This window comes from Urtica dioica, chromosome 1 (assembly GCF_054948205.1).
Source record: "Urtica dioica subsp. dioica isolate 48M chromosome 1, U.dioica_male_clone48M_v1_H2, whole genome shotgun sequence".
In the NCBI taxonomy this organism is placed as follows: Eukaryota; Viridiplantae; Streptophyta; class Magnoliopsida; order Rosales; family Urticaceae; genus Urtica; species Urtica dioica.
Window position 1 is genome coordinate 35,617,527 of NC_142756.1, and position 72,089 is coordinate 35,689,615.

The following is a 72,089-nucleotide window of genomic DNA, read 5'->3' on the forward strand; positions in this document are numbered from 1 at the left end:
GCCCCGCGCGCGCGGCCTCCATGGCGCGTCCCTCGGCTAGGCCGGCCTCGTGTTGGTCGGCCCGGCTGTCCCCGGCGGCTGGTGCCATCAGGCCGGCGCTCTCCTGCCGGCGCTGGCCGTCTCCGGCACGCGCGCCCTCACCCTCGTCGCCCAGCCACGCTTCAACCAGTGATAGATCCTCTCCGGTCATCTCAATAGCGTTGAACGAATGCGATGAGTGTCGTGTGTCGGGTGGTGTTGATGGGGGCGAAAATTGAGCCCAAAAAGCATCCAAATCAACGTGGTTTTCCTCAAACAAGTCGTGTAAGCCATCGTCAACGGTCCCACATCCCGGGTCAATGGGGTCCATGGGCGCGAATAACGAAGCGAGCACGATCGACAAAAAATATAATAATAAAAACAACATGAAAGGACGTCGGAGCATACCTCTTGACGGCGGGCTTCTCCGATGGGCCAACGTCGGACTCTGAGTTTACCACGCTATTTACAATCGATGATAAACTCGGGGGGCTAATGTTACCGGTCCGTCTCGGTCCGGTAGATCGACGACGGCCACGCTGGCGGCCGTCCTGAGCCCGGCACTCGTCCGGGGCTGGCACTCGCCGTGGCCGGCTCTCCACGGCCGGCTCTCCAAGGCCGGCCCTCCAGGACCGGCGCTCCAAGGCCGGCCCTCCACGGCCGGCGCTCCAAGGCCGGCCCTCCTCGGCCGGCGCTCCAAGGCCGGCCCTCCTCGGCCGGCGTTCCAAGGCCGGCCCTCCTCGGCCGGCGCTCGAAGGCCGGCCCTCCTCGGCCGGCGCTCCAAGACCGGCCCTCCTCGGCCGGCGCTCCAAGGCCGGCCCTCCACGGCCGGCGCTCCAAGGCCGGCCCTCCTCGGCCGGCGCTCCAAGGCCGGCCCTCCTCGGCCGGCGCTCCAAGGCCGGCCCTCCACGGCCGGCGCTCCAAGGCCGGCCCTCCAAGGCCGGCCCTCGGCCAAGGGGTTCCTCAAACACCTCTTGGTCGCCTATAAATATGAGGGTCTCTCCCTCGACCCAGGTAATCCGAATTTGAGTGCTGAAACGCTGTCGAACTCGTACCTCGCTCGTTTCTCTCAAGTCTCGACCTCTAAACACTAAACCCTCTACAAACCACCTCAATCCTACTAATGTTGAGCGTCGGAGAGGTAAACAGAGGCAACCCCTCTGTTTCCCCTTTGTAGTTCACACCTTTCTGTTCACGTGTCGGACTTGGTATCCCAAGTCGTCCCTTAGCTGTCTGTGGTATTTGTCTCGTCCAGGCACCTGAAAAGCAAGCAGAAAAGGTGTGAACTAAAAAGGGGAAACAGGGGGGGTGCCCCTGTTTACCTCTCCGACGCTCAACATTAGTGGGATTGAGGTGGAGTATACAGGTTTTAGGGGTGTTTAGAGGCCAAAGCTTGAGAGAAACGAGCGAGGTACGAGTTCGGCAGCGTTTCAGTGCTCAAGAATGGATTACCTGGGCCAAGGGAGGTACCTTGGTATATATAGGCGACCAAGGAGCGTCGTGGACAGCCCCTTGGCCGAGAGACGCCTCTGACCCGGCCATGGACGGCTCTGACCCGGCCATGGCCGGCTCTGACTCGGCCGTGGGGGCCATGGCCGGCTCTGACCCGGCCATGGCCGGCTCTGACTCGGCCGTGGAGGCCAAGGCCGGCTCTGACCCGGCCATGGCCGGCTCTGACTCAATCCGTGGAGGCCATGGCCGGCTCTGACCCAGCCATGGCCGGCTCTGACTCGGCCGTGGAGGCCATGGCCGGCTCTGACCCGGCCATGGCCGGCTCTGACTCGGCCGTGAAGGCCATGGCCGGCTCTGACTCGGCCGTGGAGGCCATGGCCGGCTCTGACCCGGCCATGGCCGGCTCTGACCCGGCCGTGGAGGCCATGGCCGGCTCTGACCCGGCCATGGCCGGCTCTGACTCGGCCGTGGAGGCCATGGCCGGCTCTGACCCGGCCATGGCCGGCTCTGACTCGGCCGTGAAGGCCATGGCCGGCTCTGACTCGACCATGGCCGGCCTTGAGGTGGCCGTGCGCCGGGAAAGGCTCGGGGAAGCCGCCATATGATGTCGTTGCCGTACCGGGCCGGGACGGACCGGTAACATTAGCCCCCCGAGTTTCTGGTCGAGCGTAGGTCGAGTGGAAACTCAAAATCTACGTTTTCATGCGGATGCGGGAAGAATGCTCTCGGGTTCGCGTCACGGGGAACGGCCTTTGCGCGTCGTGAGTGACGGCCTTTGTGCATCACAAGGGACGGCTTTTTGTTTCGGGTTGATCGTGCGTGGCTTATTTTCTCGATCTGCCAATGAGGGCGTGATCGATTAGCACGGTTTTATTGTGTTGTGCGCATCTTATTTTCTCGATTTGCCAACGAAGGCATAATCGATTTGCACGTCTTCGTTGCGTTGTCCGCGTCTTATTTTCTCGACTTGCCAACGAAGGCATAATCGATTTGCACGTCTTCGTTGCGTTGTGCGCGTCTTATTTTCTCGACTTGCCAACGAAGGCATAATCGATTTGCACGTCTTCGTTGCGTTGTGCGCGTCTTGTTTTCTCGATTTGCCAACGAAGGCATAATCGATTTGCGCGTCTTTGTTGTCTTCTGCGCGTCTTGTTTTCTCGATTTGCCAACGAAGGCATAATCGATTTGCGCGTCTTTGTTGTATTGTGCGCGTCTTATTTTCTCGACCTGCCAACGAAGGCATAATCGATTTGCACGTCTTTTTTGTATTTTTTTTTTTTACTTTTTTTTTCTTTTTTTTTTGTTGAGCGAGCGAACTCTAGTTTCGTCGAGCATTGTTCTTCGTTGAGCATTGTTTCTCATTAGCCCCCCGAGTTTCTCGTGTACTCGTAGAGGAGACTAGAAATTATAATGTAGCAAGATAAAGACTTCGAGGTGAAATGTGATACAATTATCATGCAAAAATAGTAAAAAAAATTACATCCCTGGGCCATTGGCCTTATTGAAATTCGAGATTGTTTTAAAACCGGAAATAAAATGACATAATGAGAAATGGGGACGGGCTTCCGCTGCAGTGCCAGCTTCTGTAGCTTGACCGAGCTAGAGGATGGCGCTCACCATCTTTTCCTTCCCTTTCCCGTCCACGCCTTGGATGTAGCACATCCTCGCCATCGACTGGTCTCCCAACATGATGGCAATCCCCTTTTCAGTCGGGAACTTCATCATCAGGTGATAGGTAGACGTTATAGCCTTCAATCGGTTGAGAGTCGGGCGGCCGATGATGATGTTGTACACTGAGGGCTGGTTCACCACTAGGAAGGACACGATGCGGGTGACCTCGAGCCCCCCTGGAGTCCCGAAGGTGACCGGGAGGTCGATAGTGCCCTCCGTCATGACCCTCTCCCCGGAGAAGCCGAAGAGTGGGGTCGAGATTGGGGTCGGTTTCAGTCCGGTCAGCTTCATCCTGTCCAACGCTGATTTGAAGACGATGTCGGCCGAGCTGCCGTTATCAATCAGGATTCTTCGGACGAGATTGTTGGCGACCGGGGCCGAAACAACTATTGCGTCATTGTGCGGGTGGAGAACTCGTGTCGCCTCTTGGCCGGTGAAGAACATGGACTCGAACGGGGCCGGAGGGGGAGCCTCGTACGTATGGTTGATGTAGTGCGCAACTTTTCCTCGGGAAACCTCGCGCACGTACTTCTTCCTTTGCGTCGACGAGTCCCCAAACTCCGGGCCACCCATGATCGAGCCCACTGTTGTCGGTCGTTTTCGGAAAACCCGACACGCCAAAAAGGCACGTCGCTCAATGGGCCGATGGTCAGGCCGGAGGTCCTGAAGAGCGGCAAATCTTCAAGCCCTGGCCCAAACTCCTGACTCCTCGAGTCGAGCTTCGCTCCTCGAGTCGAGCCTTGAGTCAATCTCCTCGAGTCGAGCTTCGCTCCTTGAGTCGAGCCTTGAATGGTTCCTCGAGTCGAGCCTTTAATTGTTCCTCGAGTCGAGCCTCGAGTCATTTTCGAATCGAGCCTCGAGTCATCCTCGAGTCACTCCTCGATTCAAGTCACTCCTCGATTCAAGTCGCTAGTCGCTCTCGCCGGGCCGAGCCTTGCTCCTCGAATCGAGTCACTCTCATCAAGTAGAAAGCTTCATATTTCACGTGAGAAGAATGACATTCGAAGGCCCGCAAGAACCCGGCCAAGACGAGCCGTCCATCACGCACACAGCGCGCTACGCCGGCCGGCCGTGCAGCAGACGGCGCGCCGCGCCATGCAGGCGCGCGCCGCGCGCTTCATGCGCCGCGCGACCTGCGCCGCGCCAGGTGACCCTCGCGCCGCGCCCGGTGACACGCGCGCCGCGCCCCTTGCGCCGCGCGCCGCGCGCCGCGCGTTGTGCGCCGTTCTTTGTGCGCCGCGCGCGCCGTGCGCCTCCACTTGATGGCATGCGCGATCCTAGTCCCACATAGACGAAAAAGGGACCTTCTAAGGCTCCCAAACACCTATAAATACCCTCTCTCATTGAGGGGAAAAGCCATCCCAAAATATCCAATAATTCTCTTCATCTCTTATCGACACGCTCGATTTCTCTGCTTCTCTGGATGCCACATTTGGCCTGAAGCAGGTTCTCTTCTCTCTCCCTCGTTCTCAAAGGTCCCGAAGCACTCACGGGAACTTCCCGGACGTCGCTCCCTTTGACCGAACGTTCTCCGGTGCTCAAGCACGCCCCTAGGGTTCTCAACTAGAGCTACCCTTGCGCGTCTAACACGCTAGACGCGTACGCGATCTCCGAAGTTTTGAGACGCTGCCGAGGACTCCTCGCGCCCCGTTTCCTTCGTCGAGCACGCCTCCTCGCCAAGGCTCCACGCCTCATACTGCGTCACATACGCTTGAACTACGTTCTGACCTGATCCCACGCACGGGTACGTAGGCAGCCGACAACCAAGGCACGGTCACCCATCCTCCTCACCCCCTACCTCTCCCGAGAGGCGGGTTGATCGAAGAGAACCCTAGCTCGAGACTATCAAGTTCACACTCTTCGCCCGGGTGCGATCACTTGGTCCGGCCTTGGATCGAACCGCCCGAGGTTTTAAATAGTTGTTCATTTTCGTGCGACAACATTTTGGCGCTAGAAGGAGGGGACTTCCCGACCTATTCAGCCCGAAATCCCTTCTATTCATCTTCTTCTTTTCTTCTGCGAACTCAACCTTCTCGAACTTGAGAAACGATGAGTAGCCAACCACCCGTACGTTCGGAGGGCGCAAACAACCCCGAAAACGTCGCTAAGACCAAGAAATACTTCTTGCGCTCCCGAGCGCATGGTGACGAAGAGTCGCTCCACGAAGAGAGCTCGACCCGCTCACCATCTCCATCTCCTGATAGCAGGGACAACCGCATCACGGAGTTGGAGGAGAGTATCCGCCGACTGAAGGCGAGGAACGCAAGGTATCACCGCCAACTGGCTGCGAAGCAACCTATGCGTGACACGACGATCCCCAACGGGGATCCTGAGAACCTCAACGAGGAAAGCCGCGACCCTGATTATGAGGATACTGGTGACTCGGAGGATGTCGAGACTTCTCTCACGAAGGACGAGGGACTCCCCGCCGTGTTTGAAGCCGGTCCGTCGAATCCCTTACCCCGAACAGGCGATGCGCCGGTAGCTTCTCAAGAGGGGAATTCCCGACGTTCGGCCCTCGACCGACTAGGTCCGAGGGAGAATGTTGCGGAAAGTCAGGGCGCGCGGGGAGCGCACCGCCGCAAGCAGAGCCGGCACCTTCGTACGGCCAGCCCTGATCTTAGGGACCACCTCACTGCTCAACGCATTGGGCGTGGCAATGATCTGAGAGAGCGACTAAGCTCTAGACCCAACATCCCGCTGGCAGCCCCAACTAACGGGAACCGCCGCGCAGGACAGGGGTCTAACGAGAGGCTGCAGGTGACTCCTCCCGATCAAGGGGTTACTCCAACGACCGGTCTCGATGTGGTCACTATGATCCACAACCTTCAAAATGAGGTACGAGATCTCCGAGAATACGGAATAGGTGGAAGTGCCTACGGAGTCGTTGAGGAGAACTCATCGCCTTTCACTACTCAGATATTGGCTGAGGTTTGTACGGGGAATTTCAAGCTCCCGAACCTCGCTCCCTATGATGGGAAAGCAGATCCTGCTTACCACATCCAGCACTACGAAACCTGGATGACGATGCAGGGTGTTTCTCCTGGTGCCATGTGCCAAGCCTTTAGTTTGACCCTCGCCGGACCCGGCTTTGAGTGGTTCAAAAACTTAAGACCAGGAAGCATCCACTCGTTCAAAGGCCTGAAGGACATGTTCCTGGCACGGTTCGCTACGTCTATGGTCCAAAAGAAGACCAAGATGTACCTGTGGTCAATCAGGCAAGAGAGTGGCGAGTCTCTTAGACGATACCTCGCCCGATTCACAGAAGAGTCAAACAAGGTCGACCGCTTTGACGACAGTGACGCAATTACCGCTATCATAGAAGGCTTGCGCACGAGTGACTTCCTCAAGTCTGTCGTCGGCCGTGTCCCTTCCACCATGGCCGAGTTAATGACTCGAGCTAAGACCTTCATGGGAGTCGAAGATTACCTCGACGGACGCAAGAGCACTAATCAAAGCTCTCGCCGTCGAGAAGAACCTATCCGCGAGCAGAACGAACCTCGAAAGAGGCGAAACAAGGGGAACCAGGTTTCAAGCAACCAACCCCCTGTACCTCAGAAACCGCGACTTGCGGAAAACTTCAAAGGGTACTCGTCGTTCACGCCGCTGAACACGGCGCCGGAAAGGATCTTGGCTCTGGCACGTGACAAGTTCACGCCCCCGGCTCCAATGAAGAAGGATCCCGCAACTCGCGATCGGTCCAGGTATTGTGAGTTCCATCGGGAATATGGTCATTTGACCTCGGAATGCTACAACCTCAAAAGGCAAATCGAGGCTCTGATCCAACGGGGCGAGCTGAAGGAGTTCGTGTTGCGCATGATTGGCGCTGCGGGCCCCACCGCGAACAGACAGCAGTCTGGTCAAGGAGGAGGAGCGGCCGCCTCTGCCAACCAAACCCCGGCTACAGCCAACGCCAACCCACAACTGCACGTGGTAACCACCATACTGGGAGGTCCACAGGATGGGGATTCAGCCCGTCAACGGAAGAAATTCCTTAGGGCCGTGTCTCAGAAGGACGCTGCTATGCACGTCAACTTCACATATGAAGAACCTCCGTCCGTGCCTCACGAGACGATGTATTTCACCAATGAAGAGGCCAAGCGAGTTCTGCATCCGCACAATGACGCGATCGTGCTCAAAGCCCAAGTGGCCAATAACTTGGTGAAAAGGGTTCTCATCGATAACGGCAGCGCTGCCGACATAATTTTCAAGTCCACCCTAGAGCGCATGAAGCTCGGGGGGCTACGCCCGACTCCGACCCAAACGCCATTGTTTGGGTTCACTGGGGAAAAGGTTATGACCGAGGGCATCATCGACCTTCCGGTCACCTTTGGGACCCCTGGAGGAATCGAAGCCGTTCACATGGTCCCATTCCTAGTGGTCGATCAAGAGTCGCCCTACAACTTAATCATCGGGCGACCCACGTTGAACCGGCTAAGGGAAATCACTTCCACGTATCACCTACTGGTGAAGTTCCCCACCGAAGGGGGAATTGGCATCATGGCTGGAGACCAATCCCAAGCCAGAATATGCTACGTGCAAGGAGTTGATGGCAAGTCCGCGGGAAAAGCGGTCAACACAATCTTCCAACTGGAAGACGATTACCCATGCAACCCAAAGGATGCAAGGAAGTTCGTAGAACTTGACCCCCGTGATGAAATCGAAAGACTTAAGGTGGAAACCTCCGATGATCTTGTGCCAATCGTCCTGGACGAGTCGAAGCCTGATCAAGTTGTAAAAATCGGCACCCGACTTCCACTCGCCATCAAAACTCAGCTTACCGCCTTCCTCAGGGAGTTCAAGGATGTTTTTGCATGGACTCATGCGGACATGCCCGGAATCGATCCCGAGGTAATAGTGCACCGACTGAACGACGACCCAAAGGTCGCCGAAAAAGTACAGGCTAGACGAACGTTCAACCCAGAACGATACCTGGCCATAAATGAAGAGGTCGAGAAACTCCTCACCGCAAACTTCATTCGAGAGGCTAAATACCCCAAGTGGGTCGCCAACGTGGTAATGGTAAAAAAGCCCAACGGGAAGTGGCGAATTTGTATAGACTACAAAGACCTTAACAAAGCCTGCCCTAAGGATTGCTTTCCACTCCCGCGCATCGAACAACTGGTGGACGCCACGGCCGGCCATGAACTCCTAAGCTTCATGGACGCCTATTCAGGCTACAACCAAATTCGAATGCACGAGCCCGATCAAATTAAGACAACCTTTGTCACTGATCGAGGTCTCTACTGTTACAAGGTCATGCCTTTCGGCCTTAAGAACGCGGGAGCAACATACCAACGCTTGGTAAATCGGATCTTCGCCGATCAAATCGGCAAGACGATGGAAGTGTACGTGGACGACATGCTCGTTAAGAGCCTTTTGGCAACTAATCACGTACGCGACCTTAGGGAGATGTTCACAATCCTCCGCCGATATAAAATGAAGCTCAACCCCAACAAATGCGTATTCGGGGTTGAATCCGGAAAGTTCCTCAGTTATATCGTCAGTCGACGAGGCATAGAAGCGAACCCGGAAAAAATCAAGGCACTCCTTGAAATGAAGTCGCCAAGACGAGTCAAAGAAGTGCAAAGCCTGACCGGTCGGATTGCCGCTCTGACACGCTTCGTGTCTAAAGCCACCGACAAGTGTCAACCGTTCTTCAAAGCTCTTAAGAAGACGGACGACTTTGAGTGGACGGACGAATGCGAAAGTGCCTTCCAAGAAATGAAGGCTTACTTTGGGTCCCCACCATTCCTCTCTAAACCGAAAGAGGGCGAGACGATGTACGTGTATCTCGCCGTCTCTGAAAGAGCTGTAAGCGCCGTCCTTGTCCGCGAGGAGAACAAGGTCCAATGGCCAATCTACTACGTAAGCAAAGCCTTACTCGACGCGGAAACACGCTATACCGAGATTGAGAAACTTTCTCTGGCTCTCGTAACGGCAGCTAAGAAGCTACGACCGTACTTCCAAGCTCACCCAATTGCGGTGCGAACTGAGCATCCGATCGGTAAAGCTCTTCAAAAGGGAACGTCGACTCGCATGGCGATCTGGTCCCAAGAATTGAGCGAGTATGGGATTGAGTTCCACCCAAGAATGGCTATAAAGGGGCAGGCCTTAGCCGACTTCGTGGCAGAATTCTCCTACGCTCCCGATATGGGAAGAGCGGAAACTGACTTAAACGATAACGAGCTAACTCGGAAAAGGAAGATAGACCCAACGGGTCCCATCTGGGAGTTATACGTAGACGGAGCATCTAATGCTCGGGGGGCTGGCGCCGGAATAATCCTGATTAACCCCGATGGGGAAAAGCTGCGATATGCCCTTCACTACGGCTTCCAAGCCTCCAACAATGAAGCTGAATACGAAGCGCTCATTGTAGGGATAGAGCTAGCACAGAAGCTCGGCTCCCATAACTTGCGAATACACTGCGACTCGCAGTTGATCGTAAACCAGGTTAAGGGAGATTACATCGCCAAGGAGCCCAACATGGTCGCATACCTGGCTAAGACGAACTCCAAACTCGAGGCCTTCTCTTGGTTCGAGATTCACCAAATCCCGAGAGAACAAAATTCGGAGGCTGATGCGCTTGCTCGCCTCGGATCTGGCATCGACGAAGACGGATTGGGGACTGTGCCCATTGAATCTCTCCCACGACCGTCCGTCTCCCGAGACGAAGTCGGGACCATAGAAGTGGCATCTCAGCCCACTTGGATGGACTCAATTGTCGAGTTTTTGCGAAGAGGGGAACTCCCCGAAGACCGCAAGGAAGCCGATAAACTGAGGGCCTTAGCATCCAAATACACGCTCCGAGAGGGCACGCTCTATAAGCGCGGTTACTCGACACCGCTGCTCCGATGCCTCGATAGCGTTGAGTCGACCAAGGTCCTCCGCGAAATCCATGAGGGCATCTGCGGAAACCACGCCGCTGGAAATTCCCTTGCGCTCAAAGCGCTTAAGCAAGGCTATTTCTGGCCTTCCATGAAGCGAGATGCTTGCGAATGGGCAAGGCGTTGCGATAAATGCCAGCGCTTCGCGGAAATTCCGCGACAGCCTCCGACCCCGTTAAGCAGCATCGTTGTCCCACGTCCCTTTGCTAAGTGGGGCGTGGACATCATTGGCAAGCTCCCTAGAGCACCGAGGCAATACGAGTACGCCATTATCGCCATCGACTACTTCACTAAGTGGGTAGAGGCCGAGCCGCTTGCCAGAATAACTGAAGCAAACACGACAAACTTCATCTGGAAGAACATCATATGCAGGCACGGTATCCCCGCCTCGATTGTGACAGACAACGGGGCACAATTTGACAACGCGCGAGTAAGAGATATCTGCGATCAACTGAAGATCAGCAAGACCTTCTCCTCGCCGCGACATCCTCAGGCCAACGGCCAAGTCGAGGCAGTCAACAAGACTATCAAGAGCAACCTGAAAAAGAAGCTCGAAGGCAAGAAAGGCGCCTGGGCCGAGGAATTACCATTCGTCCTATGGGCGTATAGGACAACCGCGCGAAACGCCATCGGCGAGACGCCATTCTCCCTTGCATATGGGGTCGAGGCTGTGGTTCCAATTGAAACCGAGATACCCACGTTCCGAGTCGACACGTTCGACGAAGCGGAAAACAACGAGGCCATGCGCCTTGAGTTGGACCTGATCGACGAAAAGAGGGCGGAAGCATTCCGACGCCTCGCCGCACAGAAGCGCAAGGTCGAAAGATACTACAACTCCAAAATCAAAAGGCGAACCTTTGCCGTCGGAAGCCTCGTCCTCAGACGGGTATTCCAAAACACACAAGTCCAAGGCGCCGACGTCCTAGGCCCAAACTGGGAAGGCCCTTACAGAGTCCGCAAAGTCATTCACGACGGGACATATTACATCGAGCACACGGACGGGACTCCGATTCGCCACCCGTGGAACGCGGAGCACTTGAGGCAGTACTATCAGTAGCTAGCGTCCCCCGCTTTTTTATCGCTTTTATTTCCATTTTCAATAAGGCCTACGAGCCAATGTTTTAGGATTTAAATTTTCTCGCAAGTTTTTTTCGCAAAAGTAATAAAACTCAAGTTTTCCATTTCAATTTCGTTTTATGCAAGTTTTCTGGTTATCAACAATTAACTTATAACCCAAAAAACTTGGGGGGGCTAGCTATGGTAAGGAAACTCTCAAAAGAACACGCTCCACCAAAAAAAAATAAAAATCGTAAGACGCCTACATGGCGCAACCTAAGACGCCTACATGGCGCACGTAAGTCGCGTAAAGGCGCAACCCGTAAGACGCCTACATGGCGCAACCTAAGACGCCTACATGGCGCACGTAAGTCGCGTAAAGGCGCAGCCCGTAAGACGCCTACATGGCGCAACCTAAGACGCCTACATGGCGCACGTAAGTCGCGTAAAGGCGCAGCCCGTAAGACGCCTACATGGCGCAACCTAAGACGCCTACATGGCGCAGGTAAGTCGAGTAAAGGCGCAGCCCGTAAGACGCCTACATGGCGCAACCTAAGACGCCTACATGGCGCACGTAAGTCGCGTAAAGGCGCAACCCGTAAGACGCCTACATGGCGCAACCTAAGACGCCTACATGGCGCACGTAAGTCGCGTAAAGGCGCAGCCCGTAAGACGCCTACATGGCGCAACCTAAGACGCCTACATGGCGCACGTAAGTCGCGTAAAGGCGCAGCCCGTAAGACGCCTACATGGCTCAACCTAAGATGCCTACATGGCGCACGTAAGTCGCGTAAAGGCGCAGCCCGTAAGATGCGTACATGGCGCAACCTAAGACGCCTACATGGCGCACGTAAGTCGCGTAAAGGCGCAGCCCGTAAGACGCCTACATGGCGCAACCTAAGACGCCTACATGGCGCACGTAAGTCGCGTAAAGGCGCAGCCCGTAAGACGCCTACATGGCGCAACCTAAGACGCCTACATGGCGCACGTAAGTCGCGTAAAGGCGCAGCCCGTAAGACGCCTACATGGCTCAACCTAAGATGCCTACATGGCGCACGTAAGTCGCGTAAAGGCGCAGCCCGTAAGACGCGTACATGGCGCAACCTAAGACGCCTACATGGCGCACGTAAGTCGCGTAAAGTCGCAGCCCGTAAGACGCCTACATGGCGCAACCTAAGACGCCTACATGGCGCACGTAAGTCGCGTAAAGGCGCAGCCCGTAAGACGCCTACATGGCGCAACCTAAGACGCCTACATGGCGCACGTAAGTCGCGTAAAGGCGCAGCCCGTAAGACGCCTACATGGCGCAACCTAAGACGCCTACATGGCGCACGTAAGTCGCGTAAAGGCGCAGCCCGTAAGACGCCTACATGGCGCAACCTAAGATGCCTACATGGCGCACGTAAGTCGCGTAAAGGCGCAACCCGTAAGACGCCTACATGGCGCAACCTAAGACGCCTACATGGCGCACGTAAGTCGCGTAAAGGCGCAGCCCGTAAGACGCCAACATGGCGCAACCTAAGACGCCTACATGGCGCACGTAAGTCGCGTAAAGGCGCAGCCCGTAAGACGCCTACATGGCGCAACGTAAGACGCCTACATGGCGCACGTAAGTCGCGTAAAGGCGCAGCCCGTAAGATGCCTACATGGCGCAACCTAAGACACCTACATGGCGCACGTAAGTCGCGTAAAGGCGCAGCCCGTAAGACGCCTACATGGCGCAACCTAAGACGCCTACATGGCGCACGTAAGTCGCGTAAAGGCGCAGCCCGTAAGATGCCTACATGGCGCAACCTAAGACGCCTACATGGCGCACGTAAGTCGCGTAAAGGCGCAGCCCGTAAGACGCCTACATGGCGCAACCTAAGACGCCTACATGGCGCACGTAAGTCGCTTACATGGCGCAACCCAAGATGCCTACATGGCGCGATTTGAGACGCCCACGTGGCACAATCCGGCGCACGTAACACACCTACGTAGCATGGCTGACTCGCAGTTGAAAATACTTAAGAACGCAAACCATCCAAGTGACTGGCGTGTTTGAAAAAGTATCCTGCTGAGATAAAAGGATGGACAAAATCATTGACACAAACAAGTGACCATCCATGCATGCCGTAGAAGATAAATGTGCGAAAACATTCATAAAAATAAATGAATAACTCCTCATAAAAGAAAGGGGCAATTGCCTCAAAACCGAGAAAGCATGCGCTAAGACAAGTGCGCTAAAGGGAAATATCCTAGTAAGCAAGCGCTAAGACAAGTGCGCTGAACGGAAAAACCTAAAAAGCACGCGCTAAAACATTTGCGCAGGAAAAATAAAGAAAGAAAACGGTCACTCGGCGGGATCGTCGCCCACAGGGTCGGCCCCGTCGAGTGGTGGGAAAAGCGATTCAAAGAAGTCGAAGGTGACCCCCCGAGAAACATTCTCGGCAGCTGTGGCGTCCCGACACTCCAGCGCCGCTGCATGCGTTGCCTCCTCGACTCCGACATCAAAGTCGTCCTGAAGGTCGGACGCAAGCTGCTCCGCCGCGGCTTTCTCCTCGGTGACCCGAACCACCTCCTCCGCCAAGGAATCGCGCTTACGCTCCGCACGAATACGGGCAGCCTCACTTGATGTAAGCTGGCCCTGAAGAATGCCAACTTCTTCCGTGCGCGATTCCAACTGACGTCGAAGGTCCCGCGCTTCGCTCCGGAAGACCTCCGTCGATCGAGTCGCCACTTCAAGGGCTTGACGTTCCGTCGTTAAATCCTCAGCCATCTTCGCAACCGCTGCCTGAGCACGGTCGCACTTGCCGCGGGTAACTCCCAATTCCACGCGAGCCTCCTGAAGCTGCTCGCAGAGACTCGCAAACTCCGCCTTTGAGTGAGAACCTCGCTCGGCGTGAGCCAGCTGAGACTTCGGTTGAGCAAGCTCCTCCTGGGCGCGACTCATCCGCCTGATGAGGTCGTGAAGGATCTTCTCGCCCCGGGTCGCTCGAGCAAGCACCTGAGAAGGCAAAAAGACAGTTTAGCAAAAGACAGATTCATCGCAAACGAGGCAAGGGAAACTCACTCCTTGCGCATCGGAAACGCCGTGACGAAAGAACTCCACGTCACTGCTGGCCACAACGCTCTTCCACATCTTCATCGAAGATTGAGCAAGGCCCAGGGAACATTCCCCCCTAACCTCCGCGGCCTCCACGTCGACCATCGAATTCACGCGCTTAGAGTCCGAAGACGTGTCGGGCAAAGCCGAGGAGGAAGGTCGCTTCAAAGAAGCGCGAGGACCGTTCTCAGCCCAATGATCGGTATCGAGCCTCTCCCGTCCATCCCGCGCAGCTATCCGACGACGAACAGCCGCCAACGACTTCGGGTCTCGAGAAGCCTTCGCTAGACGAGCCCGAGCCCTCGCCCTAGCCGAGGAGACTGCAAAAGCGACAAAGTCAAAACCCTAAGCTAAAAACAAAAGCAAGAAGTACGAAACGTCAACATACCTTGAGGATCGCCGCTCGAGAGAGATGATGTGGCGCTCGGGGCACCCTCGGTCCGCTGAGGAAACGGCGGGAACCACCCAGTGGAAGCCATCAGCTCAGGAGAACGAAATCATTCAACGGCTTTCCGAGCCTCCGACATTCCCCAGATCTCCTTCACAAAGTCGAGATCGTCGGCCCCCTCGTTAGCGGGAAACTCGGACAAGGGGCCGAACCGGAGCGGCGCGTCACCAAAAGCCTCCGCCGAGACCCACACCCACGGTCGCCGATTGTACTTCTCTGAATCGATGATCAGCTTAGTATTCCATCGATCGCGGGCCACAAAGAAACTGGGTTGCTCGGGCGCAGGGAAGACCGCGATGAGATTGCGAAAATCACTCACGGTCATCACCCGCTCGGTCTGGCAATGCCATTCCATATGGCACATCGCCACTATGCGGTAGAATGCCGGGCTCATCTGACATGCGTGCACCCCCAGACGGGCGAGAAGCTGCTGAACGATGGGTTGAAACGGCAGCCGCAGCCCGCAGTTAAGACTCGCAACTGAAACTGCGGCGAAACCACGACGAGGCCGGAAAGGACGGTCGTCCTTTAAAGGACGGAGAAGCGCCACGGACGACGGAATGGCGAAAGCCTCCCGGAGACCGACGAATGTCCGGTAGGTAAGCGTGCTCGAAGCATCGACCCCCGAACAATCGAAGTCCTCGGGAGCAGCAAGGCCCTCCTCGGGATACCACTACGTCCTAGCAAGCGACCTCGCCGATACCAACGCCTCCGCGTCAGGGGTCTCGGGCTGAGAATCCCCTGGCTCCACGGAAGGGTCCCTGCCCTCCGACACGACCGCGGCAGCTGCCGACGGTACCTCGGGACACTCCGATGCGAGGCCTTCGGCCCCCGGACATGTCTCTGACTCACCTCCGGGATCTTCAGACTCGGGACCAAAGTCGTCCACGCAGTCTATCTCGTCGAGAACCGACTCTAGCGGAGTCACCGCATCCGCGTCCGTAACATCTCCTGGCACGCCTTGAAAGCCCAAGTCGGACCGCGGCACGTCGAGGCAAACTTTGTCACGAACCCCCCCGCCAACTAAGTTGATCACGAGGCGAGGGGCAGGCTCCCCGGACACGGGACGATCAAACTCCCCACCTATACCGCGCCCAGTTGGCGCGCACTCTTCGAGAGGCTGAGCAGCGGGCACGGTCGCACCCAGCTCGCCTTCCTCCAACCACTGCTCTACTCCGCTTGGATTTTCTTCCACGTGCAGAGGAACTTCCCTTAATCCCGCGAAGAGATCGTCCTCTGCGTGTTCAGAACCCTGAAACAAGAGAGAGAAATCAATCTCGGGACTCTCAGCTGAGAAAAGGGGAGGGACACCCATAATGCAAGCGTAAAAAAAGAAAACAAGCGTAAGAAGAGAGAAAAAATAAAGTGAGGAATAAAGGGAAGGGGGGAGGTCTATTTATAGACTTCTAGGGGGGTAGGAGTCGAAATCCTACTCCCACAAGGAGCAAAATCGGAGTAGAAACTCCAAAAAGTCGGAGTTCTCCCGCGCGAAGCCAACCAGCCCCGCGCACGGGGCGCGCCGCGCGCCAAGCCCGCGCGCCTCGCGGGTCATACAGCACAGACCGCGCGCCGCGCCGTCCAAGGCGCGCGCCGCGCGGCCATCCCCTAAAAAAAAAAATTAAATAAATAAATAAATAAAAAAAATAAAGAAAAAAGAGAAGAGGAAAAAACTTTCCTCGGGGCCACAAGGCACGGGAAACATTTTCCTCAAACACCCAACTAGAAGAATAAAAAGTTCATCGCTGGGACGCCTCCCGAACGACGAACTTGGGGGGCTAATGTTGTCGGTCGTTTTCGGAAAACCCGAGACGCCAAAAAGGCACGTCGCTCAATGGGCCGATGGTCAGGCCGGAGGTCCTGAAGAGCGGCAAATCTTCAAGCCCTCGCCCAAACTCCTGACTCCTCGAGTCGAGCTTCGCTCCTCGAGTCGAGCCTTGAGTCAATCTCCTCGAGTCGAGCTTCGCTCCTTGAGTCGAGCCTTGAATGGTTCCTCGAGTCGAGCCTTTAATTGTTCCTCGAGTCGAGCCTCGAGTCATTTTCGAATCGAGCCTCGAGTCATCCTCGAGTCACTCCTCGATTCAAGTCGCTAGTCGCTCTCGCCGGGCCGAGCCTTGCTCCTCGAATCGAGTCACTCTCATCAAGTAGAAAGCTTCATATTTCACGTGAGAAGAATGACATTCGAAGGCCCGCAAGAACCCGGCCAAGACTAGCCGTCCATCACGCACACAGCGCGCTACGCCGGCCGGCCGTGCGGCAGACGGCGCGCCGCGCCATGCAGGCACGGGCCGCGCGCTTCATGCGCCGCGCCAGGTGACCCTCGCGCCGCGCCCGGTGACACGCGCGCCGCGCCCCTTGCGCCGCGCGCCGCGCGCCGCGCGTTGTGCGCCGCTCTTTGTGCGCCGCGCGCGCCGTGCGCCTCCACTTGATGGCATGCGCGATCCTAGTCCCACATGGAAGAAAAAGGGACCTTCTAAGGCTCCCAAACACCTATAAATACCCTCTCTCATTGAGGGGAAAAGCCATCCCAAAATATCCAATAATTCTCTTCATCTCTTATCGACACGCTCGATTTCTCTGCTTCTCTGGATGCCACATTTGGCCTGAAGCAGGTTCTCTTCTCTCTCCCTCGTTCTCAAAGGTCCCAAAGCACTCACGGGAACTTCCCGGACGTCGCTCCCTTTGACCGAACGTTCTCCGGTGCTCAAGCACGCCCCTAGGGTTCTCAACTAGAGCTACCCTTGCGCGTCTAACACGCTAGACGCGTACGCGATCTCCGAAGTTCTGAGACGCTGCCGAGGACTCCTCGTGCCCCGTTTCCTTCGTCGAGCACGCCTCCTCGCCAAGGCTCCACGCCTCATACTGCGTCACATACGCTTGAACTACGTTCTGACCTGATCCCACGCACGGGTACGTAGGCAGCCGACAACCAAGGCACGGTCACCAATCCTCCTCACCCCCTACCTCTCCCGAGAGGCAGGTTGATCGAAGAGAACCCTAGCTCGAGACTATCAAGTTCACACTCTTGGCCCGGGTGCGATCACTTGGTCCGGCCTTGGATCGAACCGCCCGAGGTTTTAAATAGTTGTTCGTTTTCGTGCGACAACACCCACGACATGCAGCTGTGAGCTCTCCGGTTCTTCAATCGCTGCCTGGTCCGCGACAGTCACCGTCGCCGGACCCTTCCTTCCTTGCCGTGGACGGCCTTCGTGCACAGCGGCCGTCCCGACCGTTCTCAGGACATACTCTTTTAATTTCCCGTCCTGAATCAGGGCCTCGATCTGACGCCTAAGATGATAGCATTCGGACGTCAGATGCCCGTGATCCTGATGGTACTCACAGAACTTATTTCGGTCCCTCTTCGCGGGATCCTTCGCAAGAGGAGCCGGACTTCCTAGCTTGTCGCGGTGCAGAGCCAGGATCCGCTCTTGCGGAGTGTTCAGTGGGGTGTACGCTGATAACGCTCGGAAGCTATCAACGTGCGACGATCTTGCATCAGAGAGGGGGCGACCTGTTGTCGCAGTTTTTCGGACAACGATTTAGGAGTCGTAGACGGTTAGACCCAAGGTCGGACCAAGTGGTCTCGCCTCGACTCGAGCGTGTCGGACTTGGTATCCCAAGTCGTCCCTTAGCTGTGGGTGAAGCTCTATCTCGTCCAAGCACCTGATACGGGAACAGAAAGGTGTGAACTACAAAGGGGAAACAGAGGGGTTGCCTCTGTTTACCTCTCCGACGCTCAACATTAGTAGGATTGAGGTGGTTGGTAGAGGGTTTAGTGTTTAGAGGTCGAGACTTGAGAGAAACGAGTGAGGTACGAGTTCGGCAGCGTTTTAGTACTCAAATTCGGATTACCTGGGTCGAGGGAGAGACCCTCTTATTTATAGGCGGCCAAGAGGTGTTTGAGGAGCCCCTTGGCCGAGGGCCAGCCTTGGAAGGCCGGCCTTGGAACGCCGGCCGGGGAAGGCCGGTCCTGGAGCGCCGGCCGAGGAGGGCCAGCCTTGGAGCGCCGGCTGAGGAGGGCCGGCTGAGGAGGACCGGCCTTGGAGCGCCGGCCGAGGAGGGCCGGTCCTGGAGCGCCGGCCGAGGAGGGCCGGCCTTGGAGCGCCGGCCGAGGAGGGCCGGCCTTGGAGCGCCGGCCGAGGAGGGCCGGTCCTGGAGCGCCGGCCGAGGAGGGCCGGTCCTGGAGCGCCGGCCGAGGAGGGCCGGCCTTGGAGCGCCGGCCGAGGAGGGCCGGCCTTGGAGCGCCGGCCGAGGAGGGCCGGTCTTGGAGCGCCGGCCGAGGAGGGCCGGCCTTGGAGCGCCGGCCATGGCGAGTGCCGGCCCCGGACGAGCGCCGGGCTCAGGACGGCCGCCAGCGTGGCCGTCGTCGATCTACCGGACCGAGACGGACCGGTAACATTAGCCCCCCGAGTTTATCATCGATTGTAAATCGTGTGGTAAACTCAGAGTCCGACGTTGGCCCATCGGAGAAGCCCGCCGTCAAGAGGTATGCTCCGACGTCCTTTCGTTGTTTTTATTATTATATTTTTTGTCGATCGTGCTCGCTTCGTTATTCGCGCCATGGACCCCATTGACCCGGGATGTGGGACCGTTGACGATGGCTTACATGATTTGTTTGAGGAAAACCACGTGGATTTGGATGCTTTTTGGGCTCAATTTTCGCCACCATCAACACCACCCAACACTCGACACTCATCGCGTTCGTTCAATGCTATTGAGATGACCGGAGAGGATTTTTCGCTGGTTGAAGCGTGGCTGGCCGACGAGGGTGAGGGCGCGAGTGCCGGAGACGGCCAGCGCCGGCAGGAGAGCGCCGGCCTGATGACACCAGCCGCTGGGGACGGCCGGGCCGACCAGCACGAGGCCGGCTTGGCCGAGGGACGCGCCATGGAGGCCGCGCGCGCGGGGGCGACCACCCAGGAGACCGGCGGCGCTGCGCAGGCCGCCGCCAACGCCGGGGGAGTCGCGCCTGGCTGGGTCGGCGCCGTCTGCGCTGGACCCAGCCCCGGGGTCGCGCCAGGGGAGTCGCGCGCGACGACCCCGACCGGGGAGCACGCCGACCAGGCCGAGGAGGCCGACGCCGGCGTGGAGGAGGCCGGGCCCGGCCGAGTCGGCGCCGTCTGGGGCGAACCCAGACCTGGGGGAGACGTCCCTCGTCCCGGGGGGACCGAGCCGGCCGTGGAGGACGCGGGCGACGCGTCTGGCGAGGCCGACGCCGGCGAGGACGCGCTGGCGCAGAGGAGCACCGCCAGGGGCGGCGTTGGCATCAGGGAGGACCCCACCCCCTCGGGTGGGGCTGCGCTGCAGGTGGCCGGCGGCCGTGGGAGCCCAGGCGGGTCGGCCCCAGCCGGGCCGGAGCGCGTCTACGTCGTTGGGGCGCCGCCGGCGGCGGCCGACGCTGCAGGAGGGGCCGCCGGCGCCGGACAGGAGGAGTGCCGGCCGCCCAACGCTAGAGAGGGAGAGGCGGCCACCCCGGTGGCCCTGCAAACCCTAGTACCCAATGGGCCGGGCCTAGGTGATGAGACTGCAGCCGGCCGGGAGTCGGGCCGGGCCGACGTGCGCGAGGAGGGCCCAACCGGCCGAACGCCGGACAGGGCCGCTGGGCGACAGGCGCGCGAGGAGGGCCCAGCAACCCGCGAGCTGGGCCGGGCCAGCGGGCTGGACGCGCCTGGGCCTAACGCCGGGACGCCCGGGCAAGCCTCAAACGCCGGGGGCTCGACTGGCCGAGAGCCGAGCCGGGCCGACGGGCCTGGCGCGTGCGCCGAAGGTCGGAGGTCGCCGGGGCCGCGCGTGGAGGAGCCACCTAGCCAGGAGGCGGGCTGGGTCCTCGGGCTTGACGCACACGCAGGAGAGGACGTCGCCGGCCACAGGACGAGCCGACCCGATGACAGTGACCCGGCCGGCCGGCAGCCGGTCGAACGCCCGGGCACCGCCCCGGACTCTGGGCACTCCGGCGACTCGTCGAGCCGTCGTGCAGCACCCGCGGCGAGGGGACTTTCCTCTACTGCGCAAGAGGAAACGCGGACCTCGTCCTTCCCGGTAGGAGAGTCAGCCGTGCGGGGTAACTTTGACTGCTCGGGCGTCGATGTCCCGAGCTTGATCTCCATCGTTAGCTTCAAGAGCCTCAGGAAGCGCTACAGCATCCCGGACTCGGTGTCAATCCTCAGACCGTTGCCTGACGATCTTCCGTCCCGCCCTCGAAGGGGGTACGCCGCGGTCCACGAAGCGAGCCTCCGCGGTGGGCTAAGGTTACCTTTCCAGCCGGTTATCCAGGAGTTGCTAGTTCGACTGGGGGTGCATGCCTTACAGATGTCTCCGGCCTTCTACCGGGTGGTCGCAGCGTGCCACATGATGCTTTACCGGGCGAAGAAGAGGGCTGTCACTGCCGACGACATCCAGGACCTCATGACGATACGAGGGGTACCGGGGAAGCCGGGCTTCTACCAAGCGCTACATCGAAAGCGCTTCGTCATCGTCAGCAACATTAATTCGAAGCACCGATATCCTTGGATATGGGTATCCGAATCAGCCTTCGGGGTCGCGCCTCTCTTCTTTGATCTTGCGGCTGATTTTCCACCTATGGGCGATATCGAAAGCTCTGAGCTTCACGCGGTGATCAGGGCGCTCCCGGAATCAAGGCGACAAGGGCCGCACTTCGAGTCCCCAGACCTAATGGCAAGGACTGGGTGGTTCCCGCCTGGGGACGACGCCCTTCCGAGCTCGGGCCTCGCCGTGGAGGCTACGGAGGACCCCGAATCAGAGGCGGGGGGCTCGTCTGCTCCTCCCCCTGACGTGGGGGGTACCAACCGCACACAAGCTTCTAATTAGCGTATATTCCATCGTATTGCACTCTAACCTGTCACCTTTTCATCTTTTTCAGATACGATGACCCGACGACACCGACCACGCACGCAGGCACCGAGGGTGGCGCCCGACGCCGAGGCCGTGGTCGCGGCTCAACCACAAGCTGAGGCCCGCCATAGGGGGCTTCCAACGCGGGCGAGGACCGAGGCGAACTCCTCGAACAAGCGACCGTCGTCGACGATCCTTCCCGGCTCGTCCTCCGGCCACAAGCGCGCTCATACGTCGGCGACGCCAGATGGCATGGAGTCGATGCTCCTGGCGGAGGCGGCGGAGCTGAGGGACCGATGCTCTCAGGGGATCCTCGAAACCTCACTACGGGATTTCAAGAGTCTCCTGACGGTGAGCGACCTTGAGCATTTCCAGAGCGGGATCGGCGACGCCCGAAAGGTATGACTCGCTTGTTTTCCTCATTTGGTATTTGTTGTGCTTATTTCGATTACATGTACGTTGTTTGTTTCCACAGATGCTCGCACGCCAAGAACGGAGCGACCGCATTCTCCGGGATCTATTGCGTCGCATGCAGATCATGGAAAAAGACAAGGAGGATACAGCGGCCGCCCATGCTGCTGCCTTGGCGGGGGCTCGCCCCGTCCAAGAGTTCCAAGCGCTTGAGGAAGAACTAAAGCGAGCTCGTGAGAAGGCGGCGGCCGAGAAGGCGTCTCGGGAGAAGGCTGAGCAGGCGGCCGAGACTTTCTTAGGGGAGACCAAGAAACTCCAGGCGGCCCTCTCGAGCCGAGATGAAGAGCTGAACATCGTCCACGCCCGACTGTCGGCAAGCGAGATCTCCCGGGTCAGGGCCGAGAGGGAGAGGGAAACCCTGCGGGCGGAGGTGCAGACCCTCATCGAGGAGAAGGACGACGCCGTGCGATCGAAGACAGAGCTGGAGGAGGATTGGGATCTCTCGCTGGAGGTGGCCCGTTACGAGGTGGCCATGCGGGTCAAGGATGCGACTGCGGAGGAGAACGCGTCTCGAGGGATTACATTTTCCTTCTTTGACGCCATGTTTCCTCCCTTGGAGGACGAGCTGCCGGAGGATGACCTGCCTCCCGAAGTCCCTGCGGAGGCCGCCCAGTCGTCAAACTGTCGGTCTGGTGGAGGAACCGTTGGCGGGTCGGGCGCCCCTCACCTTGAAGACGACGAAGAGCAGGTCGATTATGGCTCGGAGTAGTCGAGTTTTCTTTGGTTTTTTTCGCGCACTTGTTTAGCGCTTGCTTTACGCTTTCTTTCGGATCATTGTTATGTTTGCGTCGTAGCACTTTTCTTATTGGGTTGTTTACGTAACATCGTTTTGCTTTGATTGAAGCTTTCTTTTCATCGTGCGTCTTATTTTCTCGATTTGCTACGCTTAGTGTAATCGATTTGCGTGATTTGAATAGTGCGTGTCTTACGAGCCCGGCTTACTATGCTTAGCGTAACCGGTTGGCACGGCTTACTGCCGCATTTGGCGGCGAAGTTTCCCGCGGACATCGGCTAGACCGGTTATCCGGCGGGTGCGATTTCCGGCCATCCACTCGTGACTCGCTGCCTATCGGCGTGCGCGAGCTGGGTGGCCGTCGCGCTCATCCTCCGGCGAGTACGCTACCTATCGGCGTGCGTATCGGGATGGGTTTACAGCTCCCAGTGAGCGTGGTACTCGTTGGTACGCGCGTCACGTTTTGGGTTTTGACTGCCGAGATCGACAATCCGGTGCGCGGACGTGATCCATCGATGACTTGCCGCCTATCGGTGCGCAAGGTGCATCGGTGCACGAGAGGGTCGCAGCAAAAGACGTGCGAGGCCGGAGGTCCGGTGCGCAGATCCAACTCATCGACGTTTCGCTATCTCTCGGCATACGGCCTCAACCCGTGCGAGAGCGTCGCACGAGGAGGGTACGAAGTCGGAGGTCCGGAGCGCGGATCCGATTTATGGGTATTTTGTTACCGCTTTGCGCGTGGAAAGTGGAGTAAGCGAGCTTGTTGCTCTCGCCTTATCCTCCTTAGCCCCCCGAGTTTCTTGGGTGCTCGTAGAGGAGGCTTAGAAACTAAGATACCAAGTGTTTTGAAGTGAAATGTAATTTATTAAATTATCGAAATGGTTCAAAAATTACATCCCAGGCCGTTGGCCAAACTTGAAATTGTAAATTGCCTTTGTTAGAATTGAAAATTACATGAAAACAAGAAGCAAAAAAAAGGACGAATGAACGTCTACTGGTAATATTGTCGGAGATGCTCCGCATTCCACGGGTGTGTGAACACGAGTCCCTCCATGTTCTCGAGCTCGTATGTGCCATTGTGGATGGCTCGGCGCACACGATACGGGCCTTCCCAGGTGGGGCCTAGAACTCCCGCACCTTGCACTTTGGTGTTTTGGAACACCCTTCGAAGGACGAGGCTTCCGTCGGCGAACTTCCGCAGCTTGATCTTCGAGTTGTAGTACTTCTCGACCTTCCTCTTCTGCGCGGCAAGCCGGGTAAGTGCGTCCGCCCTCCTTTCGTCTATGAGGTCTAGCTCGAGCCTGATCGCGTCATCATTGGCGGCTTTGTCGTACTCCTCGATGCGCAAGGTTGGCAACTTGATCTCGACGGGTACCACAGCCTCGACGCCGAACGCGAGAGCGAAAGGGGTTTCGCCGGTCGCGTTTCGGGCAGTGGTGCGGTATGCCCATAAGACCATGGGGAGCTCGTCAGCCCAAGCCCCCTTTCTTGCCTCCAGCTTCTTCTTCAGGTTCTCCTTGATCGTCTTATTCACCGCCTCGACCTGACCGTTGGCTTGGGGGTGGCGGGGAGAGGAGAAAGTCTTGCTAATGCCAAGCTGTTAGCACATTTCTCGGAGGCGCGCATTGTCGAATTGTTTTCCGTTGTCGGTTACAATTGACGCAGGGATCCCGAAGCGGCAGACGATGTTTCTCCAAATGAAGCTTGTCGTGTTCGCCTCGGTGATCTTTGCTAGCGGTTCGGCCTCTACCCACTTCGTGAAGTAATCGATAGCCACGATCGCGTGCTTGTATTGTCTCGGGGCCGTAGGTAGCTCGCCGATGAGGTCGATTCCCCACTTCGCGAAAGGTCGCGGCACGATAATCGGACACAAAGGGGCCGGTGCTTGGCGCGGAATGTGGGCGAACCTTTGGCACTTGTCACACTTCTTGGCCCACTCGTGGGAGTCCTTTTTCAAGGTTGGCCAGAAATACCCAAGTCTTAGCAGCTTCAATGCCAAAGACTGCCCAGCAGCGTGGTTACCGCACACCCCCTCGTGCACCTCGTGGAGTGCTTTCCTCGCCTCCACCTCGATCAGGCAACGGAGAAGGGGCATGGAGTAGCCTCTATTGAACAAACTGTCCTCCCTCATTGTGTACTTCGGGGCTAGGCTTCTCAGCTTTCTAGCTTCTTCTTTGTCCTCGGGGACGACTCCCCGTTTAAGGAATTCCACGAGCGGGGTCATCCATGAGGGAGGCGGAGTCTCGTCAATGACCCCTACGTCGCCTCTCGAGACGTAGGGTCGGGTCAACACTTCGATTGGGACGCTGCCCTCGCCTTCCTCATCTATCCCAGACGCTAGGCGAGCTAGGGCGTCGGCGTCAACGTTCGCCTCTCGAGGGACCTGGACGATCTCGAACCACGACAGGGCCTCCAAGTTCTTTTGGGCCTTGGACAAGTAGGCGATCATGTGTGGCTCCTTTGCGGCGTAGTCGCCCTTAACCTGATTCACGATCAATTGCGAGTCGCAATGGATGCGCAGGTTTTGGGCGCCCAACTTGTTCGCTAGCTCCAAGCCAACAATCAGAGCCTCGTACTCTGCCTCGTTGTTGGAAGCCTTGAACTCGAACCGCAGGGCGTACCTCAGCTTTTCCCTATCGAGATTTGTGAGCACAACGCCGGCGCCAGCCCCCCGGGCGTTTGACGCGCCATCCACGTGTAAATCCCAAACCGGCCCTATCGGGTCGTTGGTTCTCTTCCTTGACAACTCGCTATGGTCGTCCTCCTTGTCTTCTGCGGTCTTACTCCCTTCGTCGCCCTCATTGGTTGGGGGCGCGCTTGTGAACTCGGCGATGAAGTCGGCGAGGGCCTGACCCTTAATGGCGGTTCTCGGTTGGAACTCGACCCCGTATTCGCCCAGCTCTTGGGACCATATCGCCATTCGAGAGGAGGTCCCTTTTTGAAGGGCCTTCTCGATGGGATGCCCCGAGCGGACCACGATGGGGTGCGCCTGGAAGTAGGGCCGGAGCTTTCTCGCGCTCACGACGAGGGCGAGGGACAGTCTCTCGATCTCGGGGTATCGGGTTTCGGCGTCGAGGAGCGCCTTGCTAACGTAGTAGACTGGCCATTGCACCTTGTCTTCTTCGCGTATGAGGACCGCGCTCACGGCCCTATCGGAAACCGCGAGGTAGAGGTACAGGGTTTCGCCGTTCTTTGGCTTCGCGAGGAACGGGGGGGAGGTGAAATAGGCTTTCATATCGCGGAATGCTTCCTCGCACTCCTCCGTCCACACGAACCCGTCGGTCTTCTTCAGTGCCTTGAAGAATGGCTGGCACCTGTCAGTGGCTTTGGAAACAAATCGCGTCAGGGCGGCGATCCTTCCCGTCAAGCTTTGAACTTCTTTGACCTTTTGTGGCGACCTCATCTCTAAGATCGCCTTAATCTTCTCAGGATTGGCCTCGATCCCGCGGCGGCTCACCATGTAGCCCAGAAACTTTCCAGACTCGACCCCGAAAGCGCACTTGTTGGGGTTAAGCTTCATCTTGTAGCGCCGCAGGATCGTGAACATTTCCCTAAGGTCTCGAACGTGGTCGTGGGCTTTGAGGCTTTTGACAAGCATGTCATCCACGTAGACCTCCATAGTTTTGCCAATTTGATTGGCGAACATACGGTTCACCAACCTTTGATACGTTGCTCCCGCGTTTTTGAGGCCAAAGGGCATGACCTTGTAACAGTAAAGTCCGCGGTTCGTAACAAAGGTGGTTTTAATTTGATCTGGCTCGTGCATGCGGATCTGGTTGTAGCCTGAGTAGGCGTCCATGAAGCTTAGCAGTTCGTGGCCCGCAGTGGCGTCCACGAGCTGCTCGATCCTCGGGAGAGGGAAGCTGTCTTTCGGGCAGGCTTTGTTGAGATCTTTGTAGTCGATACAGATCCGCCATTTCCCGTTTGGCTTCTTGACCATTACCACATTGGACACCCATTTGGGGTGCTCCGCCTCCCTGATGAAGTTGGCGGCGAGAAGTTTGTCAACTTCTTCACCAATGGCTTGGTACCTTTACCCACTGAACGCCCGTCGCGGTTGAACGCGCTCGGCCACTCTCTTGTCGTCGTTGAGACGATGAACCATGATCTCGGGGTCGATCCCCGGCATGTCGGCGTGTGTCCACGCAAAGACATCTTTGTGTTCTCGGAGGAAAGCGGCGAGCTCGATTCTGGTCTCAGACGGGAGTTGGGCGCCTATCTTGACCACATGGTCAGGTTTGGCGTCGTCCAACACGACGGGAACGAGGTCGTCCGGTGTCTCCACCTTTCGACGCTCGACTTCGTCCCTTTGGTCTAGCTCTCCGAAGGTGCCCCCTTCCTCTAACTTGCACGGGAATTTGTCTCCGAGTTGGAAGACGGTGCTCACCACCTTCGCTTTCCCTTTTCCGTCCACGCCCTGGATGTAGCACATCCTCGCCATGGATTGGTCTCCCAACATCACGGCGATCCCTTTATCGGTCGGGAACTTCATCATCAGGTGGTACGTGGATGTTATGGCCTTCAACCGATTGAGAGTCGGGCGGCCGACGATGATGTTGTAAGCCGAGGGCTGATCCACCACCAGGAATGACACGATGTGGGTAACCTCGAGCCCCCCCGGCGTACCGAAGGTAACCGGGAGGTCGATAGTTCCCTCCGTCATAACCCTCTCCCCGGAGAAGCCGAAGAGCGGGGTTGAGATCGGGGTCGGTCTTACCCCGGAGAGCTTCATCCTGTCCAACGCAGACTTGAAGATTATGTCGGCGGAGCTCCCATTGTCGATCAGGATTCTCCGGACGAGGTTGTTGGCGACCGGGGCAGAGACGACTATCGCGTCATTGTGTGGATGGAGAACTCGCGTTGCTTCTTGTCCGGTGAAGAACATGGACTCGAAGGGGGCTGGAGGAGGGACCTCGTACGTGTGGTTGATGTAGTGCGCTATTTTCCCTTGGGAAACTTCGCGCACGTACTTCTTCCTTTGCGTAGCCGAGTCTCCGAACTCCGGGCCACCCAAGATTGCACCCACGACGTGAAGTTGCGAGCTCTCCGGCTCTTCGTTTGTTGCTCGGTCCGTGACGGTCACCGTCGCCGGGCCTTTCTTCCCTTGCCGCGGGCGACCTCCGTGCGCCGCGGCCGTCCCGATAGTTCTCAGGACATACTCTTTCAGCTTCCCATCTTGAATCAGGGCCTCAATCTGACGCTTAAGTTGATAGCATTCGGATGTCAGGTGCCCGTGATCTTGATGGTAGTCACAGTACTTGCTTTGATCCCTCTTGGCGGGATCCTTCGTGAGCGGGGTCGGGCTCCCCAACTTGTCACGGTGCAGAGCTAGGATTTGCTCCGGCGGAGTGTTCAGAGGAGTGAATGGCGAGAACCTCCGGAAGCTGTCAACATGCGACGGCTTCGGCCCGGGGAGGGAGCGGCCGTTAGGGGCCTGGCTTCCCTTATTCCTCCTCTTTCGGGGGTCGGGACGATCTTCGTCTCGATCGTCGCGGCGGCGACTCCCCTGTCCTCCTGCCTTTCGGCCATCTCGGCCATCGAGATAGTCCTCGACTCCCATGTATGTGCGGGCTCTTGTCATCAGCTCCGCCATGTCACGCGGGACTTGGCCAACAATAGATTTGAGGAAGTCGCTCGTGCGCACTCCCTCGGTGATCGCCGTGATGGCGTCCCTGTCGTCGAACCCTTCGACTTTGTGAGACTCCTCGGTGAAGCGAGCGAGGTATTGTCTCAACGTCTCGTCTCTTCCTTGTCGGATAGAGAGGAGGTGGGTCTTCGGCTTCTTTTGCGCCACGAGGGTGGCGAATCGAGCGAGGAAAGCCTCTCGCAAGGCCCGGAAAGACGGGATGCTTCCCGGCCTCAAGCTTCGGAACCACTCAAACCCCGAGCCTGTGAGGGTCAGGCTGAAGGCTTGGCAGAGGGTGGCGTCCGCCTGCCCCTGCATAGTCATCCACGTCTCATAGTGTTGGACGTGGAAGTGGGGGTCCGTACGTCCATCGTAGGGGGGAATGGACGGTAACTTGAAGTTCCCCACGCATGGTTGCGCGAGGATTTGTGCGGCGAAGGGAGAGTATGATTCCTCGATCCCTCCGTACGGCCTTTGCCTCCCCGACTCCCTCATTTCGATGATTTGATTCTGGAGGCTTTGAATCATCGTGACCATGTCGAGCCCGTTAGCGGGGCCGATCGTCGGGGCCACGGGAGTCACCGGTTGGCGTTCGTTGGACGCTTGGTCCACGACATTGGCCTGCGGTCGGCCGAGAGTTGCGGCGGGGAGCGCGTCCCTTCGAGAGTTTAGCCTTTGGCGGAGATCCTCCCCTCGGGAGTTTCTCTGCGCCGTCAAGCGCTCTCTAAGGTCCGCACTCGGTGCGGGGCGAGGTGAGGTCACCCTTGGTCGGGCCGTCCGGCGGGCGCTTCGGCTGTCGGCCCCATCATCTACCAGAGTCGCTCTCTCCTCGGCGAGGGGCCGTGTCCGGCCACCTCTTGAAACCGAGGGGGCGAGTCCCCGAGAATGTGACCGTGCCTGCTGCCGCACTATGTGCGACGGTCCGGCCAAAGCGTCGTTGGGCCTCTCGGGCCGCGAAGGGGCGAGGCTAGGCGTTGCCTCGTTGGTCCTCGACTCCCCCACATATTCGGAGTCGGAGTAGTCTTTGGCGGACCTATCCTCAACGTCATAGCCGAGGAGGTCGGCTATGAGCGAACCGTCGACGCCGGGGCGGTCAAGGAGCTCCGCAAGCCGCCGGGCCGTGTCCTCTCGGAGCGCGGCCTCGGGGTCAACCATCGGGTCTTGGGGCTGGCTCTCGCTATCGCGAGGTTGCCCTTCAAGACGATGTGCGAGGTGCCGAAGACCGTACCTCGAGCCAGTCGCTCGGGTACCCGCGGAGGTAGTGGGAATGTGACTCATCTCTCGAGAGTCGTGAGAACAAAGGGAGAAAACTGGTAGAAGGAATGCGTCGTCAAGGTCGAGAGATCCCCTCCTTCTAGCGCCAAAATGTTGTCGCAGTTTTTCGGACAACGATTTAGGAGTCGTAGACGGTTAGACCCAAGGCCGGACCAAGTGGTCTCGCCTCGACTCGAGCGTGTCGGACTTGGTATCCCAAGTCGTCCCTTAGCTGTGGGTGAAGCTCTATCTCGTCCAAGCACCTGAAACGGGAACAGAAAGGTGTGAACTACAAAGGGGAAACAGAGGGGTTGCCTCTGTTTACCTCTCCGACGCTCAACATTAGTAGGATTGAGGTGGTTTGTAGAGGGTTTAGTGTTTAGAGGTCGAGACTTGAGAGAAACGAGCGAGGTACGAGTTCGGCAGCGTTTCAGTACTCAAATTCGGATTACCTGGGTCGAGGGAGAGACCCTCTTATTTATAGGCGGCCAAGAGGTGTTTGAGGAACCCCTTGGCCGAGGGCCGGCCTTGGAAGGCCGGCCTTGGAGCGCCGGCCGTGGAGGGCCGGCCTTGGAACACCGGCCGGGGAAGGCCGGTCCTGGAGCGCCGGCCGAGGAGGGCCGGCCTTGGAGCGCCGGCTGAGGAGGGCCGGCTGAGGAGGACCGGCCTTGGAGCGCCGGCCGAGGAGGGCCGGTCCTGGAGCGCCGGCCGAGGAGGGCCGGCCTTGGAGCGCCGGCCGAGGAGGGCCGGCCTTGGAGCGCCGGCCGAGGAGGGCCGGTCCTGGAGCGCCGGCCGAGGAGGGCCGGCCTTGGAGCGCCGGCCGAGGAGGGCCGGCCTTGGAGCGCCGGCCGAGGAGGGCCGGCCTTGGAACACCGGCCGAGGAGGGCCAGTCTTGGAGCGCCGGCCGAGGAGGGCCGGCCTTGGAGCGCCGGCCATGGCGAGTGCCGGCCCCGGACGAGCGCCGGGCTCAGGACGGCCGCCAGCGTGGCCGTCGTCGATCTACCGGACCGAGACGGACCGGTAACACGACCGTTAGGGGCCCGGCCTCCCCTGCTCCTCTTCCTCTGAGGGTCGGGACGATCTTCGTCTTGTTCGTCGCGGTGGCGACTACTTTGTCCTCCCGACTTTCGGCCATCGAGATAGTCCTCGATCCCCATATTGGTGCGGGCTCTCGTCATCAGCTCCGCCATTTCTCGCGGGACTTGCCCGACAATGGACTTGAGGAAATCGCTCGTGCGAACTCCCTCGGTGATCGCTGTGATGGCGTCCTTGTCGTCGAAGCCCTCGACTTTGTGAGACTCCTCGGTGAAGCGAGCGAGGTATTGTCTCAATGTCTCATCTCTCCCCTGTCGAATGGAGAGGAGGTGGGTCTTCGACTTCTTTTGTGCCACAAGCGTGGCAAAGCGAGCGAGGAAAGCCTCTCGCAAGGCCCGGAAGGACGGGATGCTTCCAGGCCTCAAACTCCGGAACCACTCAAAGCCCGACCCTGTGAGGGTCAGGCTGAAGGCTTGGCAGAGGGTGGCGTCCGTCTGCCCTTGAATCGTCATCCACGTCTCATAGTGTTGGACGTGGAAGTGGGGGTCCGTACGTCCATCATAGGGAGGAATGGACGGTAACTTGAAATTTCCCACGCATGGCTGCGCGAGGACTTGTGCGGCGAAGGGAGAGTATGATTCCTCGATCCCTCCGTACGGCCTTTGCCTCCCTGACTCCCTCATCTCGATGATTTGATTTTGGAGGCTCTGAATCATCGTGACCATGTCAAGGCCGTTAGCGGGGCCGACCGTCGGGGCCACGGGAGTCACCGGTTGGCGCTCGTTGGACGCTTGGTCCATGACATTGGGCTGAGGCCGGCCGAGAGTTACGGCGGGGAGCGCGTCCCTTCGAGAATTTAGCCTTTGGCGGAGATCCTCCCCTCGGGAGTTTCTCTGCGCCGTCAAGCGCTCTCTAAGGTCCACGCTTGGTGCGTGACGAGGCGAGGTCGCCCTTGGTCGGGTCGTCCGGCGAGCGCTTCGGCTATCGGCTCCATCGTCGACCAGAGTCGCTCTCTCCTCGGCGAGGGGCTGTGCCCGGCCACCTCTTGAAACCGAGGGGGCGAGTCCCCGGGACTGTGACCGTGCCTGTTGTCGCGCCGGGTACAAAGGATCGGCCAACGCACCATTGGCCCTCTCGGGTCGTGCCTGAGCGAGGCTAGGGGTGGCCTCGTCGGTCCTCGACTCCTCCACGTATTCGGGGTCGGAGTCATCCTGAGCAGATCGATCCTCGACGTCGTAGCCGAGGAGATCGGCGATGAGGGAGCCGTCAACGTCGGGACGGTCAAGGAGCTCCGCGAGCCGCCGGGCCGTGTCCTCTCGGAGCTCGGCCTCGGGGTCATTCACCTGGTCTTGGGGCTGGCTCTCGCTATCGCGAGGTTGCCCTTCAAGACGGTGTGCGAGGAGTCGGAGACCGTACCTCGAGCCCGTCGCTCGGGTACCCGCGGAGGTAGTGGGTAGGTGACTCATCTCTCAAGAGTCGTAAGAGTGGTGAAAGTGTGGAATGGAAGGGAGAGTGTGCTAAGGTCGGTGGTCCCCTCCTTCTAGTGCCAAAATGTTGTCGCTGTTTTTCGGACAACGATTTAGGAGTCGCAGACGGTCAGACCCAAGGCCGGACCAAGTGGTCTCGTCTCGACTCGAGCGTGTCGGACTTGGTATCCCAAGTCGTCCCTTAGCTGTCTGTGGTATTTGTCTCGTCCAGGCACCTGAAAAGCAAGCAGAAAAGGTGTGAACTACAAAGGGGAAACAGGGGGGGTGCCCCTGTTTCCCTCTCCGACGCTCAACATTAGTGGGATTGTGGTGGAGTATACAGGTTTTAGGGGTGTTTAGAGGCCAAAGCTTGAGAGAAACGAGCGAGGTACGAGTTCGGCAGCGTTTCAGTGCTCAAGAATGGATTACCTGGGCCAAGGGAGGTACCTTGGTATTTATAGGCGACCAAGGAGCGTCGTGGACAGCCCCTTGGCCGAGAGACGCCGCTGACCCGGCCATGGATGGCTCTGACCCGGCCATGGCCGGCTCTGACTCGGCCGTGGGGGCCATGGCCGAATCTGACCCGGCCATGGCCGGCTCTGACTCAGCCGTGGAGGCCATGGCCGGCTCTGACTCGGCCGTGGAGGCCATGGCCGGCTCTGACCCGGCCATGGCCGGCTCTGACTCAGCCGTGGAGGCCATGGCCGGCTCTGACCCGGCCATGGCCGGCTCTGACTCGGCCGTGGAGGCCATGGCCGGCTCTGACCCGGCCATGGCCGGCTCTGACTCGGCCGTGGAGGCCATGGCCGGCTCTGACCCGGCCATGGCCGGCTCTGACCCGGCCATGGCCGGCTCTGACTCGGCCGTGGAGGCCATGGCCGGCTCTGACCCGGCCATGGCCGGCTCTGACTCGGCCGTGGAGGCCATGGCCGGCTCTGACCCGGCCATGGCCGTCTCTGACTCGGCCGTGTAGGCCATGGCCGGCTCTGACTCGGCCATGGCCGGCCTTGAGGTGGCCGTGCGCCGGGAAAGGCTCGGGGAAGCCGCCATATGATGTCGTTGCCGTACCGGGCCGGGACGGACCGGTAACAATAAGAAAAGCCCATTAAGAATTTTCACATAAATTCCATGAAATGAAATTCAATCCTCAAGGCCCAATTCCATAATGTGGCCGAGTGATATAGAATTTATTGTCGTCATATGACAATGTCAAAAAACTAATTTATTGACATTCATACAATCCTATGTCCAAAAGGAAAAAATTACCCTTTAGACAATTTTCGTAAAACTTGTCTAGTTCAACATTCGAACTTGTTTTGACTTAGCTTTCATGTTTAACTAATCCTCCTCTAAAGACTTGTGGTAGTGACCTCATGGATGCGAATGAACAAAGTGTGAGCTAGCATACTTGGACTCAAAAGTTCACAAACCTTTTCCAAGTTCTAGCTTAATATCAACTGACTCCACTAAAGAGTTGACACTGAAATCTCTCGGTTAAAATGAATATACTTTCAACTAAAGAATTCTACTTAATTGCAATGAGTGGATCCATTAAATAATATCTATGTTTACCCTTCATGAATATCATCAACTAGAAAGGATTTACAAAATTACCATTTTACCCTTCTAGTTGTTATTTCCTCAACTCCTTTGTCGCTTGTGAATAAGTTAGAAACAGTATATTGACGAGGAGCTAACAAGTCACATTGATTCATCCAAAAGAGTCATGACTCAAATTGGACACTGGCCAGTTCATTTATTCACATTCCAAGGAACAAAGCATGGGGTGATATACATTGAACTTCAGCAATCTTGTACATGAGTTCCATATCTATGAGATGTTCACAAAGTTACTCATGACATCTTCATAACTCAATACTTCACCAATAGGTCTTGTCTATATCACATACTAAATCTAGAACTCTGACTTTCTCAAATGAGAATACGTAAGCTATGACATGACATGTCTCATTTCAAGATTGAGGTACGCACGATGTAATTCACATATAGTGATTCTGAGACTTAAGAGGTTAAATGGTTTGTTCTTATTCTGTCTCTAGAAGTGCACTGGTCCATTCAGTACCTTCAAAAGAAATCTAGGAAGAAATATAGACTCTCCAACTCTCAATGTCCCATAACCAGACATCATAGATTCTCCTAACAATCATATTGAGATCAATAGTCCTTTGATCTTTAGATTGTGAATATACTGTTTTAATCAAACAATGAAGAGTTTGTTCATGCAAATCTATATTTGACTCTTCATTTGTTTTTAGGTTTGTTTAAGGACTACAGACTATAGTTTGTTTCCTCTTTTATCTTGTTTCTCTCTTTCCCTTGTGTTGGCCGATCTCCCTTTCCATGTATAGGAAATTTGTTTCCTCTTTTTCTTTTGACAAGTATCTTGATACATTAATGCACAAAATTGGTCTCTCTTTTTCTTTGGGTTGGACGGCGAAGAGCATCTAGAAGGAGCTTCTAGATGTTTCTTCATTTGTTCATGACAACATAAAAAAGGTCCATTAAGAATTTTCAAATAAAATTCTATGAAATGAAATTAATCCACAAGGCCCAAATTATTCAACTTGACCGAGGTTTAAGTCATCATATGACAATGTCAAAAAACTTATTGACATTCATTTCATCTTATGTCTAAAAAGACACCCTTTAAAACTTGCCTCGTTCTTGATTTGACTTAGCTTCTAGTTTAACTATTCATACTCGATATGATTTGTGACAGTGACCTCATGGATCCAAATGAACAAAGCTTGAGCTAAAATACTTGGACTCAAAAGTTAACAAACTTTTTCCAAGTTTAGCTTAATGTCAACTGACTCCACTAAAGAGTTGACACTGAGAATCTCTCGGTTCAAATGAGTTTATTTTCTACTCAAGAATTAACTAAATTGTGATGAGTGAATCTACTGAATATTATCTATGTTTACCCTTCATGAATATCATCAGCTAGTCGGGATTTACAAAATTACCATTTTACCCTTCTAGCTGTTATTTCCTCAACTCCTTTGTCACTTGTGAATAAGTTAGAAACAAAGTATTGACGAGGAGCTAACAACTCACATTGATTCATCCAAAAGAGTCATGACTGAATTTGAACACTGACAAGTTCATTTATTTACATTCCAAGAAACAAAGCTTGAGGTGATATACATTGCATTTCAGCAATCTTGTACATGAATTCCATATCTATGAGATCTTCACAAAGTTACTCATGGCATCTTCATAACTTAGTACTTCACCAATAGGTCATGTTTGGAATCACATAGTGAGTCCAAACTCTGACTTTCTCAATGAGAATTCAGTACCTTCGGAAGATACCTAGAAGAAATATAGAGTCTCCAACTCTCAATGTGCCATAACCAGACATCAAAGATTCTCCTAACAATCATACTGAGATCAATAGTCCTTTGATCCTTAGATTGCGAATATATTGTTTTAAGGAAACCATGAAGAGTTTGTTCATGCAAATCTACATTATATAATTGCAGTAATTGTGTACTTAGAAGTCTACAATTGATATTGTAGACTTATAAGTCTACAATTTCAGTAATTGTAGACTGTTTCAACTTGTTGGCTGTTTGTATTATTGCAGTAATTGTGTACTTAGAAGTCTACAATTGCAGTAATTGTAGACTTATAAGTCTACAATTTGAGTAATTGTAGACTTATAAGTCTACCATTGTAGTAATTGTGTACTTAGAAGTCTACAATTGCAGTAATTGTAGACTTATAAGTCTACAATTTCAGTAATTGTAGACTTATAAGTCTACCATTGTAGTAAGTGTAAACACATAGGTCTACAATTTAAATTAGTTTAAACATGTCTACAATTGTAGTCAGTAATTTACATTGTTTCTTTCTTCTTCATCTTCTGTCTCTGATTCATCATCAGTGTTAGTTTCAAATTCACTCTTAGTTTCATTTTTTTTTCAACCACCGTTTCCTTCACTGGTGTGGCATCTAGCTTGTGGTCTGGCTTGCCATCACCATCGGACTCGGTCTCGGACTCGGTTTCACTTTCTGTCCCTGTCTCTGCTTCACTTTGTTCTTCCTTATTGTTGTTCTTCTCGAGCTGCGGATCAATTTTCGCCGAGAGAGCTTTGAAAATTCCTCTAATCTCGTTCTTGAAAACTTCATTGGCGTACTTAAACATGTTGGCATTGGTGCCCACAAGAAGAGTAGTATTAATAACTTATATACATTTGGTATACTAAAGTCTTACGAAGACTCTCGCTTGTAACTGCAGAATAATTAATAAAGAGTTGAAACTTTCATTCATTCTTCCTTATTTGTCTAAAGCTTTATGAAAACGTTAGTCTTTAGTCCTTAAACAAACGTAACAACAAATGAAGAGTCAAATATAGATTTGCATGAATAAACTCTTCTTGGTTTGCTTAAAACAGTATATTCACAATCTAAGGATCAAATGGCTATTGATCTCTGTATGATTGTTAGGAGAATCTATGATGTCTGGTTATGAGATATAGAGAGTTGGAGACTCTATAGTTCTTCCTTAGTATCTTCTAAAGATACAAAATTGACTAGTGCACTTCTAGGGACATTGTAACAACAACCCATTTAACCTCTTTTGTCTCAGAGTCACTATGTATGAATTGCATCATGCTTACCTCAATCCTGAAATGAGACGTGTCATTTCATAGCTTACATATTCTCATTTGAGAAAATCAGAGTTCTAGATTCACTATGTGATATAAACAAGACTTATTGGTGAAGTACTAAGTTATGAAGTGTTGGAATTGATCTAGGGTTTAAGAAAAAGTTTAACGCTTTGTTAAGCGGCGGAATTTTAAAAAATTTCTTTTTCAAGTAAAACAGTTTTTACTAACCTAGACAAAGAGCAACCACATGTACATAAAAACTAATATGAGCATAGAAGTTTACTAACCTTTTTAGACGCTTGAACGTTGAGAAGCTTTTGGAAAAAGGTTGCAACGTTCGTCTCCCCTCGCAGCACGTCTCTCTTCCTTCCTCGGCAACTCGAGCAACCACGAAAGTTTCTATCACTAAATCACTCGAGAGAAAAGGAATTAGTGAGTGGGCACTTTTAAACACTACGACTTAAGAACGAGTCTTGAAGTCGCAGAGCTAAACACTAGGTCAAATGAGGACCTAGGTGCCAAAACAAAAACCGAAAATTAACTAGAGAGAGAGAGAGAGGATCGGCCAAGATAGAGAGAGAAGCTCTCAAATCTCTAGAACTTGGATAAATGAAATGTGTGGAATAAGGCTCGTATTTATAGGAGAGGTCTCACCTTCAATAAGATAGTTTCCTCTTCTATAGAATATCACAAATTCATGAGCCAATTTCCCTTTTTCCTTCATAGAGTCACACGGCCAACAAGGCATTCTAGAATCCTTGATTTGTTTCCTATTTTGTTCCATGCCTTGCCTTTGACTCTCTTTTGGCCGAATATCCTCCTGCATGCATGGGAAATTTGTTTCCTCTTTTTCTTTGGGCAAGTATCTTGATACATTTAAGAACAAAATATTCTCTCTTTCTTTTGGGTATTTGGGCGCCTATCATGCTCTCTAGAAGGAGCTTCTAGAAGCTTCTTCATTTGTTCATGACAACATGAGAAAGGCCCATTAAGAATTTTCAATAAAATTCTTATGAGCATAATAAATTTACTAACCTAGACAAAGTGCAAACACATGTAAATAAAACTAATATAAGCATAATAAATTTACTAACCTCTTTAGAAGCTTGAAAGTTGATGAGCCTTCGGAAGGTTGAAAATGTTCGTCTCCCTCGCAGCACGTCTCTCTTTCTTTCCTCGGCAACTCGAGCAACCACGAAAGTTTCTGTCACTAAATCACTCGAAATAAAAGGAATTAGTGTGTGGGCACTTTTAAACACTACGACTTAAGAACGAGTCTTGAAGTCGCAGAGCTAAACACTAGGTCAAATGAGGACCTAGGTGCCAAAACAATAAAACGAAATTGACTAGAGAGCGAGAGAGAGGAGTCGGCCACAAGGTCTAGAGAGAGAGGCTCTCAATCTCTAACTTATGTGAAATGAATAGAATGAGAGGAATGAAGTTCCTATTTATAGGAGAAGGGTTGGCCTCGGAAAGAAGTAGTTTCCTCTTTTGTTTCTCTCTTGGTTGCCTTGGCCGATTCTCTTTGTTTCTCTTAGAGGAAATTTGTTTCCTCTTTTTCTTTTGGCAAGTATCTTGATACATTTTTGCACAAAATATTCTCTCTTTCTTTGGGTATGTTGGGCGCCTATAGCCTTCTAGAAAGGGCTTCTAGAAGCTTTTCCTTTTGTTCATGACAACATGAAAAAGGCCCATTAAGAATTTTCAATAAAATTCTTATGAAATGAAATTAATCCGCAAGGCCAAATTGAACTAACTTGGCTGAGTGATATCAAGTCATCAAATGACCTTGTCAAAAAATTCATTGACATTCATTTCATCAATTTTCGCTCTTGTTTTGACTTAGCTTCCAGTTTAACTATTCCTAATCGATGTGATTCGTGACAGTGACCTCATGGATCCAAATGAACAAAACTTGACCTAAAATACTTGGACTCAAAATTTCACAAACCTTTTCCAAGTTTAGCTTAATGTCAACTGACTCCACTAAAGAGTTGACACTGAAAATCTCTCGGTTCAAATGAATTTATCTTCTACTCAAGAATTCAACCTAATTGTAATGAGTGGATCCACGGAATATCATCAGCTAGTCGGGGTTTACAAAATTACCGTTTTACCCTTCTAGCTGTTATTTCTTCAACTCCTTTGTCGCTTGTGAATAAGTTAGAAACAATGTATTGACGAGGAGCTAACAAGTCACATTGTTTCATCCAAAAGAGTCAAGACTCAATTTGGACATTGGCCAGTTCATTTATTCACACTCCAAGGAACAAAGCATGAGGTGATATACATTGCATTTCAGCAATCTTGTACATGAATTCCATATCTATGAGATCTTCAAAAAGTTACTCATGACATTCTCACAACTTAGTACTTCACCAATAGGCCTTGTTCGGAATCACATATTGAGTCCGAACTCTGACTTTCTCAAATGAGAATACGTAAGGTGTAAAATGACATGTCTCATTTCAGGACTAAGGTAAGCACGATGCAATTCATACGTAGTGACTTCGAGACATAAGAGGTTAAATGGTTTGTTCTTATCTTGTCTCTAGAAGTGCACTGGTCAATTCAGTACCTTTAGAAGATACCTAGAAGAGTCTCAATGCCCCATTGTTGTCAATGGTGCCCACAAGAAGAGTTGTAATCTTTATATTGTACATTTGATGTAATAAAGTCTCATGAAGACTCTTGCTTATAATTGCTTATTCATTAATAAAAAGTTGAAACGTTCATTCAATCTTCCTTGTTTGAAGCTTTACGATAAAACCTTAGTCTTTAGTCCATAAACAAACTAAACAACTTACGAAGAGACAAATGTAGATTTGCATGAACAAACTCTTCGTAGTTTCCTTAAAACGATATATTCGCAATCTAAGGGTCAAAGGACTATTGACCTCAGTACGATTGTTAGGAGAATCTATGATGTCATGTTATGGGGCATTGAGAGTTGGAGACTCTATAGTTCTTCTAGGTATCTTCCGAAGGTACTGAATTGACCAGTGCACTTCTAGAGACAAGATAAGAACAAACCATTTAACCTATTATGTCTCGAAGTGACTACGTATGAATTGCGTCGTGCTTACCTTAATCCTGAAATGAGACATGTCATTTCACACTTTAGTATTCTCATTTGAGAAAGTCAGAGTTCGACCTCACTATGTGAGAATGTCATGAGTAACTTTGTGAAGTTCTCATAGATATGGAATTCATGTACAAGATTGCTGAAATGCAATGTATATCACCTCATGCTTTGTTCCTTGGAGTGTGAATAAATGAACTGGCAAGTATCCAAATTGAGTCTTGACTCTTTTGGATGAAACAATGTGACTTGTTAGCTCCTCGTCAATACATTGTTTCTAACTTATTCACAAGCGACAAAGGAGTTGAGGAAATAACAGCTAGAAGGGTAAAATGGTAATTTAGTAAATCCCGACTAGCTGATGGTATTCATGAAGGGTGAACACTGATAATATTCTGTGGATCCACTCATTACAATTAGGTTGAATTCTTGAGTAGAAAATAAATTCATTTGAACCGAGAGATTTTCAGTGTCAACTCTTTAGTGGAGTCAGTTGACATTAAGCTAAACTTGGAAAAGGTTTGTGAACTTTTGAGTCCAAGTATTTAGCTCAAGCTTTGTTCATTTGGATCCATGAGGTCACTGTCACGAATAACATCGATTAGGAATAGTTAAACTAGAAGCTAAGTCAAAACAAGAACGAAAATTGTTAAAAGGGTATTTTTGTCTTTTGAGACATAGCATGAAATGAATGTCAATAAATTCATTAACAAGGTCATTTGATGAATTAATAATACTCGGCCATGACTTGATCATTGGGCGTTGTGGATTAATTTCATTTCATAAGAATTTTATTGAAAATTCTTAATGGGCCTTTTTCATGTTGTCATGAACAAATGAAGAAGCTTCTAGAAGCTCCTTCTAGAGACCATTTGGGCGCCTACCCTATAGAGAAATAGGAGAGAATATTTTGTGCATAAATGTATCAAGATACATGTCAAAAGAAAAAGAGGAAACAAATTTGCATAAGGATGCTTAAGGGAATCGGCCAAGTTGAGAAAAAGGCAAAGCAAGGAACAAAAAAGGAAACAAATCCAAGCCTGTAGAAGGCTGCCTTGGCCGACCAAATGGAATGGGAAATAAGGGATTTTTGCTCATGAATATGTGATATTCTATAGAAGAGGAAACTACCTTATTTAAGGTGAGACGTCTCCTATAAATAGGAGCCCCTTTCTTCACATTTCATTCATTCCAATGTTTTAGAGATTGAGAGCTTCTCTCTCTAGACTTGGCCGCCCCTCTCCTCTCTCTCTCTCTAGTCAATTTCATTTTATTGTTTTGGCACCTAGGTCCTCATTTGACCTAGAGTTTAGCTCTGCGACTTCAAGACTCGTTCTTAAGTCGTAGTGTTTAAAAGTGCCCACTCGCTAATTCCTTTTATTTCGAGTGATTTAGTGATAGAAACTTTCGTGGTTGCTCGAGTTGCCGAGGAAAGAAGTAGAGACGTGCTGCGAGGGAGACGAACGTTTTCAACCTTCCGAAGGCTCATCAACGTTCAAGCTTCTAAAGAGGTTAGTAAATTTATTATGCTCATATTAGTTTTTATTTACATGTGCTTGCTCTTTGTCTAGGTTAGTAAAAACTGTTTTACTTGAAATAGAAAATTTTTAAAATTCCGCCGCTTAACAAAGCGTTAAACTTTTTCTTAAACCCTAGATCATTTCCAACACCCATAACCAGACATCATAGATTCTCCTAACAATCGTACTGAGGTCAATAGTCCTTTGACCCTTAGATTGCGAATATATCGTTTTAAGCAAACTACGAAGAGTTTGTTCATGCAAATCTACATTTGTCTCTTCGTAAGTTGTTTAGTTTGTTTATGGACTAAAGACTAATGTTTTATCATAAAGCTTCAAACAGACACGGAAGAATGAATGAACGTTTCAACTTTTTATTAATGAATAAGCAATTACAAGCAAGAGTCTTCATGAGACTTTATTACATCAAATGTACAATATAAAGGTTACAACTCTTCTTGTGGGCACCATTGACAACAAACTCCCACTTCACTCAAAGAAGATGTGTGTAGTCCTTCATGCCTAATCCCTCTCAATGTTTGTCAAAGACCTTGTTCGCTAGGGCCTTTGTGAATGGATCTGCTAGGTTGTCCACCGTTGAAATCTTCTTCACTTCCACATCTCCGCGCTGCACGATATCTCGAATCAAATGGTATTTCCTCTCAATATGCTTAGAGCGCTTATGGCTTCGAGGTTCCTTTGAGTTAGCGACAACCCCACTATTATCACAATAAAGGGTCATGGGCTCGTCGACGTTTGGAACAACTTCAAAATACTTAAGGAATTTTCTAAGCCATACAGCCTCTTTGGATGCTTCACAAGCAGCCACATATTCGGCTTCCATTGTGGAGTCAGCAATGCAAGATTGCTTAATACTCCTCCACATAACAGCTCCACTATTAAGGATGAACACAGATCCCGAAGTGGATTTCCTAGAATCCTTATCCGCTTGAAAATCGGAGTCGGTATATCCCGTCATAGTCAGGTCAGTACCTGAGTATGTAAGCATCAAGTTCCTAGTTCTTCGAAGATACTTAAGAACATGCTTAATAGTAATCCAGTGCTCGGGTCCAGGGTTGGATTGGAAACGACTAACTACGCCAACGGCGAAACAGATGTCAGGTCTAGTGCAAAGCATAGCATACATGAGGCTTCCTCCGGTAGAGGCGTAAGGAATTTTCCTCATGTCTTCAATCTCTTGTGCAGTCTTGGGAGACTGGTCCTTAGAGAGTGAGACTCCATGCCTAAAGGGTGTTTGGCCCTTCTTGGAGTCTTCCATCGAGAAGCGATACATCACCTTATCAATATAAGATGCTTGAGAGAGCGATAGGGTCCGGTTTTTCCTATCTCGAAAGATTTGGATTCCCAGAATGTACGCGGCTTCTCCTACATCCTTCATATCGAATTGCTTTGGCAGCCAGACCTTAACCTCTGATAACTTACCCACGTCATTACCAATGAGTAGTATATCATCGACATATAGTACCAGAAACACAACTTTGCCTTCATGTATCAACTTGTAAACACAAGGCTCATCTATTGACTGTTCAAAGTCGAAGCTCTTTACAGTTTCATTGAATCTAAAATTCCATGACCTAGATGCTTGCTTTAATCCATAAATGGACTTAAGAAACTCACAAACCTCGGTCTCTTCACCTTCTTCCACGAAACCGTCTGGTTGAGCCATGTAAATGCGCTCGTCAAGATTGCCATTCAGGAAGGCTGTCTTGACATCCATTTGCCAGATCTCATAGTCGAGAGCTGCAGCTATGGATAGGAGTATGCGGATGAAATTAAGCATCGCAACTGGCAAGAAGGTTTCTCCATAGTCGTTGTCGCTGTTTTTCGGACAACTATTTAGGAGCCCAAAGTGGTTAGACCCAAGGCCGGACCAAGTGGTCTCACTTCGGCTCGAGCGTGTCGGACTTGGTTTCCCAAGTCGTCCCTTAGCTGTAGATGAAGCTCACCTCGTCTCGGTACATGAAAAGCAGCAGAGAGTGCGTGAACTACAAAGGGGAAACAAAGGGGTTGCCTCTGTTTACCTCTCTGACGCTAAACATTAGTAGGGTTGAGGTAGATTTTAGAGGCCGAGACTTGAGAGAAACGAGCGAGGTACGAGTTTGACAGCGTTTCAGTACTCAAATTCGGATTACCTGGGTCAAGGGAGGGACCCTTGTATTTATAGGAGGCCAAGGCGTGTTTGGGGAACTCCTTGGCCGAGTGAAAATTTTGGGTCGGCCATTGGCCGGCTGAAAGCTTGGGCCGGCCAATGGCCGGCTGAGGATTTCATTCGGCCATTGGCTGAGTGAACAGCCTGGCCGGCTGAAAGTTTCACTCGGCCATTGGCCGAGTGAACGGCCTGGCCGGCTGAAAGTTTCACTCGGCCATTGGCCGAGTGAACAGCCTGGCCGGCTGATAGCTTCACTCGGCCATTGGCCGAGTGAACAGCCTGGCCGGCTGAAGGTTTCAATCGGCCATTGGCCGAGTGAACATCCTGGCCGGCTGAAGGTTTCACTCAGCCATTGGCCGAGTGAACCTGCCTGGCCGGCTGAAGGTTCACTCGGCCATTGGTCGAGTGAAGGTGCTAAACCTTCGGCCGGCCATTGGCCGGCTGACCCTTGAGTCGGCCATGGCCGGCTGAGCTTGGGCCGGCCATTGGTTGGTTGGGTCGGCCAATGGCCGAGGCAAAGTTTCGCCGTCCGAGGCCTCGCACCGGTCGTGCGGGTCGGAGTGACTCCTTTGTCCTCGTCGGTCCGAGACGGGCCAATAACATTAGCCCCCCGAGTTTTCGGTCGAGCGTAGGTCAAGTGGAAACTCAATACTTACGCTGACGCGCGGATGTGTGACGAACGCAGCGCATTCCCTTGACTCGGATCGATGATAATTTTTCCCAAGGGAACTCTTTTTTAAGAAGTATTACAATAAACGAGATATTACGAACATGAAATAATCGGGACTCGCGAGTAACCGACCAAGCCGCGTTGCATTATTTATAGAAGGTTAAAGAAAAAAAGTGGATATACAAAAAACCCTTCTTTGAAAACGAAATAAGTTTTTTGGTTACCAAAAATTCTGGAAAAAACCAAAAAGGTAAATTAAATATGGAACCAAGCATGGTGCCACATTTGTGTGACCAGGTGTTCCGCGGACGCTGGCTAGACCAGTTTCGTCCGGAGGATGCAAGCCTTTGAAACCCATTTGTGACTCGTTGCCTATTGGCGCACGAGTTGGCGGCGAGCGTGATGCCACATTTGTGTGACCAAGTTTCCCGTGGACGTTGCCTAGACCAGTTTCGCCCGGCGGATGTATGCCTTTGAAACCCATTTGTGACTCGTTGCCTATTGGCGCACGAGTTGGGCGGCGAACGTGATGCCACATTTGTTTGACCAAGTTTCCCGTGGACGCTGGCTAGACCAGTTTCGTCCAGCGGACGCATACCTTTGAAACCCATTTGTGACTCGCTGCCTATTGGCGCACGAGCTGGGCGGCGAGCACGATGCCACATTTGTGTGACCACGTTTCCCATGACCGCTGGCTAGACCAGTTTCGTCCGGCGGACGCAGGTCTTTGAAACCCATTTGTGACTCGCTGCCTATTGGCGCACGAGCTGGGCGGCGAGCGGGATGCCACATTTGTGTGACCAAGTTTCCCGTGGACGCTGGCTAGACCAGTTTCTTCCGGCGGATGCAGGCCTTTGAAACCCATTTGTGACTCGCTGCCTATTTGCGCACGAGCTGGGCGGCGGGCGCGATGCCACATTTGAGTGACCATGTTTCCCGTGGACGCTGGCTAGACCAGTTTCGTCCGGCGGACGCAGGCCTTTGAAACCCATTTGTGACTCGCTGCCTACTGGTGCACGAGCTGGGTAGCGAGCGTGATCATACAACCTCATGAGCGTGGCACTCTTTGGTGTGCGTGTCATATGATAGGCGGGGTTAGGTGTAGACTTGATCCCCCGGCGAGTGCGGCACCTTAGTGCACTGGTCGCGTTTTCGGGTTGAGTCTCGTGGGTCGAGTCTTGTGCCATTGTGAATGCGATGCCATGGAGCGCGTTTCACGTTTGGGGACTCAACTGGGACATTAATTCTCTCACGAGAGCGTCGTGTAACGAATTTTGATGCGCCGTTAGGGGCGACATAAACACGTCGTTAGGGACGATTTTTGTGTTGCTTGCATGAGAGCACGCAGGTTTGTCATCGAGGCTTTTGAGTCTATCGGTTATTGGTGAGTCAAGCAGTTGTGCATGTCAGACATGAGGACTTTCAAGTCGAGACTCGCGGAATAGACCCAACTTGAGGAGCTACGCGTGAGGTTGACTCGAGGGTTGGTCATGTGTAGAATTGGCATGAGGACTTATCAGTCGACTCGTGGACTTGGGACCCAGCTTGAGAAGCGAACTCAACTCGAGGAGTCATGTAGAGTCAGCACGAGGAGTAGTTAGTCGACTCGTAGATTCGGTACTGTACCCCATGAATGAACTCAACTCGAGGAGTTATGTATTGCGTCGGCACGAGGACCTATCGGCTGACTCGTGGACTCGTAACTCAACTCGAAGATTGATTCAACTCGTAACTCGACCCGTGGACTCAAGACTCGACTCGAGGAACGACCTCAACTCGAGGAGACGTGTATAGATTGTTTCTTTTCGGGACCTCCGGCCTAACCATCGGCCCCTTTGAGACTCTGCTATTACTTTTGTTTTGTTTTTTTAGAGTGAATTTCAGGTTCATTGAGTGTTGTTCCCCATTAGCCCCACGAGTTTCTTGCGTACTCATAGAGGAGACTAGAAATTATAATGCAACAGGATAAAGGTTTTGATGCGAAATGTAATTCGATTATCACGTCAAAATAGTCAAAATTTACATTCCCAGGCCATTCGTCTTATTTTAAATTGTCTTTAAACCGAAAATAAATGACAACAACCAGGCGTAAAGAAAATGGGAACGGGCTTCTACTGGTAGTGCCGTCTTCTGCAGCTTGACCTAGTCTCAGAGCTGGAAGATGGTGCTCACCATCTTTCCCTTTCCCTGCCCATCCACCAATGGATGTAGCACATCCTTGCCATAGACTGGTCTCCCAACATTATGGCAATCCCTTTCTCGGTCAGGAATTTCATCATTAGGTGGTAGGTGGACGTTATGGCCATCAACCGATTGAGAGTCGGGCGGCCGATGATGATGTTGTACGCCGAGGGTTGGTCCACGACTAGGATGTTGTCAATGGTGCCCACAAGAAGAGTTGTAGTCTTTATTTTGTACATTTGATGTAATAAAGTCTCATGAAGACTCTAGCTTGTAATTGCCTATCTATTCATTAATAAAGTTGAAACGTTCATTCAATCTTCCTTGTCTGAAGCTTTATGATAAAACCTTAGTCTTTTAGTCCATAAACAAACTTAACAACTTACGAAGAGACAAATGTAGATTTGCATGAACAAACTCTTCGTAGTTTGCTTAAAACGATATATTCGCAATCTTAGGGTCAAAGGACTATTGACCTCAGTATGATTGTTAGAAGAATCTATGATGTCTGGTTATGAGGCATTGAGAGTTTGGGACTCTATAGTTCTTCTAGGTATCTTCCGAAGATACTGAATTGACCAGTGCATTTCTAGAGACAATATAAGAACAAACCATTTAACCTCTTATGTCTCGAAGTCACTATGTATGAATTGCATCATGCTTACCTTAATCCTGAAATGAGACATGCCATTTCACACCTTAGTATTCTCATTTGAGAAAGTCAAAGTTCGGACTCACTATGTGATTCCGAACAAGGCCTATTGGTGAAGTACTAAGTTGTGAGTCTGTCATGAGTAACTTTGTGAAGTTCTCATAGATATGGAATTCATGTACAAGATTGCTGAAATGCAATGTATGTCACCTCATGCTTTGTTCCTTGGAGTGTGAATAAATGAACTGGCCAGTGTCCAAATTGAGTCCTGACTCTTTTGGATGAAACAATGTGACTTGTTAGCTCCTCGTCAATACATTGTTTCTAACTTATTCACAAGCGACAAAGGAGTTGACGAAATAACAGCTGGAAGGGTAAAATGGTAATTTAGTAAATCCCGACTAGCTGATGACATTCATGAAGGGTAAACATAGATAATATTCAGTGGATCCGCTCATCATAATTAGGTCGAATTCTTGAGTAGAAAATAAATTCATTTGAACCGAGAGATTTTCAGTGTCAGCTCTTTAGTGGAGTCAGTTGACATTAAGATAAACTTGGAAAAGGTTTGTGAACTTTTGAGTCCAAGTGTTTAGCTCAAGCTTTGTTCATTTGGGTCCATGAGGTCACTGTCACGAATCACATCGATAGGAATAGTTAAACTGGAAGCTAAGTCAAAACAAGAACGAAAATTGTCGAAAGGGTATTTTTGTCTTTTGAGACATAAGGATGAAATGGATGTCAATAAATTTTGACAAGTTCATTTGATGGCTTAATGTCACTCGGCCATAATATGATTAACTGGGCCTTGTGAATTAATTTCATTTCATGAGAATTTTATTGAAAATTCTTAATGGGCCTTTCTCATGTTGTCATGAACAAATGAAGAAGCTTCAAGAAGCTCCTTCTAGAGAGACTTGGGCGCCTACCCTAATAGAGAAATAGGAGAGTTTATTTTGTGCATAAATGTATTTAGATACTTGCCAAAAGAAAAAGAGGAAACAAATTTCCTCCAAGAGGAAAGTGGGAATCGGCCAAGTGAGAGACAAGGCAAGGCCTTGAACAAAATTGGAAACAAATCAAGGCTTCTAGAAGCCTTGAGTTGGCCGAGTGTCTCAAAGGTAAAAAGAGGAAATTGCTCATGAATATGTGATATTCTATAGAAGAGGAAACTACCTTATTGAAGGTGAGACCTCTCCTATAAATAGGAGCCTCATTTCCTCACATTTCATTCATCCAAGTTTAAGAGATTTGAGAGACTCTCTCTCTAGAACTTGGCCGAAAATCCTCTCTCTCTCTCTCTAGTTTATTTTCGATTATTTCTTGTCTTGGCACCTAGGTCCTCACTCGACCTAGTGTTTAGCTCTGCGACTTCGAGACTCGTTCTTAAGTCGTAGTGTTTAAAAGTGCCCACTCACTAATTCCTTCTTTTCGAGTGATTTAGTGATAGAAACTTTCGTGGTTGCTCGAGGTGCCGAGGAAAGGAAGAGAGACGTGCTGCGAGGGGAGACGAGCGTTGCAACTTTCCAAAAGCTTCTACAAGGTTCAAGCTTCAAGAAAGGTTAGTAAACTTCATAGCTCATATTGGTTTTTAGTTACATGTACTTGCACTTGTCTAGGTTAGTAAAAACTGTTTTACTTGTAAAAGAAAATTTTTAAAATTCCGCCGCTTAACGAAGCGTTAATTATTTTCTCAAACCCTAGATCGATTCCAAAAAATGGTATCAGAGCTATGGTCAAAGATTAGCATGTACATGTTTTTAAAATTATGAGCTTGAAAATCGTTTTCGAAAGTTTTCTAATTTTGTGACAAGTTAGAATTGTTATCTTAGATTTTTTTAATTTATTGCTCATGTCTTTAAATTAAAAAGCATGTTGATTTTCTATGAGTTTGGGATGTTTTTAAAACACATTAGAATCAGTTCTAAAAGTTTTTAATTTTTTTATATTGAAAAACGTGTTTTAAATGTTTGAGAAATTTCGGTAAATTTTGTGACTAGTTACTTTGTCTTTCTAGTTTCTTTTATTTACCGTATTCGTTTTATGCTTGTTGTTATTTCTTCTATTCTATGTTATTACCCTGCTAATAAAACACAAATAAAAGCTTTCAACAACATCTTAAAACGTTCCGTTACACTTGATTCTTTTTCGCACCTAAAAAGGACCAAAGTTTTAATTTATTTCTTTTTCTTCGAGCTGGAGTAAACCCGCATTAAAAGTGGCATAACTCTCTGCTCAGAAATCGAAATTTAATGATTCTTGAATCAAATTAAAGCTCTGTCTGTCTTCTATCCAATGCCACCGGTTTCGGCTGAAAAGGACATCGGAGCCTCCAGATATGGCGATTTTACTCCGAGGTGCGCGGCTGTCTGAAACTCCAGTTTTTTTATAAATCCGGATTTTCAAACCCCACTACCATGAGTTATAGAACTCTAATGAGAAAATTTTCTTGAGCAAAAATGTTTTTCATATGATTATAAACATGATGTGTAAGATTAAAATGTTTTGATTTTTGAAAGTTTAATTGAAATTGAATTTTTTACAAAACTAGTTTGATTTTTGAAAAACCGTTTTCACTTTCAAACTTGAAAATATTTTGTCATCCAAATCAAATAAATTTTCAAAATGTTTTCAAAACTATATCTATATCACATATGTTCAAAATCTATATGCTCTTGAAAATTTGAGTGGGAGGTCTCCTTGTAGACAAGCCGAAAAATAAAAAGACGTGTAATCTCAAACTTTCAAGTGTTCGAGTGAGTTGAAGTTCACACTTCCCTCACGCACTTTCCCGAAATAGAAAATAGGAAAAGATCGAGTATGTACCTTGTGCCTTTATGCACTAATACTGCTCTGAACATGTCGGTCCCGCTTCGCGGGATCCTTTGTGAGTGGAGCGAGGCTTCCTAGCTCGTCACGGTGCAAAGCTAGGATCCGTTCTCGCGAAGTGTTCAGAGGGGTAAAAGCCGAAAACTTTCGGAAGATATCGACGTGCGAGGGTCTAGGTCCAAGGAGGGAGTGACTGTTAGGGGTCTGGCCTCAATTGTTATTCCTCTTTCGAGGGTCGGGACGATCTTCGTCTTGATCGTCGTGGCGGCGACCGCTTAGCCTCCCCGACTTTCGGCCGTCTCGGTCGTCGAAGTTGTCCTCGATTCCCATGTAGGTGCGTGCTCTCGACATTAGCTCCGCCATGTCCCGTGGGACCTTTCCAACAATAGACTTGAGGAAGTCGCTCGTGCGAGCTCCCTCGGTGATCGCCGTGATGGCGTCCCTGTCGTCGAATCCTACGACCTTGTGAGACTCCTCGGTGAAGCGAGCCAGGTATTGTCTCAAGGTCTCGTCTCTCCCCTGTCGGATTGACAGAAGGTAGGTCTTCGACTTCTTTTGCACCACGAGAGTGGCAAAGCGGGCAAGGAAGGCCTCTCGCAAAGTCCGGAAGGACGAGACACTTCCCGGCCTCAGACTTCGAAACCACTCAAATCCCGACCCTGTGAGGGTCAGGCTGAAGGCTTGACACAGGTGGCGTCTGACTGTCCCTGCATCGTCATCCACGTCTCATAGTGTTGAATGTGGAAGTTTGGGTCCGTCCGTCCATCGTAGGGAGGGATGGACGGTAGCTTGAAATTCCCCACGCAAGGCTGCGCGAGGATTTGAGCGGCGAAGGGAGAGTATGACTCCTCGATCCCTCCATAGGGCCTCTGCCTCCCGACCTCCCTCATCTCGATGATTTGATTCTAGAGGCTCTGAATCATCGTCACCATGTCGAGCCCGTTAGCAGGGCTGACCGCCGGGACTGCGGGAGTCGCCTGTTGGCGCTCGTTGGACACTTGGTCCCCGACATTGGCCTGAGTTCGGCCAAGAGTTGTGGCGGAGAGCGCGTCCCTTCGAGAGTTGAGCCTATGGCGGAGATCCTCCCCTCGGGAGTTTCTCTGCGCCGTCAGGCGCTCTCTAAAGTCCACGCTCGGCGCTTGGCGGGGCAAGGTCGCCCTTGGCCGGATTGTCCGGCGAGCACTTCGGCTATCGGCCCCATCATCCCCTATGGTCGTCCTCTCCCCGGCGAGGGGCCGTGTCCGGCCGCCTCTTGAAACCGAGGGGGCGAGTCCTCGGGAATGTGACCGTGCCTGTTGTCGCATCGGGTGCGATGGCCCGACCAAGGCGCCATTCGTCCTATCTGACCGTGAATGGGCGAGGCTTGGAGTGACCTCATCGGTTCTCGACTCCCCCACATAGTCGGGGTCGGAGTCGTCTCGGGCGGAGCTATCCTCGACGTCGTAGCCGAGGAGGTTGGCGATGAGCGTGCCATCGACGCCGGGGCGGTCTAGGAGCTCAGCGAGTCTTCGAGCCGTGTCCTCTCGGAGCGCGGCCTTGGGGTCATTCGCCGAGTGTCGGGGCTGGCTCTCGTTGTCACTAGGTTGCCCACCTAGACGGTGCGCGAGGCTTCGAAGACCGTATCTCGAGATCGTCGCTCGAGTGCCTGCTGAGGCGCTGGGAATTTGACTCATCTCTCGAGAGTCGTAGATGCTGTAAGAGAGAGGAATGGAAGGGAGAGCGTTGCTCGGGAGATCCCCTCCTTCTAGCGCCAAAATGTTGTCGCTATTTTTCGGACAACTATTTAGGAGCCCAAAGTGGTTAGATCCAAGGCCGAACCAAGTGGTCTCACTTTGGCTCGAGCGTGTCGGACTTGGTATCCCATGTCGTCCCTTAGCTGTAGATGAAGCTCACCTCGTCTCTGTACCTAAAAAGCAGCAGCGAGTGCGTGAACTACAAAGGGGAAACAGAGGGGTTGCCTTTGTTTACCTCTGCGACGCTCAACATTAGTAGGGTTGAGGTAGATTGTAGAGAGTTAGGTGTTTAGAGGCCGAAACTTGAGAGAAACGAGCGAGGTACGAGTTCGACAGCGTTTCAGTATTCAAATTCGGATTACCTGGGTCAAGGGAGGGATCCTTGTATTTATATGCGGCCAAGGGGTTTTTGGGGAACCCCTTGGCCGAGTGAACATTTTGGGTCGGCCATTGGCCAGCTGAAAGCTTGGGCCGGCCAATGGCCGGCTGAACATATGGAGCTGACTCGGCCAATGGCCGAGTGAAAAACAGCCAGGCCGGCTGAGGATTTCACTCGGCCATTGGCCGAGTGAACAGCCTGGCCGGCTGAAAGCTTTGCTCGGCCATTAGCCGAGTGAACAGCCTGGCCGGCTGAAAGCTTCGCTCGGCCATTGGCCGAGTGAACAGCCTGGCCGGCTGAAAGCTTCGCTCGGCCATTGGCCGAGTGAACAGCCTGGCCGACTGAAGGTTTCACTCGGCCATTGGCCGAGTGAACCTGCCTGGCCGGCTGAAGGTTCAGTCGGCCATTGGCCGAGTGAAGGTGCTAAACCTTCGGCCGGCCGTTGGCCGGCTGACCCTTGGGTCGGCCATGGCCGGCTGAGTTTGGGCCGGCCATGGGTTGGTTGGGCCGTGTCCTCGGCCGACGCAAAGTTTCGCCGTCCGAGGCCTCGCGCTGGTCGTGCGGGTCGGAGTGAATCCTTTGTCCTCGTCGGTCCGAGACGGGCTGATAACAATAGTCAATCCCTTCTTGTTGGGTATAACCCTTCGCCACAAGTCGTGCTTTGAACGTCTCGACGTTCCCATCAGGATCCCTTTTCTTCTTGTATATCCACTTACACCCTACGGGTTTAATCCCTTCAGGAAGGTCTACAAGTTTCCAGACTTTGTTGACATACATCGAGTGCATCTCAACTTTCATGGCGTCAAGCCAAAGGTTTGATTCAGAACAAGCCATCGCTTGGCTATAGGAAACAGGATCATCCATGTCAGAGATGGCTACGAGAGAGTCTCCATAGGACATGTACCTGTCAGGCTTTTGAGTAGCCCTCCCACTACGTTGAAGTACTACTTGACGAGATTCTGAAGAGTTAGGTTGTGTTTCTGTTGAAGTTTAGAGAGAGAAGATAAAGAAAGAGAGAATCGGAGAAGGGAGAGAGTGTTCCGAGAGTTTGAATATTTCTTGTGTTTAATATTAATTTGTATCACCTATTTATACATAAGGTGGGTACAAGAGAGAGTGTAATAAATACATGTGTAAAAACTACTTCTAGGAAAAAGAGAATAATAAATATACACAGAGAGCAAGACATCGGAAATAACATGAGAAATAAATGCGACGATTTCCCATGAGGAATGAGTTCCAAGGAGAGGACTTCCGAGGCAAGCTCGACGCGGAAGGGCGAGCTGACGAGCTCGACGCGGAAGGGCGAGTTGATGAGTTTGACGCGGAAGGGCGAGCTGACGAGCTCGATTTCAACACTCCCCCTCAAGCTTGACTGTATATGTTGAGGAGGTCAAGCTTGCTACATAGCTCGGAAAAGGTTGCTCGCGGAAGGGCTTTGGTGAGAATGTCGGCGAGCTGATGACCTGACGGAATGTATTCCATATCGATTATTTTTTCTTCAATCTTTTCACTGATGAAGTATCGGTCGATCTCGATATGTTTTGTTCTGTCATGATGGACTGGATTTTTGGCTATGCTGAGAGCACCTTGATTATCGCAAAAGAGCTTGATTGGACCTTCGGTGATGATCTTGAGGTCGTCGAGAACTCTCTTCAGCCAGATGCCTTCACATACTCCACTTGCTAAGAACCTGAGCTCGGCTTCAGCACTACTTCTTGAGACAACAGACTGCTTCTTGCTTCCCCAGGTAACAAAATTTCCCCAGACGTATGTGCACATGCCTGATGTTGATCGTCTGTCTGGAACATATCCGGCCCAGTCTGCATCTGTGAATACTTTGACACCTCGACTTCGTCTTTTCTTGAAGGAGAGACCAGTACCTGGGGTAGATTTGAGGTATTGGAGAATCCTCATGACTGCGTCCATGTGAGTTTCTGAGGGATTACTCATGAATCGACTTACCATACTCACTGCGAATCCAATATCTGGTCTCGTGTGAGTTAGGTAGATGAGTTTTCCTACGAGCTGCTGAAATCTTTCTTTGTCGGTGGCAGCCTCGTTGGTGCGAGCTAGAAGTTTCACATTGGCATCCATCGGAGTGTCAACTGGTTTGCAGCCAAGCATGCCAGTTTCTTTGAGGAGATCCAACGTGTACTTGCCCTGGGAAACAGAGATGCCCTTTTTTGATCGAGCTACCTCCATGCCGAGGAAGTATCGTAGGCTGCCGAGGTCCTTGACTTCGAACTCAGATGACAAAGTTTGCTTCAGCCTCCTGATCTCTTCCAAGTCGTCTCCGGTGATGACTATATCGTCCACATACACACTAAGAATGGTGTGCTTGCCTTGTGTGGAGATTTTTGAGAAGAGTGTTGGATCAGCTTGACTCTGCTCGTAGTCACAACGTTTGAGCACGTTGGTCAATTTTCCGAACCATGCTCGAGGGGACTGTTTTAGTCCATATAGTGACTTCTTGAGCTTGCCTTGTGTTGGCTCCTTGATCTTTGTCAAATCCTGGTGGGAGTTGCATGTAGACTTCCTCTTCCAGTTCGCCGTTTAGAAAAGCATTCTTCACATCGAGCTGGATGAGAGGCCAATCTAAGTTGGCTGCTAGTGAAAGGAGGATTCTGATGGTATTGAACTTTGCAACTGGAGCGAATGTTTCTTGATAGTCAATGCCATACGCCTGCGTGTACCCTTTTGCGACAAGTCGGGCTTTGTATCTCTCCACTGTCCCATCTGGATTGTGTTTGATGGTTAAGAGCCATCTACATCCAACAGTTCGCTTGCCTGGTGGTAGCTCGACGATATCCCACGTATCATTCTTTTTTAGGGCTTGGATCTCAGCATGACTTGCGTCTCGCCACTCGGAACTTTGAAGGGCTTCCTCGATGGAGTTCGGCACTTTTCCTTCATCTAACTTCGCCACATAGGCTTGGTAGCTCGTAGATAAATTCCCATAGTACACGTAATCTGCCATCCTGTATTGAGCACGCGACCGAGGAGGTTTTCTCAATGCAATGGGTAAGTCTGGAGATTTGATGTTACCTTGTTCAATAGTGTCATGGTTCAGGTTCGGAGAGACATCTTGGTCGCGAGCTTGTACTGGACTCTGGTTGATATTCAGTTCCCATGGAGAGGGTTCAGAGGCTTGCGAGCTGGGAATTTCTTGAACAGCTGAGCTAGGAATTTCTGGAACAGGTGAGGTCGGATTTTGAGGCGAGCTGGGCGAGCTGGGAATTTCTGAGACAGGTGAGGTCGGATTTTGAGGCGAGCTGGGCGAGCTGGGAATTTCTGAGACAGGTCGAGGCAGCGGACGAGGTGGATACTAAGTTTCCGACTGAGTTAGGATCCTTAGTATCTTGGGTAGACTTCGAGCTCGGTGGTTTCCCATGCAGTTTCCAGCAGGTTTCTCGGAGGTGTCCAGGTCGTCTGCAATGATCGTAGTAGGGGCGAGGTTTGCGAGGTTTCTCTGTTGAGATGCGGGCTGCAAGAACTTCGTCTCCATGTGTGGTGAGGGCGGACGAGTCTGAGGATGAGCCCGGAAGTGAGCTCGATTTGATAACTCCCAGCATGAGTTTCCTCCTGCTTTCCTCGTGTCTGACCGCGGAGAAGGCTTCACGGAGAGATGGTAGTGGTTTTGTACTAAGTATCCGACCTCTGACCTCATCAAGGTCTTGGTTGAGGCCGGATAGTAGTTTAAACACACGTTTGGTCTCCACTATCCAGCGGTAGATTTTTGAGTCTTCGGAGCTGGTCCACTGGTGCTGTTCGTAGAGGTCGATCTTCTGCCACAGATGTGTGAGCGAGCTGAAGAACTGAGTAACAGACATCTCTCCTTAACGTAGGTCGTGGAGAGTGTTCTTAGTTTCAAACAGCTCGGACATATCTTCTGAGTTGGAGAAGATTTCTCTAGCTGCTTGCCAGATTTCTGCTGCCGTTCGGTAAAGGAGGAAGGTTTCTCCGATTTTGGGGAGCAAGGAGTTTATGAGCCAGGACATCACCATGCTGTTTTCGGCCTTCCAACTCTTGAACGTCGGATCTTCGATCACATGAGATGTGGCCACGCCTGTGAGGTAGTCATCTTTACCTCGTCCCGATATGAACATGAGCACAGATTGGGACCACTATAGGAAGTTGTGGCCATTGAGTTTGTGGCTCGTGATATGTTGGGAGAAGGATTCATATTGCAACTGAGTGGGCGTGGTCTGAGTGGTGTTCATGATGGTTGATTTTCCTTGCTCTGATACCATGTTGAAGTTTAGAGAGAGAAGATAAAGAAAGAGAGAATCGGAGAAGAGAGAGAGTGTTCCGAGACTTTGAATATTTCTTGTGTTTAATATTAATTTGTATCAGCTATTTATACATAAGGTGGGTACAAGAGAGAGTGTAATAAATACATGTGTAAAAACTACTTCTAGGAAAAAGAGAATAATAAATATACACAGTGAGTAAGACATCGGAAATAACATGAGAAATAAATGCGACAATTTCCCATGAGGAATGAGTTCCAAGGAGAGGACTTTCGAGGCAAGGTCGACGCGGAAGGGCGAGCTGACGAGCTCGACGCGGAAGGGCGAGTTGATGAGTTCGATGCGGAATGGCGAGCTGACGAGCTCGATTTCAACAGTTTCAGTTGGGGTAAGAACAGTTCTTACACATGAGGTAGAAGCTTCCTCACCCAACTTTTCTTCAAGCACAATTTTGCTTCTAGGTTTTGCATCTTTCATAAAGTCCTCCTCAAGGAAACGAGCATTCGTGCTAACGAAAGTCTTATCGTCCTCGAGACTATAGAAGATGAAACCCTTGGTTTTCTTTGGATATCCCACAAACAAGCACAATTCTGACCTACTAGCCAACTTGCTAGTCTTTTGCCTTAGCACGTGTGCAGGGCAACCCCATATTCAGATGTGGCCCAGATTTACTTTACGGCCAGTCCATCGTTCATAAGGAGTACAAGGAACCGTTTTGGACGGAACTTGGTTCAGAATATAAGCGGCTGTTTCGAGGGCATATCCCCAAAAGGAAGGAGGGAGTGATGAGTGACTCATCATTGATATAACCATCTACACAAGAGTTCGGTTTCTTCTCTCTGACACTCCGTTTTGTTGAGGTGTGCCAGGTGCGGTAAGCTGAGGAGCGATACCTTCGTCTTTAAGAAAGTCATCAAACTGTCCAGAAATATACTCGCCACCTCGATCAGATCGAAGGGTTTTGTTCACTTTGCCAGTTTGCTTTTCCAGTAAAGCCCTGAAGACGTTAAATACGTTAAAGGTATCGGATTTGTGTTTGAGAAAATAGACAAAACCATATCGTGAGTAATCCTCGGTGAAGGTGACGAAGTATTCGAATCCTCCACGTGCCTGTTGGCTGAGCGGACCACATACATCAGAATGTACTAGTTCCAGCAACTCAGTGGCTCTTCGACCCTTATCGGAGAAAGGTCGCTTAGTCATTTTTCCTTCTATGCAGGATTCACAAGTAGGTAGTGAACCTATTGCAGAGGCTTGGAGTGGACCGTCCCTCACAAGTCTCTTAATCCTATTTAGACTGATGTGACCAAGTCTTAAGTGCCATAGGTATGTTGATTTTGTTAGATCAGAGGATTCAGAAAGTTTGATCCTCTTTGGCTCCCTAATAGATCATTATCTATTTCGGTGTCTAAAAGTGAAGGTTGAGCGGGATAAATGTAAAAAAGACCATTCTTCATACATGCATCAGTGACAAAAGAATTTGAAAAAGAAATACGAATTTCATTCTTCATAAACTTTAAATAATAATCTTGCTCTAAAAGTTGAGCAACAGATATTAGGTTTTTCCCAAAGGAAGGAACATAATAAACATTATTCAAATTTAAAGTGCGATCTTCAAAAGATAGCGTCACGGATCCCACAGCCTTCGCAGACACCACGCTCCCATCACCCCACTTGATGCAGAAGTCACCATCCTCTAAGCTTTTGCTTTTCCTAAAACCAGTTAAGGATCAGCAAATATGGTTAGTAGCAGCGGAGTCAATAATCCACGATGATACATTATCAGCTATAAACAAGCTTCAGTAATAAGTCCGATACGTTTTACTTTGGTTTTGAGGTAGGCAGGACAGTTCCTACGCCAATGACCAGGCTCATTGCAGTGGTGGCATTTGTCGTTAGACTTATCCACCTTCGGAGCCTTTGGCGCCTTCTTCTTCGTTTGAACCTTAGGTTGGTTCTTCTTCTCGGCCTTGCGAGGTCTATTCTTAGATCCAGAGGTGGAGGCAGTAGCATGTACCTCTCCTAGAGCCCTCTTTTTCTTTGTGAGTGCCTCAGCGGTTTGAAGTTCCTTCATGAGCTCGGTAATAGTGTACTCTAGCTTGTTCATGGAGTAATTCGACTTGAAGGTATCAAAAGTTTCGGGGAGAGTTTCCAAGATCATATCTATTTTAGTCTCCCCATCAATCTCAGATCCAAGGATCTCCATTTCGTTTAGATATCTATTGATCAGCATCATATGATCCCTAACGGGAGTCCCAGCCTTCATGCGACAGTTCATAAACTGTCGGACCGCTTGTTGCCTAGCTTGACGTCCTTGGCCTCCAAACATCTCATGGAGATTGTAGAGCATATCGGTGGCAGTTTCGTAATCACGATGTTGTTGTTGCAACACATTGTTCATTGATGCCAAAATATAGCACCTCGCAATCTCATCGGATCGAAGCCAGGCCGCCAGGGCGTCTTTTTCCTCTTGTGTCGAACCTTCATTCGTTTGAGGACAAGGGGTGGTGAGAACCCATTTGTGCTTGTCGACAGTAAGGACTATGTCGAGGTTACGTTTCCAGTCAACGTAATTGTCGCCTTCGAGTTTATTCGAGGAAAGAATTGTTGAGAGAGGGTTGAGAGACATATTGCCTATAAAAGTTGAAACAAGTTTATGATTAGTCTTTGGTTTAGGATTTAAGTTTTATTTAAGACTTGATAAAATCCAAAGGAGTTATAAACCAAACGATAATTTACTCCCTCAAGAGAAGGCCGCGAAAAATCTCCATTTATAAGTAAATGACACATCATTAATGCTTAGCCAAGATGTCAATACATCAATTTTGACTAGCCACCTTTTAAATTGGTTTGATCACTCACATCCTTTCGCAGAACCTCAAGGGAGGATTACTAGGGATTGAGCCTAAGTGTGCAACCAACCACTTAGTCCAAAAGGTCAACTTTGAAAAACAATCCCCCAAGGGGAGGCCTTGTCATCATCGTCTCACTCTCGGACGTAGCTCATGGAGCAATGATAGAAGCAAAAACGCCTTGGAGTACTCCCATTTAAGAGTGGGTCGCAAGAGCGGCTCTTAGTCCCACATTAATTGCTTCTTTTATTAGTGTTGGGGATCGTGGGTTACAAACAACAAATATAACCCTCCCACTTAGTTTTTGGAGTTGGTACATCGACTCTTATAAGTTCGGAAACGGTTTTCCTAGTTATAGAGCGATAGAGCGGACAACTAGAAAAGAATCCTAGACATTCATGTTTTAGAGCAGTGTTAGTGCATAAAGGCACAAGGGACATACTCGGATCTTTTCCTATTTTCTATTTCGGGAAAGTGCACGAGGAAAGTGTGAACTTCAACTCACTCGAACACTTGAAAGTTGGAGATTACACATCTTTTTCTTTTTCGGCTTGTCTACAAGGAGACCTCCCACTCAAATTTTCAAGAGGATATAGATTTTGAACATATGTGATATAGATATAGTTTTGAAAATATTTTGAAAACTTGTTTGATTTGGATGACAAAATATTTTCAAGTTTGAAAACGAAAACGGTTTTTCAAAATTCAAACTAATTTTGTAAAAATTCAATTTCAATTAAACTTTCAAAAATCAAAACATTTTAATCTTACACATCATGTTTATAATCTTATGAAAAACATTTTCGCTCAAGAAATTTTTCTCATTAGAGTTCTATAACTCATGGTAGTGGGGCTGAAAATCCGAAATTCTAAAAACTGGACTTTTGGAACAGCCGCGCACCTCGGAGTAAAATCGCCATAACTGGCGGCTCTGATGTCCTTTTGACCTGAAACCGGTGGCATTGGATAGTATAACATGGTATAAAAAATTAATAACCGCGCACCTTGTTTTATTAGTAAGGTAATAACATGGTATAAAAGAAATAATAACAAGCATAAAACGATTCAAGTAAAGAAAAGAAACTAGCAAGACAATATAACTAGTCACAAAATTTACTCGAAATTTCTCAAACCTTTAAAACACGTTTTTCAATATAAAAAATTAAAAAAAAAATTTAGAACTGATTCTAATGTGTTTTAATAACATCCCAAACTCATAGAAAATCAACATGATTTTTAATTTAAAGGCAAGAGCAATAGATTAAAAAAAACTAAGATAACAATTCTAACTTGTCACAAAATTAGTAAACTTTCGAAAACGATTTTCAAGCTCATATTTTTAAATACATGTACATGCATATCTTTGACCATAGCTCTGATACCATTTGTTGGAATTGATCTAGGGTTTAAGAAAAAGTTTAACGCTTCGTTAAGCGGCGAAATTTAAAAAAAAATTAAGTAAAACAGTTTTTACTAACCTAGACAAAGAGCAAGCACATGTAAATAAAAACTAATATGACCATAGAAGTTTACTAACCTTTTTAGATGCTTGAACGTTGAGAAGGTTTTGGAAAAATGTTGCAACGTTCGTCTCCCCTCGCAACACGTCTCTCTTCCTTCCTCGGCAACTCGAGCAACCACGAAAGTTTCTATCACTAAATAACTCGAGAGAAAAGCAATTAGTGAGTGGGCACTTTTAAACACTACGACTTAAGAACGAGTCTTGAAGTCGCAGAGCTAAACACTAGGTCAAATGAGGACCTAGGTGCCAAAACAAAAACCGAAAATTAACTAGGGAGAGAGAGAGAGGATCGGCCAAGCTAGAGAGAGAAGCTCTCAAATCTCTAGAACTTGGATGAATGAAATGTGTGGAATGAGGCTCCTATTTATAGGAGAGGTGTCACCTTCAATAACGTAGTTTCCTCTTGTATAGAATATCACATATTCATGAGCCAATTTCCCTTTTTCCTTCATAGAGTCACATAGCCAACAAGGCATTCTAGAAGCCTTGATTTGTTTCCTATTTTGTTCCATGCCTTGCCTTTGACTCTCTCTTGGCCGAATATCCTCATGCATGCATGGGAAATTTGTTTCCTCTTTTTCTTTTGGAAAGTATCTTGATACATTTAAGAACAAAATATTCTCTCTTTCTCTTGGGTATTTGGGTGCCTATCATGCTCTCTAGAAGGAGCTTCTAGAAGATTCTTCATTTGTTCATGACAACATAAGAAAGGCCCATTAAGAATTTTCAATAAAATTCTTATGAAATGAAATCAATTCACAAGGCCCAATTAATCTAATTTGGCCGAGTGGCATTAAGTCATCAAATGACCTTGTCAAAAAATTTATTGACATTCATTTCATCCTATGTCTCAAAAGACAAAAATACCCTTTTGAAATGAAAATTTTCGATGTGATTCGTGACAGTGACCTCATGGATCCAAATGAACAAAGCTTGAGCTAAACACTTGGACTCAAAAGTTCACAAACCTTTTCCAAGTTTAGCTTAATGTCAACTGACTCCACTAAAGAGTTGACACTGAATATCTCTCGGTTCAAATGAATTTATTTTCTACTCAAGAATTCAACCTAATTGTAATGAGTGGATCCACAGAATATTATCAGTGTTTACCCTTCATGAATATCATCAGCTAGTCGGGATTTACAAAATTACCATTTTACTCTTCTAGTTGTTATTTCCTCAACTCCTTTGTCGCTTGTGAATAAGTTAGAAACAATGTATTGACGAGGAGCTAACAAGTCACATTGTTTCATCCAAAAAAGTCAGAACTCAATTTGGACACTGGCATTTATTCACACTCCAAGGAACAAAACATGAGGTGATATACATTGCATTTAAGCAATCTTGTACATGAATTCCATATCTATGAGAACTTCACAAAGTTACTCATGACATTCTCAGAACTTAGTACTTCACCAATAGGCCTTGCTCGGAATCACATAGTGAGTTCAAACTCTGACTTTCTCAAATGAGAATAGGTAAGGTGTGAAATGACATGTCTCATTTCAGGATTAAGGTAAGCACGATGCAATTCATACATAGTGACTTCGAGACATACGAGGTTAAATGGTTTGTTCTTATCTTGTCTCTAGAAGTGCACTGGTCAATTCAGTACCTTCGGAAGATACCTAGAAGAACTATAGAGTCTCCAACTCTCAATGCCTCATAACCAGACATCATAGATTCTTCTAACAATCATACTGAGGTCAATAGTCCTTTGACCCTAAGATTGCGAATATATCGTTTTAAGCAAACTACGAAGAGTTTGTTCATGCAAATCTACATTTGTCTCTTCGTAAGTTGTTTAGTTTGTTTATGGACTAAAGACTAATGCTTTATCATAAAGCTTCAAACAGACATGGAAGAATGAATGAACGTTTCAACTTTTTATTAATGAATAAGCAATTACAAGCAAGAGTCTTCATGAGACTTTATTACTTCAAATGTATAATATAAAGATTACAACTCTTCTTGTGGGCACCATTGACAACATGAAGATGTTGGGAATATTGCCCACTTGAAGATAATGAATGAATAATTACTAAATTCGATAATAAGATTACTTTATTAGCATTATATGATTAGTGGGTTGAGTTCTAAACAATTAGAATCAATAACAACTATCTTCCATAGCCTCCGTATCTAACTGAGTCACGTGATGGGCACCTGAGTTCGGGCGATGTGCTAAAACATGGTCGATGACTGATATACGCCTGGAAAGGTATATCTAAAGTCATATATGTGGAACGCATAGGTGAAGGCTGATCACTATGTGGGAGCATTCTACACTTGTGGTAAGTGTACGACTTGGACAGGTCTTGGTTGTAGATGTGTCGTTTAAGGACCGTTACGACACACTAACCGAGGCCACTATGATGGTCACAGTGAGACTTGATCTAAATCCTGAAGTGATCATGGAAACTGGGTTATGTTACTGAGCTCTTTGACTCATTCGCTAAAAGGCTATTCATGCTAATCACAGCTTATGTCTTGGGAGTTTTCTCAGAGCATGATTCGAGTGGGAAGTGATTTACAGATACGGAATCCAGCCTTCCTGAAAGAAGGTTAATGTTCACTCACCTAAGGGTTGATTCCAGAACCGATAGATTGCTAGCACTTTCGAAGTAAGTAACGTTCGAAAGAATCTTTCGCTGGGGAAGCAACAATACTTAGGGCTGATATGTATCAAGAGAAGTATAACGGAAAAATTGACTTCTCTTGACACGGGTTGAACCTGAAGGATCTTGATCACGAACTGACTATATCAGTGGACACTCGTCACGATGAGTAAATATAATTCTAGTATAAAGGAGAGTTCAGTCTTGGCTTACAAGGTGGAGTATTTGACCAAGATTAGACAAATCGATGGACAAAAGAGAAAGGACTATTTCGTCTTTTTCATCGGATTTGTTAAGCTCCTATTACTAGGTCCATACTCCCCGATTCGGCTCTGATAAAGACGGATAAGAACTTTTGTATAATAATGTTTATCATTATTAATCTCACTTGCTGTAATTGTGATTGACAGCATTAATTCTGGAAAACGGGTATTCGCATAATTAAATAAATATTTATGGTAGAATTGTTTATTTATTGTTTGATCAAGTAAATAATCAATTATTAATTATTTGTTTGTTGTTGGACCAAGTAAATAAATAATTAATTGGGTTTTAAACAATTGGGCCTTGCACAAAATATGAAAATCGGATTTGGGAATTTTTGGCACTAGGGTTTGCGCAAATTCCCCCTTGGCCATGTGCCTAAAATTCGAATTTTATAATATTGGTATTTACCAATATTTTCTCTTTAGTTGTTTAAATAAAGGAGAGAGAAAAATATAAGAAATTGTCCTATATGTTCTCCTTATTTAAAGGAAAGTATTTAGGAGAATATTTAGGAGAATAATATATTTTCCTTTATTATCTCACTAAATAAATTATTCTCTATTTAAATAAAAGAATAATATCCCATAGATATTGATCTGATGGATGAGAGAAAAAGTAGGATTCACTAGATGAGATCCAAAGGACTAGATTTAATCCACTAGTGTGAACACAATAAAAGGAAATAAAATATTCTGGAAGATTCCATGAATATCTTCTTTTTACTACTATAAATAGGGGTTCATGAGAAGGCAAAAATAAGCAATTATTTTAAGGAATTTTGAGTGAAAATTTCGTGCATCATAGCCTCTCCTTGGCCGTGCATCTGCCTCTCCCTCCCCTCGGAAATTCGTTTCCATTCTTAGTAAAATAAGAGCGAGATCTCGAAACACCTAGTTTCGTGATCTAGTGAGATAAAGACTGTGCCCACTCATCTTTCTTATTCGTCTCGGAGATTACGTTTCGGAAGACTAAGGTGTCATCCTCGAGTCCTTCATCGAGACGACGCAAGGAGTACGCGATTGGATTGGAGCGTTCTGTAGCTGAACCGAAAATCAATGTAAGTACTCGTTTACTCTTATATCGGTTGCTTGACTTATATGCTCTCGTGAATTAAATTAATTAAACATAACTAGATCTTTTTAATTATAACCATAATTTAATTAGATTATGATCAGCGTAATTAATTATTTTTCCGCATTAATATGGTTATATGGTGGAATCATCACAAACGAGGCGCATCGGAGCGATCGTTCGTGTCCGATGCGAGCTCGATCCACCGACAAGTGGTATCAGAGCGATTGTTCGTGTCTGATACCCACTTGATTCCCCAACAAGTGGTATCAGAGCTAGATGTTATGATTAATTAATCGATTCGTTCTTGTAATTAATTTAAATATGGTTTGAATGAAATTATATGTGGATGTGAATTTCATGCAATTCAATATATGATATGTGAATTGTGATTCGTGGTTTGATCGTAGAATATTTGATTCTCGCTTTTCTTGATTTTTGTAAACCCGAAATTCAAAGGGTATAGGTTTTATGTAATTATTATTATTATTTTTGTAGTCCAATGGTGCGACGTTCTTGATCACGACGATTGGCGAGAGACGGACACAAAACGAAGAAGCATGACGGACGAAGAAAACCTCCACGACTACGCCACAAGAAAACTTGTCACAAAATTTTGTGACAAGTCTCGGCGGTCCTCTTCGTGCCGAGCCGCGCCCTCGTGGCGGCGGCGGTCTGGTGCAGCCTCAATTCTAATCTTGACCTTGGTCAAGATTAGAGGATTCGTCCGGGCCTCAGCCCATAAACCCTAATGGGCCCACGGGCCCACTCATTAAAAAATAAAAAATAAAAAAATTTACCGAAAAAAAAAAATTAAGTTTTAAATGTTTTATTTAATTAATTGTATGGGCTGAGCCCTAATGATTTTTTATTTAAAACATTACAAAATAAATGATTATGATATCGATTTATTTTAATGGGACATTGGAATGGGCCCTTACTTAATTAATTTTTTCGATAAAAATTAGAAAATTTAAATAATTTGATATTGATTTATTTTTGTAAGGGACATAAGAATGGGCCCAATTGAATCCATGTGCCAATGTGATTGGGCTCATCTTGACTTACTTTATAGAATCAAATAGGAAACGATCAATCCGAATCAAACCATTCTTGCATGCTCTTGCTTGTTTATTTAATTACTATGCCATGCTTGTATGCTATAACTTAGATCATGTATCGTATGTTAATGGTTGTCATGGGCTTTCATTCATTAAAATGGTCTAATTGGATTATGATAGTTAATTAATGAATGAGTTGAACGGATCGGAGAGCTTTGTCACCAAGCCGATAAGAGGCTAAGCTGAGAGGTACTTAAGAAGACCTAGTGTCTCACCTTCTCTACTGGGAGCTTTTCCGTGATGGAATACTTTTAGGATAATCAAGACTAGATGTCACGAATTCCTAATCACTAAGCTATATCGAAACCTCTGTTTTTAAGGGTAGCTTAGAAACACTCGAGTTTTTAATATGACTTAGTTAACTCGAGTGGATCACCTAGATTAAAGTTAATGCTAGGAAAATTAAAATACTGAAAGTATATTGAGTCGTAGGTCTCCAACATTGACACAAGACCGTGAGGATGAAAGATCCTCTCGTGATCCTCTCGTATGAGCTAGATTTCTTTCACTGAAATGTTGGGTTGACTCATACATGAACCAACCGGTGGTTGCTCATGTGGCCAAAGATTCCTATAAAATTGGTAGTTAGTGAGCATAGTTATGAAGGTGCATGTACTATGATTGCTCACTAATCTGAGATGGTTCTCATTTTCACTAGGTGCACTCCGTTACGTCACCAGAGTGAAACGGACTGTGGCTATTAGTCGAATTACCTTGGAATATAAAAACTGGGTTCTTTTGATTAGTATTTTATCCCGTGCATGTTTGCATTATAGTTTTTATTTCCTAAATTATATTGATGGTTGTTTCTTTTCATATTGTTAATAAATGTACTTTTATGTTTTTAGTAATCATGTCGAACCCTATTATGGCCCTGTTGTCGAAAGACGTCCTGGCTGGAGATAACTTCCCTAAGTGGAAGTCGAATCTCAACATTGTGCTTGTGAGTGAAAGCATTCTCTTTATCCTCACTAAAGACAGACCTCCTCTTCCTGCTCATGGTGCCTCCAAGAACTTGAGGGAGGACTATGACAAATGGACTACTGCCAATAACAAGGCGGTGGCCTACATGCTCGCAAGAATATCTGATGCGTTGCGAACTAAGATGGAAGGGAAGGAGACCGTTGTGGAGATCCTTGACTCGTTGCAACAAATGTTTGGGATGCAAAGCGAGCAAGCCCGCATTGAGCTCACCCGTAAATGCACTAGCACTAGGATCACTGCGGGAACTCCGGTGAGGGATCATGTCATGAAGATGACTAACTACTTCACCGAAGCTGAACTCCATGGGGCACAGATGGATGAGGTTACTCAGGTGGGAATAATCCTGAATTCCCTTTCGAGTGACTTCATACAGTTTACGTCCAACTACATCATGAACAAGTTGACGTATGGACTGTCTCAGCTGTTGAATGAACTACAGACTTTCGAGTGTATCACTCGACATGGGAAGAACAAAGGGTCAGCTCTCTATGCTGACAAGAGTTCTTCGCCTAAAACCAAGAAGATGTTGACTTCTGGTGCTGAGTCATCTAAGGCACGTCCGAATACTTCGAAGGGGAAAGGTCCCGCTAAGAAGGAAAAGAAGAACTTCAAGAGAAGTGGAAAAGGAAAAGAAAATAAGCGAGAAAGCATTGGTAAATATCACCACTGCAACACTGAAGGCCATTGGAAAAGGCATTGTCCTTTGTACTTGGCTGAGCTTGAGAAAAACAAGAAGAATGCTGGTATGGTACCTTAAAATTCATGATTAAAGATATCCTAAAAATGTTTTGAGGATAATTATTCATGAGCATACTTCTTTTCTTGTTGCAGAGCAGATCTGATGGAGCACACATGTGTAGACGAGCTTGTTGAACAATGTCGGATTCAAGCCCGAATTATAGAGAAGCTCATGCTCCGTTTGAAGATCTAATTTCCCGCTAGTTTTATTACTTTTATTTTTGGATTTTTTTTTGAACATGAGATGTGTCATTTAATAATCCTAGGTTTTCTGGATTATAGCCTTTATGGCTATTCCAGAAAGGATGAATCTTTCTTTCTTTATGTTTTATTACATTATTTATGAACACATGGTTGTGTCTTTAAATATTTCCTTCTATTGAATGCCTTGATTGCTTTTATGATATTTGAATATGCATGAATGCTTATGTCCTTATGAAAAAGATATAGAATATGAAGGTTACGTTTTTCCGTTCATATGCTATATAGAAGCACAATAAATAAATATAAATATTTTCTAAGTTATTATCTCTGTTAGAATTTAATTAGCTTTCATTGCTTCATTAAATTCTTATGTTGAATATGTTTTATTGTTTAAGAACTATTTAGAGCTTTGAAAGTGTCTAAATAAATATTACCATTATTCGACAATGACTTGTGCGAATAATAAGTAATAAAGGAGACACAACTAAAAGTTAGTGTTGATAATGAATTAAATTAGTGGGAGCTTCCTTAATTGGAACCTAGTCACTAATACTCGTATTGATTGAGTGGGAGCATCCTTGAATGGAGCCTAGTCACCCTAGATTTATTGATTGAGTGGGAGCATCCTTAATTGGAACCTAGCCAGTCTAAAATTCAATAATCGAGTAGGAGCATCCTCAGCTGGAACCTAGCTACTCTTATTCATTGACATAGTGGGCGCATCCATAAATGGAACCTAGCCACTAAATAACCAATATTATTGAGTGGGAGCATCCTTAATTGGATTCTAGTCACTATTGTTCAATAAAAGAGTGGGAGCTTTCTTTAATGAAATCTAGCCACTTGTTGTTCAATAAATAGCAACATCCTTCACAGGATTAAACCCATCATTGAAGATGGCATCCTTAACCGGAATGTATATGCTATTATTCAATAATTAAAGTGAAAGAGTAATCAATGATTACCTTGCCACATAAATCAATGAATTGAAAGGAAAGATAATTTTGAATTATCTTGTCGTTAAAATCAATAACCTAGTGGGAGCATCCTAGAATGGATCCTTGTCACTCTCATCAACAATAAACTTTCCTTAAATGGAAAGACATGATCTTGAGATATCACTCTGGATCATACTAACTTGTCTGAAAGTTATTAGCCCATATTTAATAGATCTACCTGTTAAGGTATTAGCTTAAAGGAATAGAGAGATCTATAAAAGGATTAATGAAATGGTTTAAGCTTTAATAAGCTATAAGGTAAGGGATTGAGCCCTTAAGGAGAGACATTATCATCAATGATACTCTTCTTTCTGATACCACGAACCACTTCATTTGGGATCTTCAAAATTGAAGATGAGCTGTCCTTTGAGGATGAAGTTCCAATAACATAAAGACATGGATCGAAGTAGTTATACTACTAAACTTTTTGAAATATGAAAGGTAGATCCTAAGTACTTAACAAACTAATCATGATTGTACATGGATGTTTGTTATAATCAATTTTTTTAGAATGATTGATAAGTGTAGCTCCTAAACAAGTGTCATGAATAAAGTCATTACTATTATAGTTCTAGACCTCATTATGACACAAATAAATTGACTGAGCTAACTGTTTCTAAAATTAAATTTAGAAACGACATGCTCGTTCCATTATGTCTCAAACATACTTATTGATATAAGGTATGACCTCAATGTTGAGGCTATCAACATTGTCTTTAAAAAGGACTAATAATTAGACCTTAGACATGTCGTATTTCCGAGAATAACTACATGAGTTGTAAACACTGTAATTTCTGGAAATAGTGAGATACTTAGTTATTTAAATATAGTAAATCCTTAAAGTCATGTGTATATATTGAATATAAACACGACAAACAAGGATGAACTATAAATAACCAAGTAATGGAAATAGGTCAATAAATTTCTTATTTAAACACGTTCAATAAATCACACTATAGTAAGTGGTGATGAGATCAAACCATGCAATGGTGCAACCTGTTTTGGCACCAAAGGGATGTACACCTTGATAGGGAGACTTGTTATCTTTAGATATAAAGTCTGGTGTATAATCTAAAGGTATGCGAAGTTTTAATTTGTTCTAAAGTAAATTTATTTACTGTGAACAAATTGACTTAACCTTAAATGGTAAGTCAAAGATCACTTGCAAAAATGCATGAACTAGAATAATATGAAAATGGGACATATGTCAGATCGACATAAATGATAGAGTATAGATAAAGCGGGAATCCATATGATGGGAATCTCAATCCTGGGTCAAAGTCTAAACCGTCTATAATGATGGCAAAGAATTAAATTGGCTGAAGGAAACTTATCTTCTCTGGTCAAAGTGGGAGATTGTTGGGAATATTGCCGACTTGAAGATAATGAATGAATGATTACTAAATTCGATAATAAGATTACTTTATTAGCATTATATGATCAGTGGGTTGAGTTCTAAACAATTAGAATCAATAACAACTATCTTCCATAGCCTCCGTATCTAACTGAGTCACGTGCTGGGCACCTGAGTTCGGGCGATGTGCGAAAACATGGTCGATGACTGATATATGCCTGGAAAGCTATATCTAAAGTCATATATGTGGAACGCATAGGTTAAGGCTGATCACTATGTGGGAGCATTCTACACTTATGGTAAGTGTACGACTTGGACAGGTCTTGGTTGTAGATGTGCCGTTTAAGGACCGTTACGACACACTAACCGAGGCCACTATGATGGTCACAGTGAGACTTGATCTAAATCCTGAAGTGATCATGGAAACTGGGTTATGTTACTGAGCTCTTTGACTCATTCGCTAAAAGGCTATTCATGCTAATCACAGCTTATGTCTTGGGAGTTTTCTCAGAGCATGATTCGAGTGGGAAGTGATTTACAGATACAGAATCCAGCCTTCCTGAAAGAAGGTTAATGTTCACTCACCTAAGGGTTGATTCCAGAACCGATAGATTGCTAGCACTTTCGAAGTAAGTAACGTTCGAAAGAATCTTTCGCTGGGGAAGCAACAATGCTTAGGGCTGATATGTATCAAGAGAAGTATAACGGAAAATTTGACTTCTCTTGACACGGGTTGAACCTGGAGGATCTTGATCACGAACTGACTATATCAGTGGACACTCGTCACGATGAGTAAATATAATTCTAGTATACAGGAGAGTTCAGTCTTGGCTTACAAGGTGGAGTATTTGACCAAGATTAGACGAATCGATGTAGGCGGATAAGCTCCTATTACTAGGTCCATAGTCCCCGATTCGGCTCTGATAAAGGCGGATAAGAACTTTCGTATAATAATGTTTATCATTATTAATCTCACTTGCTGTAATTGTGATTGACAACATTAATTCTGGAAAACGGGTATTCGCAGAATTAAATAAATATTTATGGTAGAATTGTTTATTTATTGTTTGATCAAGTAAATAATCAATTATTAATTATTTGTTTGTTGTTGGACCATGTAAATAAATAATTAATTGAGTTTTAAGCAATTGGGCCTTGCACAAAATATGAAAATCGGATTTGGGAATTTTTGGCACTAGGGTTTGCGCAAATTCCCCCTTAGCTGTGTCCTTAAAATTCGAATTTTATAATATTGGTATTTACCAATATTTTCTCTTTAGTTGTTTAAATAAAGGAGAGAGAAAAATATAAGACATTGTCCTATATTTTCTCCTTATTTAAAGTAAAGTATTTAGGAGAATATTTAGGAGAATAATATATTCTCCTTTATTATCTCACTACATAAATTGTTCTCTATTTAAATAAAAGAATAATATCCCATAGATATTGATCTGATGGATGAGAGAAAAAATAGGATTCACTAGATGAGATCCAATGGCCTAGATTTAATCCACTAGTATGAACACAATAAAAGGAAATAAAATATTCTGAAAGATTCCATGAATATCTTCTTTTTACTACTATAAATAGGGGTTCATGAGAAGGCAAAAATAAGCAATTATTTTAAGGAATTTTGAGTGAAAATTTCGTGCATCATAGCCTCTCCTTGGCCGTGCATCTGCCTCTCCCTCCCCTCGGAAATTCGTTTCCATTCTTAGTAAAATAAGAGCGAGATCTCGAAACACCTAGTTTCATGATCTAGTGAGATAAAGACTGTGCCCACTCATCTTTCTTATTCATCTCGGAGATTACGTTTCGGAAGACTAAGGTGTCATCCTCGAGTCCTTCATCGAGACGACGCAAGGAGTACGCGATTGGATTGGAGCGTTCTGTAGCTGAACCGAAAATCAATGTAAGTACTCGTTTACTCTTATATCGGTTGCTTGACTTATATGCTCTCGTGAATTAAATTAATTAAACATAACTAGATCTTGTTAATTATAACCATAATTTAATTAGCTTATGATCAGCGTAATTAATTATTTTTCCGCATTAATATGGTTATATGGTGGAATCATCACAAACGAGGCGCATCGGAGCGATCGTTCGTGTCCGATGCGAGCTTGATCCACCGACAGAAGATGTCATGAACAACTTTGTGAAGATCTCATAGATATGTAATTCATGTACAAGATTGCTGAAA